At 34.7% G+C, this 72089-nt stretch overlaps 4 protein-coding genes and 3 pseudogenes across 5 annotated transcripts; 4 read left to right on the forward strand and 3 right to left on the reverse strand.

Moving 5' to 3' along the window:
- Positions 1-6653: 6653 nt before the first annotated feature.
- On the reverse strand, positions 6654-22827 carry LOC120185389. The gene is made up of 3 exons (XM_039189623.1): positions 22578-22827; positions 21014-22377; positions 6654-6881 (listed from the first exon to the last, which is right to left on the reverse strand). The coding sequence occupies exons 1-3, from the start codon at positions 22825-22827 to the stop codon at positions 6654-6656; spliced, it is 1842 nt and encodes a 613-aa protein (XP_039045554.1).
- Positions 22828-35686: 12859 nt separating this feature from the next.
- Positions 35687-39472, forward strand: LOC120185409. 2 transcript variants are annotated; one of them, XM_039189635.1, is made up of 2 exons: positions 35687-36063; positions 37069-39472. In XM_039189635.1, the coding sequence occupies exon 2, from the start codon at positions 37152-37154 to the stop codon at positions 39369-39371; it is 2220 nt and encodes a 739-aa protein (XP_039045566.1). In that variant the 5' UTR covers positions 35687-36063; positions 37069-37151; the 3' UTR covers positions 39372-39472. The 2 variants fall into 2 exon arrangements, with proteins under 2 accessions (XP_039045566.1, XP_039045567.1); XM_039189636.1 differs by having other exon boundaries at positions 37083-39472.
- Positions 39473-40390: 918 nt separating this feature from the next.
- Positions 40391-41690, forward strand: LOC120185505 (annotated as a pseudogene).
- A 287-nt stretch (positions 41691-41977) lies between these two features.
- On the forward strand, positions 41978-42725 carry LOC120185504 (ADP-ribosylation factor 2-B-like). Its single transcript, XM_039189701.1, has one exon. It carries the CDS (start codon positions 42146-42148, stop codon positions 42683-42685), a length of 540 nt encoding a protein of 179 aa, XP_039045632.1. The 5' UTR covers positions 41978-42145; the 3' UTR covers positions 42686-42725.
- Positions 42726-43075: 350 nt separating this feature from the next.
- On the reverse strand, positions 43076-44598 carry LOC120185390 (patatin-like protein 3). Its single transcript, XM_039189624.1, has 5 exons — positions 44555-44598; positions 43938-44014; positions 43645-43832; positions 43395-43529; positions 43076-43297 (listed from the first exon to the last, which is right to left on the reverse strand). The coding sequence occupies exons 1-5, from the start codon at positions 44596-44598 to the stop codon at positions 43076-43078; spliced, it is 666 nt and encodes a 221-aa protein (XP_039045555.1).
- A 1080-nt stretch (positions 44599-45678) lies between these two features.
- On the forward strand, positions 45679-46781 carry LOC120185421 (annotated as a pseudogene).
- A 49-nt stretch (positions 46782-46830) lies between these two features.
- LOC120185420 lies at positions 46831-48436 on the reverse strand (annotated as a pseudogene).
- Positions 48437-72089: the final 23653 nt, after the last annotated feature.

Below are 72089 nucleotides of genomic sequence, written 5' to 3' on the forward strand. Positions count from 1 at the left end.
TATAGGGTGTTGCTTTGTTTAGTTCTTTGACTATTAAAATTTATAAAATGGTCTCCTGATTATAGGTCATTGCATTGTTGAGTCCCCTGACTATTAAAAGTTACAAAATATTTACATGATTGTTCATATGTTCCAAACTCGTCATTTTTATTAACAAAATTGATGACAGTCTGAGCTTGACGTTAACTTGTTGATTGAGATATGTTATTCGTTTGAGATTTTGAGGTCAGTAAGTTAACGTCCATCTTAGAGTAACGTCAATTTTTTAACAAAAAATATGAATTTTGAACATATGAATAGTTTGTTGATCATTTTGTAAATTTTAATAGTCGGATGACTTAACAAAGTAATGTCATATAGTCAATGGACCATTTCATAGCCTTTAATGTTCAAGGGACTCAATAAAGCAGTGCTCTATAATCAAGGGATCATTTGTATACTTTACTCATTATTTTTAATGATAAATAAATGAATACACTGTCTAAATGAACACATTCTATACAATAGTCCCACATAACAAGCACAGAATCGTGTCAAAGTGTTGGTAAAATGATTACTTGAGTCATTTACGGATCTATGTCCTGGTTAAGGTGAATATCCATTCAGATCTTCACATTCGAATTTACTTTTATTTTATTGATTGTATTAATCTTGAAATTTTATTTATGTCTATTTTTATAGAATTTTATATTATTAATCTACATGTATCCATCCTAAAACATATTTCGAATCTCCACTGTAATGCGTAATCACATATCCCACGACCTTAGGTCTCTTAGGCACTTCGTCGTTTTGATCAACCAGTAATACCAACTCACTCAGAATATTATTTCGATGATAAAATTCGTACAACTATAAAGGTTCCTCCCAGAAATTTTCATACAGAAAAAGGAATAACAAGCATACTTGGATATCCAACATCCCACGATCGAGAGCTGAGCATCGACACTCGATATTCAACGAACATGAACACCGTCAAAATAAAAATCACTACCGAAAACATGTTTAAAATTAAACTTGACAGATCGGTGGGAGAGATGAAAGAAATCGATTGGTCGAAGCATATTGCAAGGAATGCGAGTAGTACCTGAAGTGCATTCCTGAAACCGCGAGGAAAAGGTTTGAGGAGAGCTAATGTTAGGAAAAATGCTACGATGAAGACCACATAGGTTGGAATGTAGAGAAGAAGAAAGGTGATTTCGGACATGACTGATTTCCCCACAACGGTCGCATCATATGATCCTGTGGTGTTTTCGCCTTGCCAAACACCGCTGGGCGGGCTGAGAGTGGCTTGGTAAGTTGCTATTAGAAGCAGTCCTAAGATCACCAGTATGGCGTTACGATCGTCGCCGGAGATATCGTCCATATTGTGAAAAATCATCGACGTTGCCTTTGCCATTTGCTTTTCGATTTGCTTCCGCAGCTTGTAATTGAAGTTGGAAAGTTGTGGTTTAAAGCAATTGTTGACACCGTTTTTCGTCCGGGCGAGAAAAGACCGATACCGACTCGGGAGTTTTCTCCTTGAATTTTTTTTTCGAAATGTGAGAAATCGCCACCAATCATTTAAGGTGTGATTGGAACACTGTAAAAATCGTGTATTTTAATAAAACATTTTATTTTTATCAAAATACCGAGTTTTAGGTCTGCGAAAATCTGAAATCGGGTTCGGGAGTCAGTTACGCGTGGGGAAAGATTAGCACCACCACAAGCGCCCAAAAATTGGTACCTAGTTGATTTTCCTATATTTAAAATCGGAAATTTTGAGTTCGATCTTTATTTAATTTGAAAATCATTAAGGATACAAAATTGAAAAGGGTATTCATTTATCGAGACCGATAGCATTCGTTTCCAAGCGTAAATACGAGAGATCAACTATTGTGCCTAATATCCGAATTTTGCCTCGTTTTTAGAAAATCATGATGCAGTCTTTGAAAATGATGTCGACTTATTTCGGGAATCACCAGTAGTCACTCCCTGAGTATACTTGCGGAGATATACCATTAATTCTCTAATAAATGAACATTGCCTTAGGTTAAAAAAACAATGTAATCAAACAAATTTTTATTTAATCCTAATTAAGTTAAGGTAATTTAAAGGCTTTTTCTAGCATAAGGTGTCAAATTATGAAAATTAAGGAACCTAGGGGACTAAACCTAAATATATGCTCTAATATTTACCCTATTTGATTTTTAAATTAGCTATTGAATCGAATAACCGAGATGGTCGCTCGAACATTTAGGCGAGGGCCAACTCAAATTATTCCCTAAATTTAAATAACTACATTGAAATCTAACCTAAAGTAAAGACTCTATTTAACCTATTTAATTATGTCAAAATTAAGACACTAATCGAAGTTCGGGGATTAAAGGTTAAAGATCTAAAAATATTGAGTTCCAAAAGACTTAAAAGAATAAGGACCTAAATCGATAATTTCTAAAGTTGGGGGACTAATTAACAACCTAATTTTTCTAAACTATTAAACTTAAAGTTTTTAGAAAAATATTAATTATTAATAAATTTTAAAAGTCGGGCGATCTATTCGAGCAATCGGGCATCTATTGCGAAAATTCGACTCGAATTGCTGCCTAATTAAAACTAATGTGAAATCCTAATTTCTAAGCTTGATTCGAACGTTAATCTAATTTAAAATTAAATTTGATAAATTAAACTATGAAAGAAACATTTAATAAGCTTAAATAAAAAAATAAAAAATAAAAAACAGTAAAAGCATAGGATAAAAATAAAATAAACATAAAATAAGGATCTAATTGCATAAATTTTAAATTATTAAACTAAAAGGCAATAAATTAAACATAAAAGGGGCTAAATTAAAGCAAATTAAAATTTAAAGTCTAATTCGAAACAAAACAAAAACAAATAGATTAGTGACTAAAACACAAAACATGCATAAACTAAAGGGACCTAAAGAAAATTATGCCATTTATTTAAGCCTAAAAATAAATTGTTAAATAAAAAAGGAAAAATTACATAATCGATCAACGCATTTAAAAAAAATTAAATAGTCACTACACATGATTAAAATGTAAAAACATGCCTAACTTATAGGGACCTAAAAGAAATTGATCCTAAAAATAAAAAAAAATCATGCATAAAAGGGGCAAATCACAAAACAGTCCCTACATGACTAAAATGCAAAAACAGACTAAAATATGAGGGATTAAACGGTGAATAAACGAAAAAATAAAACATGCATGGCAAAAAGGTAAAATATCAGTTTTGGTCCCTGAAGGATCAAACTGTAAAAACACAACAAAGGTTTAAGGGCCTTAATGCAATTAAACCCTTAATTTTTTTATAAATACCAAAAACAAATTTCTTCATTTGAGCCAAAAACACAAAAAAAAAGGAGAGTTCTCTTAACTCTGTCGGTCGCCGTGCCCCACCTCTGACCGTCTTTCGGCCACCGTAAAAAACCAAAACGATCCGAAACTTCCTCCGAGCCTAGATCTAGCCTCCTAGTATTTATTTTAGGGCTTAAAATACTCGAAAAAACCCTATAACTACCTGAAAATGGACTAAAACCCTTCGTCTACCCGGACTCGACGACGCTTCGACGATCCATAAAAGATTCGATTCACTCTCTGTTTTTTTTAACTTCTATATTTTGCAATAAAACATGCATTGGTTGATTGTTTCAGTTAGGCTAGATTCGAAACAAAAGCTATAATTTTATTTATTCAAGAATGCAAAAGTTTTTTTTTTTTTTTTAAGAAAATCATTTTATTTTTTGACAACGAAACAGTAAATAATCGGGTGTTATTCGAAAACTGAAAAGGAAAATAATTTTTTTATTTGTTGTGTTCGTACGAACAGTGAAAAACATAAAACGTAGTATTCGAATATGATAAAAGAAAATAGAGGATGAATAACCTTTTGAAGTCTGTGTTATCGGTGGAAAACAAAATTACAATATTTTTTGAGGATTTTTCCAAATCCTTGTTACATATTTTTTGTTGGGTTAAATACCCATTTGTTTACAGAAATGAAATGATTCCAACTTGTTTGTTTCTTGATTATTTCTGCTACTGGCGATGGAGTGTGCTGTCGGCGTGCGTGGCTATTAGGGGAGACATGGGGTGGCCTTCGGTTGGGGCAGAAAAAGGCATACGGTGATTGGGGGTTGGTTAGACTTCCGGGTCGGGTTTGGTCCAGTTCAGGGCTGGTTTGGGTATTAGGTTATGTTTTCTGGTTGGTCCATATTTTGGGGTTTGGGCTTGTAATTGGAGTCTGATTTGAGCCTCCAGGTTTGGGGTTTAATTTGGAGTTTGGTTTTAAAAATGGTGCTCACAGCAACCAGGCAGAATACTAATGCTTCCACTGTTATTACGTTGATGTGCTATATCCAATGGCGTCAAACCAGCCCTATTCGTCACATGCTTATCAGCCTTGCATTCTAATAGTAGCTTGAGAATCTGGTTGATCGATAGTTCGAGATACGAAAGAGGTACTATTAGTCGCTCATGAAAACAAAAGATTTAATTTGTATTAACAATAACTATATAAATAAGATATCACTGAACTTTATCATGTGTAGTTTATATTATTAATTTTTTTAATTATAATATTAAACTTTGATTTTAACTTTAATTATGTCATTAGATCGTTAAATTTTAACGACATGATGACTTGGACATATCTTTCTATCATTATGAAGATATTGATAAAATGATATTATTTTGGCGCGATTGTCAAAAGGACATCGTTTTAGGCATTTAACTTTAGGAGTGATCAATTTTGTCACTAAACTTTTAAATAAATTCATTTTTGGCACCACACTTTTTAGCCTTTGTCGACATCCAATCATCAATCGTTTTTTGTGATAATATCAATACCAAAACATCCGCATTTCACTCATTTTTCTTCTCCTATGTTTGATTTTTCACAAATGCTACTCAAAATCGACGAAAATCCCTTTAAAAGTTTGGCGTGTTAATATGTTGATCTCTTCTGATGACCGACACGTAAGACTAGTTTTGTAGTATGCTCTTCTTCTCAAATTAATACTTCTTATCGTTTGAAATTTGAAAAATTCTCAAATCCCTCAAATATAAAAAAGTCTTCAAACCCCTAAAAGTTGTATATTTTTTTGTTAAATTTCGTCGATTTTAAGCGAATTTTGTGAAAAACCAATCATATAACAAGAAAAATGAGTGAAGTACAAACATTTTGATAACAATCTTATTGTGTAAGACGATTAGTGACGGATGATTATTAGATGCCAAAGGCGACTAAAAAAGTAGAGTGTAAAAAATAAATTATTTAAAAGTTTAATGACAAAATTGATAATATTTAAAGTTTAACATCTAAAGTGATGTCATTTTAGATAAATCTTTAAAATAAGGTTTTATCCACGTTGTCACACTATTTAAATTTTAATAAATCGATAATATAATTAAAGTTAAAATTAAAATTTAATAAAATAAAACTTCAATTATATAAATGATACACCACCTAAATTTTAATGAGTAGTTTACCCCTATATTAATTGTTAGAGACGATGGGTCGAACCTGGGTTTGGTTAGAGCTCGCAGCTACGTGCAGTACAGTGTTACCGTTTTCGTCTTTCCAGCCAATCACTTGCCGGCAATAGTCTTTCTTCCTGAGCGATCGAAGTAAGACTCGGAGGACGTCCAGTCCGTCGTTTTCCACAGCGATATGAAGCGCGGTCCGATTCCCGGTCGTAACATCTCTGATACATTCCGGACAAGCCTCCAAAAACCTATCCAACACACCATCGGCGTTTCCAACTTTACTTATACAGTGCAAAGGAGTTTTACCTTTCTTCCCTCTAACACGAACAAGATGTTTATCGATTTCCAGAAACCGAAGCGCCATCTCCGTGTGCCGTTTTCTTATGGCGAGGTGAATCGGGCTCAACCCTTGTTGGTTCAGCGATGTGTAACGGAGTGTAGGCAAACTCGACCGCATCGATGCGGCTCAAAACATTTCCATCTGTCTGAATTATTGTATATAGATCGCTAACCTGTCCTGTACGAGCCGCTTTTATCAAGCTCTGATCCATGTTGGAAGGAAAATGAACTGTCGGTTTGCTGAAATTAATTGAAACGTGGAAACTTTAGTGTTATTTGGGCTGTAGTCAAAAAGGAGACTGGAAGAGGACAGAGAAGGCAGACAAATTATAATCTTCTTGGACTTCTTTTTCCTAGTTTACAGTAAAAAATGTATTTATAATCATAATTATACGTTACAAATTAAATAAGGTTTTGTCGGTCAGATATCAAACTGTGACTACACATCCAAATACTTCAAATTGGTCGTTTATCAACAAATCAAAAATTAAAAATCTTTCCCATGAACGGATTGAGTTGAAACCTAAATTCACACACAAGTGGGTTATGTTGCCAATATTTTTTTTTTGGGTATATAAAAGGGAAAAACTAAAATAAATTACAGCCTCAGAACATTTATCCGCTATGTTCGCACACAATTGGATTGTGTGGTCAATATATTCTTAAGCAGATAAACAGATTAATAGGTGTAATATATAAGATTAATACATCATATTGATCTTGCGCTAAGTTCACTAGATGATTCGCACATTTATTTTCTTTATGGAAAATATGATGAACTTTTTTGACCTTTTTTTTTTGAATTGAGAGTGACATAGAGTACTAATTAACAGCAGCGGGAGGATGAGGAGGACTGCGTGCGTCGGCCAGAACCAGATTACTGATGCCACGAGGAGCAGCGTCAAAGAAGGTGATATTAGCTAACCTTGGAGGAGCCAGTTTGGTAAGCGCATCGGCAACACAGTTGTCAGACCGGGGAATCCATCGAACACGGGTCTCCCAAGCTTGGTTTCTCCAGAATGCAATGGCACGAACTAGGGAGAGAGAGGACTAACCGATGCATCAGCAGCTTCAATGAGGCCCACAGCTTGCAGGTTGATTGTGGAGCCTCTCGCAGGTTGATCAATTGTGGAGAAAGCCTCTCGCATGTTGATTGTGTTTGAACTCACATGGAGCAGTGTCTTCGTGCACTGGTAGAGGCTCAATTGAAGGTGTTATATGCGATTCGGATGGAGGTTGGATAGGTGGTTTCAATAAAAATATTGGCGTAAACTCGATTCTCTAAACTAAGTATAATACTTAATTTTTGTCTCGACTCCAGAATTTGAATAGGCCATTTTCTTAAATAACCCATTCATACTGGCATTGGAAAAGGGGGAAATGTCATCGTATCAGAGAATATCCTAAGGAATCTTGTCATATATAGAGTGATCTTCGTTCAAGGGAAAGAACTATACTAATTGATGTGATTTGATAGAATTGAATACTTTTTTTTAAATAAAATAGGATTAGATGTTTTTTTAAGGAAAAAATAGAATTGGATGTTATTTCCTTAGATATGGGATATTTTATGATTTGAGTATATGTTAATCGTCGATGTAAATGATACAGACCATTGAATGTAAGGAGACTCAAGTATAAATAGAGGCCTTGTTCAACGTATTAGACATAGGGGAAAATGACTCCTCAAATCACAAGATTGATCGACTTTAGATTGATCAACTTTAGATGGTTTTTACTGTATTGATACCATCACTATGGGGTGCTCTGTTTTGACACGAAATCCTATCTTTCTATCCATAAGTGCCTCATTGAGGTTCTCAATTGATGTTTAAGTGTTTTATTTGATATTAGGGGTCATAAAGAGTCTGTAAACATGTTGAAAACACCCATACAATGTAAATTACCATGAACATGTTTTAAGCTATGCAACCTACCAAAACTCACCCTAATGAGTTATATGTGATATAGTTGAGTTAGAAGCGAGTTACTTGATAGTTCTAAGCTGTTAAGAGTATCCAAAGATCAACCCAAGGTGAGATTTTCCTTTCCTTTAGCTTTAGAGAACTCTCCAACTTCTCTCACTAAGCAAGAATCAAAGAATGGATTACTAACTGCATTTAGAGGTTATGAAGGGTTTAAAAACACTTCCTAAGGCTAGAAATATCTGAAAATTGGATTAGAACCAACTATTTCTTCCAACCCCTCACAATCTATATTTTTTCCCAACCATGGCCAAAACTTAATCTTGGGGTCTCAAATGAAAGCTCTAGAAGTGTTGAGTTTGATTCTTGCCTTTAGAATGTTGATTGGGGTCTGAAAAATGATAAGGTTTCTACCTTTGATCTTACAAGAGGAAAATAATGGGTTGAAGAATAAAAGAAGAAGACAAGATTTGTGAAGAAAAAAAGGGAATGGGTTTCGGACGTGATATCGTCTTCAATTAAAGGATTTCAGCTTTAATTTTGAACAATGGTCTAATTACTTCCTTGGTCCTTCTGATTTTAGCTAGAAACTAAAAAAGCCCTTTTTATCCATTATTGGGCTCAAACCAAGCCTAATTTCACTTATTATTGGGTCAAGGCTTCCTACAAGCCATGAGTTTTATTCAAATCCCAATTCAAAATAACTCGAATCTTTTAACCCTAAATGATCAAAGTTACAACTAAATATACATAATGGTCCATAAATAGTACATGTTCTCTAAAGATGACTCAAGACGTACTCTGATAGTCTCTGCTGGTCTGAATTGTTGCACTGGAATGTCTAGTGACAATAACTGTAACACCCCCAACCCGTATCCGACCCGGATACGAGTCCGAAGTGTCACATTGACTTTTCAAACATTTATTCGTATAAAATAGTGAGTAATTTAAAAACTTTGATAACATTTAAACTTATTCAAAACGTTTACAAAAATATATCAGAGTTCATAGAATTTATATCTTTAGACTACATGCCAACTACACTCTATATACAGTACATATATTTTCTGATCTGACATTTGGTAAGGAGAACTGACCTGTCTTGCTCCGCATTACTCTTACTCTTCTCGAAACCTACGTGTGAAACAATCACACGCTAAGTCGAAGACTTAGTGAGGCATAAAAACTTGTAATGCACTTTATAATATATCAATACATGCATGTTCTGTTCTATCATGTTATACCAAATTACATGATTTCCTCATATCATGTAAAATCATATCAGATTAATTAACAATAAATACATACATACACATAAATCATCATTAGCAGTTTATCATGTAATCACATACTTTTATGCTTAACCTTTTCAATCAAACACTATACATACACAACATCATATCATTTGTAATACATTTATCATATCACTAACATATATTTGTTTATATCTCTTGATTAGCCATGTACATATGTGAGAACTATAGATATGTGAGTTTATGGAGGTTGTGCACTAATGCTGTCACCACAACTCATATAAATGCACCGAAGTGCCATATAGAATTGCACCGTAGTGCCGCGTAGAGTTGCACCGTAGTGCCATATAGAATTGCACCGTAGTGTCGCGTAGAGTTGCACCGTAGTGCCATATAATAATGTCCATAAGGACCACATATCATTCCTTAAGAATCATATACATATACTAGGGATCAAGTATGTGTCTCACCAGACTTCACACATGTTCCAAAGAATACATATATGTCCCGAAGGACCACATATCATTCCTTAAGAATCATATACATATACTAGGGATCAAGTATGTGTCTCACCAGACTTCACACATGTTCCAAAGAATACATATATGTCCCGAAGGACCACATAGACCCTCGACTCTTTGCATGCCAACTATACCCCTAGCTCTCAAGACACATAACATGGGCATTTTCTTTTATACTTATCATTTCACATAACACATAATTCAATTACTCATAGAACATTTTCATATGAGTCACATTTACATGTCACATAGCTTATATACTTTCTCGCGTAGTTACATAGATCCATGTCATATAACATATCATATAGCTTAGATCATTTCTCAGATATTCATATAAACATACATATCATATCTTGTTCACATATGATCATATATGCTTCATATAACACATAGAAACACCTAGAACACTTTCTCATAGCTTATATCAATTTTCAGAGTCCTTTCATATTACCTGATGACATATATCATATAGATATATAATAACTGATATTATATTATCTACCTTATGCTCCATTTCTTTGTATTCCCTTTTTCATATCAGCATACATTTAAATATTCTTATATGTCCTATCAATATCCTATAAACTTACTCATATTCTCATATATCATATTTTAATATAATTTGTATAGTAATACTCTATAATTGTATCATATAATGATTTTACCCAAGTACTCCTTTATAAATTTTATATTACATGTTCAATTAGTCTCATGCTATCTTATAAATAATTTCCATTTATTTTATATCATTTTCCTTTTCCACTCACATAAACCATCTATTTATTTAGTTCAATTTCTCATGACTTCCACAATACTCTTTAATAAAACTTTGTAGCTCTTCACTATAATACCTAAACCATAGTTTCCTTTAATTTATCAATCTTCCCTATATAACTTATGTATCCTTATTTATGCCCTCGAATTCATACTATTTTCTTAGAGTCTCCTAACATTTCTCGTATAATCACTTATACCATATCATATAACTTATACTTGATTATCTTATTCTCTCATGTTCATTTCATTTCTTATTACTCTATCATATAACTTATTTCATGTTCTTCCATTATTACATATTAAAGTCTTACATACATCATATAGCATATACAAAGCATATCATTATCTTTAGTCATGCATACATACAATCAATGTAATACAGATAATCACATATAATTATAACCACACATAATCATGTTCATGACTTCATGCATATTACTCTAGGAAATAGACTCATCGCAAGTCTTATTTCCATTAAACACTACATATCACTAGTATGCACTCACCTGGCCTCACTAGTCCATTCCAATCTCTTATCTTCCCTTTTTATCGATCTTACTTGTCAATGATTCCGGAACTCGTTTAGGCTTTGAATCTACATAATTATACATTTTAAGACAATTATTAGATACCTACACCTTGTAATTTGATACTAGCAACTTAAACGAACTTATTAAACCAATATTTACAATTTTCCTTTAGGGGAAATCGGTTCCCTCCTGTGGGGGTATCGATTCCCCCATGACATTCTGGAATTTTATTCGCTTGAAGGGGTATCGGTTCCCCTTGAATGGGTACCGATTCCCCTAGCCCAAAATTACATTTTCAGCACGAAAAATACTTCATTTCAACTTAAACACTTCCTATTTCAACCTCTTTTATATACTAAACTCAAACACACATACTTAAACCCATTTTTGCTTATTTATCCCATTTTAATTCTCAAAAACCTTTCCTCTTATGAAATTCAATAATCATACTCAAATTTTCTATATGTTCTAAATCCAATTGTATCACCCCAAATCTCTTAATTTAACTATTGACAAGTCAAATTTAACTTCAAATTCTACTTATCAATTCTTTTCCAAAATTTCATATAAAAAATCCAAATCTTTAATCTCCCTTAACCCCTCCATTCTTTGATTTTACCGTAACCCAAGCTTTCCTTAAGTTTATCCATCAACTAAAGATCAAAACCAAACTTAAAATTCAAATAATAATCAACTAATAAAACTCTCACCTTTGCCTTGCTCTCCCACGTATGAAGAAGAAGAAAGGAGAAGAGAACTCTGGATGTTTCTCATTTCCCACGTTTATATCACCTTTAAAAGAAAGATAAAAAATTTTTCTGGTCAAATGACCATTTAACCCTTAACTTCTTTTAATAATTACTAAATAACCTTCATCATATATTTCCAATAATCATTAAATTATTTCATTCTTATACGTTAATCACCAAATTCTGAAACTTTTCAATTTAGTCACTAACCCGGTATTGCGGATGTTACAACTCTCCCCTCTTTATAAGAAAATTCGTCCTCGAATTTTCACTGCACATCTTAATAAGAACATATCTTCTAATGTTCTTATGTTGCTTCCCTGACTTATTCTTTCTTGTCATCATCAGAAACTTACTTTTCAATCCTTTAGTTTTCCAACTATCTTTTCCGTTTATACATTCATCTTCTGTTGCTTATCATATAAACAATAACCAGTAATACCAATCCATTGTTGTCTTTTCTCTCATTCGATTATGCATTTTTTCCTTTGACCTTTCTAAAATTCCATATAATGTAACTCATCACGTTGACAGTAACATCCATCTCATCACTCTATATCATAAATCCATCTATTTCTTCATAACTCTCTGATTACCTTATAACCATACCAAACTTGTATTTCGTCATCATTTGACCAAAACACAACTTTAAATCTTCTTCAATTGTGATTAAACATATACTTTAAGGAGTCAAACAATATTTTCACATCACCTTGCACACTTTTCGTGTTTCTATATCGAACTTATCATTTACACTTCCATACAAATCCTCACTTCATTCACTATATCACATTTACGTAATCAAAATATACAACTATATCCAATACAATTTCATCACAAAATCTTGTTAGTCAACGCTAACTCTTTCATTCTAAAGTACAAATCCTTATCATCTCCACACTCTTTCTTATACACAATACTATCCCTTTGTTTCAAATTCATAACTCTGATTTCATTCATATAATGTTACTTATCCTGTAGACAGTAACATCAATTCTTATCACTCAAAATCAAAGATCAATCAATTGATTTCTTTCTTCATTTTCTAATTAATTCTCCACAATCCAAACTTTTACTCATTCTTTCATCATTATCTGTATTACGATACACATAATCTCTTCATATAACCTTACATACTTTTATTACTTCTAATCAAACTTATAATCTGCACTTCCTTATAACCCTTTATCATATTTAATCATTTAAACACCATCTTTTTATTTCTTTATCCATTTATCCTTTTATTATCAAAATCTTCTTATATACAAATCATATCTTTCCTTCCATGTTCACATACTATTGTCTTATCACTTATTTTTATCTCTGTGTAACCATCTTCATTGCATCCTCATAACTTTGATATCCCTATTTCTTCTACTGATCTTTATTCTTTATCATCTTTTGTATTTGTATTTTCTTCTTTAAAGCCACTTTTTAAAACATACCAATGCTTATCTCTTTGCCTACATCATATCGGTATGATCAAGATACATAACCACATCCAGATTCATATCATATTTGAGTAACTCCACTTTATCTTTCCTCCAATCTTATAACTCTAGAACCTTTACTCTGACAGCTAGATAATAACTTTTGTTCAATCTAGGGCACAAGTCCTATTATACCAATCATATACATCATTTCCAATCTAAATTATCTCAAAATTCGCTTACTCAACTTATCAATTTCACCTCTATTCTCATACATTCTGAAATTTCTTTTGTTCAAACTCAACATTCTGACTTCCTGTGTCCTATAATCTGATCATCGATATACACATTCTCAAACTCTTCTTATCAATCCTCAGCTTTACTCAAATATACAAATTCTTAGTTCCTTTTCATTTACTATACCATATTACTATGATCCAAATATGCAACTGTATCCAGATCCATTTCAGATTTGGTTATCATATCCTGACAATATCTTATAATCTTATAATTCCAGTACATTTTTATCACATACTCTAGTTAGCCAATGCTAACTCTTTCCATCTTAACTGCAAACCCTTATCATAAACATACTCTTGTTTATGCGCAATACTATCACTTTGTTTCAAACTCATAAGCTCTGACTTTATACATCTTATACACTTGTCACTGATGCACTTATCCTTGAGTTCTTCTATACGTACTCACCATGTTATTAGATCTTTTTAACATTCTTATGGTGACACCTGTTCACCATATTCTATCTTATCCACATAATAACAAAACTACTTTATATCGTGTTTCCGATTCAAAACAATGAAAACTTCCTATCATTATTCAGATATGATTTCAGCTTTCTGAAATCAACTTTTGATCTTACTAGGCATTTCCTGAGGTGTCCGTTCTTCATCATGCCTGGCCAGGGCAGGTGAATAGCTATCACAATCAGAAATATCACCTTTCACTTACTTCGAAATTATCACGATCAGATTTCTACTGTATTAAACTATTCTTATTCTATTAGCAAGACAACATACTCCTTACACTATCATATCAGAAATTTTTTCATTCTATGTTGGCATGTACACCTTTTATGACACTTTTGACTTCGGTTTATGCCGAGAATTGCTAAACCTTAGCTCTGATACCATTAAATGTAACACCCCCAACCCGTATCCGACCCGGATACGAGTCCGAAGTGTCACATTGACTTTTCAAACATTTATTCGTATAAAATAGTGAGTAATTTAAAAACTTTGATAACATTTAAACTTATTCAAAACGTTTACAAAAATATATCAGAGTTCATACAATTTATATCTTTAGACTACATGCCAACTACACTCTATATACAGTACATATATTTTCTGATCTGACATTTGGTAAGGAGAACTGACCTGTCTTGCTCGCATTACTCTTACTCTTCTCGAAACCTACGTGTGAAACAATCACACGCTAAGTCGAAGACTTAGTGAGGCATAAAAACTTATAATGCACTTTATAACATATATCAATACATGCATGTTCTGTTCTATCATGTTATACCAAATTACATGATTTCCTCATATCATGTAAAATCATATCATATTAATTAACAATAAATACATACATACACATAAATCATCATTAGCAGTTTATCATGTAATCACATACTTTTATGCTTAACCTTTTCAATCAAACACTATACACACACAACATCATATCATTTGTAATACATTTATCATATCACTAACATATATTTGTTTATATCTCTTGATTAGCCCATGTACATATGTGAGAACTATAGATATGTGAGTTTATGAAGGTTGTGCACTAATGCTGCCACCACAGCTCATATAAATGCACCGAAGTGCCATATAGAATTGCACCGTAGTGCCGCGTAGAGTTGCACCGTAGTGCCATATAGAATTGCACCGTAGTGCCGCGTAGAGTTGCACCGTAGTGCCATATAATAATGTCCATAAGGACCACATATCATTCCTTAAGAATCATATACATATACTAGGGATCAAGTATGTGTCTCACCAGACTTCACACATGTTCCAAAGAATACATATATGTCCCGAAGGACCACATATCATTCCTTAAGAATCATATACATATACTAGGGATCAAGTATGTGTCTCACCAGACTTCACACATGTTCCAAAGAATACATATATGTCCCGAAGGACCACATAGACCCTCGACTCTTAGCATGCCAACTATACCCCTAGCTCTCAAGACACATAACATGGGCATTTTCTTTTATACTTATCATTTCACATAACACATAATTCAATTACTTATAGAACATTTTCATATGAGTCACATTTACATGTCACATAGCTTATATACTTTCTCGCGTAGTTACATAGATCCATGTCATATAACATATCATATAGCTTAGATCATTTCTCAAATATTCATATAAACATACATATCATATCTTGTTCACATATGATCATATATGCTTCATATAACACATAGAAACACCTAGAACACTTTCTCATAGCTTATATCAATTTTCAGAGTCCTTTCATATTACCTGATGACATATATCATATAATATATAATAACTGATATTATATTATCTACCTTATGCTCCATTTCTTTGTATTCCCTTTTTCATATCAGCATACATTTAAATATTCTTATATGTCCTATCAATATCCTATAAACTTACTCATATTCTCATATATCATATTTTAATATAATTTGTATAGTAATACTCTATAATTGTATCATATAATGATTTTACCCAAGTACTCCTTTATAAAGTTTATATTACATGTTCAATTAGTCTCATGCTATCTTATAAATAATTTCCATTTATTTTATATCATTTTCCTTTTCCACTCACATAAACCATCTATTTATTTAGTTCAATTTCTCATGACTTCCACAATACTCTTTAATAAAACTTTGTAGCTCTTCACTATAATACCTAAACCATAGTTTCCTTTAATTTATCAATCTTCCCTATATAACTTATGTATCCTTATTTATGCCCTCGAATTCATACTATTCTCTTAGAGTCTCCTAACATTTCTCGTATAATCACTTATACCATATCATATAACTTATACTTGATTATCTTATTCTCTCATGTTCATTTCATTTCTTATGACTCTATCATATAACTTATTTCATGTTGTTCTATTATTACATATTAAAGTCTTACATACATCATATAGCATATATACAAAGAATATCATTATCTTTAGTCATGCATACATACAATCAATGTAATACAGATAATCACATATAATTATAACCACACATAATCATGTTCATGACTTCATGCATATTACTCTAGGAAATAGACTCATCGCAAGTCTTATTTCCATTAAACACTACATATCACTAGTATGCACTCACCTGGCCTCACTAGTCCATTCCAATCTTTAATCTTCCCTTTTTATCGATCTTACTTGTCAATGATTCTGGAACTCGTTTAGGCTTTGAAATCTACATAATTATACATTTTAAGACAATTATTAGATACCTACACCTTGTAATTTGATACTAGCAACTTAAACGAACTTATTAAACCAATATTTACAATTTTCCTTTAGGGGGAATCGGTTCCCTCCTGTGGGGGTATCGGTTCCCCCATGACATTCTGGAATTTTATTCGCTTGAAGGGGTATCGGTTCCCCTTGAATGGGTACCGATTCCCCTAGCCCAGAATTACATTTTCAGCACGAAAAATACTTCATTTCAACTTAAACACTTCCTATTTCAACCTCTTTTATATACTAAACTCAAACACACATACTTAAACCCATTTGTGCTCATTTATCCCATTTTAATTCTCAAAAACCTTTCCTCTTATGAAATTCAATAATCATACTCAAATTTTCTATATGTTCTAAATCCAATTGTATCACCCCAAATCTCTTAATTTAACTATTGACAAGTCAAATTTAACTTCAAATTCTACTTATCAATTATTTTCCAAAATTTCATATAAAAACTCCAAATCTTTAATCTCCCTTAACCCCTCCATTCTTTGATTTTACCGTAACCCAAGCTTTCCTTAAGTTTATCCATCAACTAAAGATCAAAACCAAACTTAAAATTCAAATAATAATCAACTAATAAAACTCTCACCTTTGCCTTGCTCTCCCACGTATGAAGAAGAAGAAAGGAGAAGAGAACTCTGGATGTTTCTCATTTCCCACGTTTATATCACCTTTAAAAGAAAGATAAAAAATCTTTCTGGTCAAATGACCATTTAACCCTTAACTTCTTTTAATAATTACTAAATAACCTTCATCATATATTTCCAATAATCATTAAATTATTTCATTCTTATACGTTAATCACCAAATTCTAAAACTTTTCAATTTAGTCACTAACCCGGTATTGCGGATGTTACAATAACTCCCCACGAACTGCCCCTAAGAACCTGTGCACGGAAACACATTCTGAACGTTGAGCTTACGAGCTCAGTGCCTCACTAATAATTGTATTATAATACATACATTCACTAAATGAGTTAGCTAGTGGCATATGTCTGAACATGTAAAGATACTTTAACTATTGAGTAGGCACCATGGTGTGGTTGAGGGTTCTGCATCTTGGAGCTCACACACCCCTCTAGCCTTTCTGAGATGCCCTCAAGTATCTAGGGTGAGATCCGAAGCTACATCAGAAACATACACATGCCAACTTACTATATCGAGTCTTGTGGCATATGTGCCCAGTCGGCTACTGAGTGCCTTGGCATTGACTTGGATATCCCCTGACTATCATACTCTGCTAAAGAGGAACTCGGGTGTCCTGGTTGTTTCTCAACCGTTGTACAAGGCTAGTTTTATGCAATCCTAGTTGTTATTATTTCTACTGTTATGATATTAATTACTCTAGTGTCAGGGTATCGATACCAAATTTCGGTTCGATGTTTTAAAAAATAACCTAGTATCGATACCCCTATGGGGAGTATCGATACTCCTGCCCTAGTATCGATATTCTATGAATTAGTATTGGTACTACCCCTTTAAAATTCTCTAATTTTTGCCTGAATGAAGAACAATATCAATATTGTTCTTACAGTATCGATACCATCACTACAGGGTGTTATGTTTTGGCACGAAAATCCTATCTTTCGATCCCCAAACGTCTCATTGAGGTCCTTAACTGATGTTTAAGTGTTTTATTTGATATTGGGTCATAAAGAGTTTGTAAACATGCTGAAAACACCCAAACAATGCAAATTACCATGAACATGCTTCAGGCTATGCAACCAACCAAAACTCACCCTAATGATCTACATGTAGTATAGTTGAGTTAGAAGAGAGTTACATGATAGTTCTAAGTTGTTAAGAGTGTCCGATGATCAACTCGAGGTGAGCTTATCATTTCCTTTAGCTTTAGAGCACTCTCCAACTTCTCTCACTAAGCAAGAATCAAAGAATGCATTACTAAAAGCATTTAGAGGTTAGGAAGGGTTTAAAAACCTCAACCCGACTTGACTTGATATGAATATATTAATATTTTAAAATAATTAAAATATTATATTTTATAATAATATATTTATAATTATTTATTATATTTTAAATGAAAACAATTTTATAATATTGTTTTATATTTTTAATAATTAAAAATATAATTTAATAATATATATGAGTATAAATTAACCGGGTGGTCAGTGATTTTTCATCTTAAACCCGAATTCGTCCTGTCCTGAAGTTTTATACTATATAATCCACCATGTCCCAAACCTCGAAATTAAAAAAAATCCTTATAAGATCGAGTCGTGTTGAGATCTATCGAGTTCAGATATTTTGACCATCCCTAATGGCCTTGGTAAAATTAATAAAAGTTAAGGTTACAACTTATAGGTCCTTAAGCATTCAAATTCAAACCACATTACAAAAATCATACTTTATAATAATCAATTATAATTATTATTATTAATATCGTCGAAAGTATATGAATCATACAATTTAATACTTGATATAATTGATCTTGATTATCAATATTATTTTAATTAAAAGTTATGTGCATACCAACTTATTTAAGTGGTTAAAGAAATAGTTGTTGTTCCTAGAGGTTACAGACTCGAACGTTAACGACTACAGTAAGGTGATAAAATATTCATTGACAAATGGTAGAGAATATTTAGAACATATACTAATTTATATTCACCTTAGCTTAATAAAAAATTAAAAGTTATAATTCAAATATGTATATACAATATTACTTTCAACTATTCCTTTTTGTTTATTTTGTTAGGTCCACTTCTTTTATCTTTTTCCCTTTTCTTTATTTTCTTGGCTCAACTTCTTTATTTCTTTCTTTTTTCTTATAGTAGCTCAACTTCTTTTTCCCTTTTTCTCTCTTTCCTTTTCTTCTTCGTTCCTTTCCACTCAGTTCATCCCACGATCTAAAATGCTAGGATGTTATAAATATGATTTGTATTTTATTTTTATATTATATAATTTTGTATTACATATTATTATAACCTAGCTTAAAATATGCTCAATTACACTAAAATACTACTTTGTAATCACTTTATCTTAATAAAAAATTAAAATAAAATAAAAATGTTGAAATATTCTCCATTAAGTGATCTACTTAACATTTTTCATTCAAAAAAATTATAATGGATAATTTTAATTTTAAATTATCAAATATGATTCAATTATTAAATCACTAAAATTATTAATTTGTAGTAATTTATTTTTTCCTTGGATTATTAAACAAAGCCTTAATTAAAGTAAAATATATTCAAACTCATCATGCAATGCCTCAAATTTCATACAAAGTTTTGTATGTTGACATTGTAACGACCTGAATTTTAGGTTAATATTCCCATGTTAACTTGAGCAATTGTTGAGCTAGTTTAGAAAGCAATTAATTTGACTAGTTGAATTTGAGGTGGAACCTAATTAGGTGGAATTGGCCCAAAAGTATGATAAAAAAAAGAGACTTTTGAATTGCATTGCATAGTTCAAGGGCCTGTGGAATAATTTAACCAACTACGAGAGACAAATCTGGGTTGAGATTATCTTTACGTGGGAAAAATGTTCAAAGGCCGATCTATTTAATTCGAATAGGCCCTTTTGCATGCGCTTTGTCTCTCTCCTTTGTGTTCATCTCCCTCCATTTTCAAAGCTCAAATCTTTCTTTCAAGGCTTCAACTTTCTTTAGCAAGCATTCCATTCATGATAGATTGTGGTAAGAATCATCTTCATCACACTCAAAATCCCAAAACAAACTCACTATCTCCATGGATGATGTGAAGTTGTTGGAGGGGTTTAAGAGAGGCATTGGTATAAAAACTAACATCTTGCATCATTATCTCGTTTTAGATTTGCTTTCTAATTCCCATGCTAATTTTATAAAGTTGAAGGAGAAAAGATAGACCTCCCGAGGCGAGATTGACCACAAGAAATTGGAGGAGAAACTTGGTTTTCTGAGTTTGAAAGATAATCCACATCTACCTTGAAACACTTCGTGAATATGTGTAATATGTTGCATATTTGATTAGTCTGGTGCATGTTAATTAAGGTTTAAGAATTACTTTTTTTTGGATAATTCATCAATTTTATTACCCAAAGAAGCATAAAATGCTACAAAAAATATTGATCTCAACACCTAATGTACAAACTACATACAAAAAACATCAGATCGGTTCTAATATAAACCCCATGAAGTACAAAGGTTAGAGTTAACTCTATCAGTCCTATTAATGTTTTCCCCCCTAAGCTTGATTCCTACAAATTCTTTGATGCAAATCAGAAGATCATCATTGGCTCGGTGGTATCCTTTAAATATTCGTCTGTTACGCTCCTCCCACAAAAGGTATAAAGCAGCACACCATGCAAGCTTAAGGATTATAGATAAGAGAGACTTTCCTTTCCAAGATCTAGAAGCCCAAACTAGCAATTCCTCCCATGTTGAGCATTGTTTATTGATGCTGCTGAGAAGTAGAATATTTTTCCATAAGAATGAAGCAGTATCGCAGTCAAAGAACAGGTGGTTTCTAGATTCCATTTTATCATTACCAGCACGCAATTCCCTTCGATGATAATTCCCATTCGCATCAGTCGGTCTCGGGTTGGCAGTCTGTCGAGGATTGCCATCCAAGCAATGAGACTGTGCTTAGGAATATGTTGTGGGAACCAAATCAGTGAATGCCATGGAACTTTGATTTCCTTCACCCTAATATCCTGCCAAATGTCTTTAATAGAGGATGCCCTAATCGAAATAGGTGTGGTTGCTGCACTGCGTAGTTTGAGGATACGATTGAAACTCCAGTTGAAACTGGCTCTGTTTTCCATTTGACACAGATTTCTACCCTTTATTACATAAGCATGGTTCCAAGCAATCCATAGAGAACCCTCTCCAGCCAGTAGATTCTTTAAGAGTTTGATCAAGCAAGCTTTATTCCAATCTTTTAGGTTTTTCAGCCCAAGACCACCCTCAGATTTTAATTGACAGATTTTAGTCCAGCTGATTCTTGCACCCGTAGCAGATTTATCTGAGCCTTTCCAGAAGAACCTAGAGCAAAGTTGTTCAATTTTGCTTATTATGGCTTGAGGAAGGGGAAGCTGTCGGCACCAGTAATTAGCAATATTGAACAAGACTGCTCGAACGAGTTCAAGTCTTCCCGCGTAACTCAGATTTTTACCAGACCATAGAGTGAGCCTAGCTTTAATACTTGCAATGAGGGATTCACAGTCATTTTCAGAGAGTTTGCGAGTTATCAATGGTACTCCAAGGTATCGAACGGGTAAATGACCATAAGTGAACCCTGTAGCTTGCTTGATATGCTCGATGTGACTAAGAGAAATTCCAGCAGTGAAGAACATATATTTTGCAGCATTTAAATTCAGACCAGACATCTCATAGAAACTTTCAAGAACAGTAATGACACCAATTACTGATTCAACATTACCCTTACAGAATATCAGTAGGTCATCAACAAATGATAAGTGAGTGATTCCTACTTTCTTGCATTTAGGATGATAATTAAAAAGTCCTCTAGCAGCAGCCATATTAAGCATGGAGGAAAGAATATTCATAGAAAGAACAAAGAGGATAGGTGATAGAGGTTCACCTTGTCTAATGCCTCTTGCTCCATTGAAATAGCCAATAAGACTTCCATTGAAAGAGATTGAGAATCGAGCTTGTTTAAAGCAAGCTTCAATCCAATCGATAAATCTTTGAGGAATATCCAAGGCTTTAAGAACAACAGATAAAAAACCCCAATGAAGAGTGTCAAATGCCTTTTGAAGGTCAATTTTTAAAGAACATCTTGGGGAGATGGCTTTCCTTCCATACCCTTTAACAAGATCTTGTGCCAGTAAGGTGTTGTCAACAATGCTTCTTCCTTTAATGAATGTAGTTTGATTTAAAGAAACCATTCCTGGAATAAGGGGAGTCAGTCTTTTGACTAGAATCTTAGTAATAAACTTGTAAATGACTGAGCAGCAAGAGATTGGTTGAAATCTTTGATTTTACTTGGATTTGGGACTTTAGGGATAAGAGCAATTGTGATAGCATTAAAAGAATGAAGCAGTGAGGAATGCTAGAAAAAATACTTAATTACTCTCACTACATCTTCACCTACAATGGACCATGTCTTTTTGAAGAACAGTGGAGTGTATCCATCAAGCCCCGGGGCTTTGTCATTGCCTTGTTCAAAGATAGCTTCCTTGATTTCTTTTGTGGTGACATCTTTGATGAGATTTGAAGAATGCTCTGGAGGTAGTGAATAACTTAGGATATTTTTCAAGAAATTATAGTCACAGCCTTCGACGTTAGTATCTACGCTCCCAATTAGATTCTTGTAGAAAGCTATCACCTCGGAGGCCATATCATCGAAGGATTATAATCTTAATCCTTGATCATTAATGAGCATTCCAATAGTTTCCTTCTTGTTCTTGACAGCAACAGTAGAATGGAAGAATTTGGAGCATTTATCCCCTTCTTTTATCCATTGAATCTTGGCTTTTTTGTTTCAAGAACATTAGCTCTGCTTCTTCAAGCATGAAAAGATCTTTTTGAATCTAGAGCTCTTTGTCAATAGGATTCGTTCCTTTTAAAGAGAGCATTTGCTGTTGTTCTAACTCCATTCTCTTAGACTTGACCCTATTGGATATCTCACTAAAGCAAGAGTTATTAAAGCTCTTTAGACTTGTCTTGAGGCGCTTGAGCTTGAGGAACAAGATTAACATCGGAATTCCAAAAATAGTAGGGTGCCAAGACTGTTTTACTACACTCAATAAAGTAGGATGTAGTGTCCAAAGTTGAAGAACTTAAACAGTTTGGGGAGGTTAGTAGGAGCATCTTTAGAGAACCATGCAATTGCCATACAGTGGTCGGATACGCCCGGTGCTAAGAATTCAACAGCAGATTTTTGAAAAATAGTAGCCCAATTGGAATTAATAACTCTGTCCAGCTTCCTTGTAAGGTAAGACCCGGATTGCTTATTGCTCCAAGTGAAAATAGGTCCTATGTAAGGATGATCATGTAGGTCTAGCTCATAAGAAACATCTTGAAAATCTTTCATTTCTGAAGTGGGGCTAGGACATAAGAATTCATAGTCGGAAGATTCATCAGGATGTAAGGTGATGTTAAAATCATCGCCTAGCATCCAGGGGAGATGACCAATGTTTCTCTCCAGGATATAAAGCTGCTGCCATAGCTATCTTCGAATAATGTTGTCATTACTACCATAAACAGCAGATAAAACAAAAGGGGCTCCTAAAAAAGAGCCTTTGACAGTAATGATCTGATCAGACGCTTGAAGGATAGATAATTCAATATTTTTCTTCCATGGTATCCATATTCTCCCATTGACAGTAAAATCATAATTCGAACTAACATGCCAATTTAACAATTTAGAATCAAAAATAGGTATGGATTTCTCCTCTTTAACTCTAGTTTCCAGCAAACATAAAATATCTACTTTATTTTGAGAAGCTCGAAGAAGTACCTTATCTTTTTAGAGGATTATTGAATCCTCTAATGTTCCAGAAGCTTACAATCATTGTGAGGGAGAAGTTAGAGATGGCCCTGTACCCCCCTGCTGTTGAACTTGTAACTTTTCTTAGCTTGTTCTTCTTTTTCACTTTGAGCTCTTTGACTAATTCAGCTACTCCCTTAGATGCAGCTCTGCTTGTTCTAAGAGGCACATCAATGTTTGTAGCGTTTTCTTTAACAGAGTTTAGGAGTTCATATCTATTACTTGAGCCAGTAAAAGAGGCATTTTCCTTGGCTGGACGTCCTCTAGCTCTTTTAGGGAGAGAGTTCTGGGGATTACAAGAATCCTCTTTAGAAGGAGGAATATGTTCGGTTACAATTTCATTGCCAAGACTGCCATTAGAAGGTTCTGTAGTTTCTGCATTAGCATCTGCGCAAGCAGGTTCAGTAGCAGTTTCAATCTTTTGAGGAGCTTCATCAGGAATTTCAGAAGCAACATGAGCGTGGTTCTTATCGGATCCTTCTGTGGAGTACGTAGTGTTATAATCATCTTTTTTCTTCCAGACTTGTGTTAGGCTAGGATTGGATGAAATTTTTACTAGGCAGTTCTTTTCGTTATGGACAAACTTTCTACAATTCCTACATTTAGGAGGCAACCAAGGTATTTCAATGTAAATCGAAGTGGTAACATTTCCATTGAGGACAACATCAATAGATTTAGGGATGTCATCATCAACACTAACTTCCACATAGATTTTTACAAATTCCAGTCTGGTCTTGGAGGCTGTTACTGAATCCATTTAGATGGGGACACCAATACCACTTGCAATATAGCTTAGACCCACTTGGGAATAAAGTTCTAATGGTACATTGTAGAGGTGAACCCAGATTGGTATTTTAGACAAATCAAAATGTAGACGTTTAAGACTAGGTTCCCATTTACGAAGAATTAGGGGTTTGTTGTGTATATGCCAGGGGCCATTTTCAATAATCCAATCCCTAGCTGATTCATTCAGATGAAAAAGAGAAGATATAAAGATTACTCCCGGCTAGACTCACCTGAACTCGGGAACCTTGCAGAGCTTTTCTCCACAATGAATCAACAATCCGCTGCATTGTCGTAAAATTTGGTGCTGGCCCAAGGAACTGCCCCACTAATGATAGTTTCCATTCGGAAATTCCGGCTTCAAGGATCTCTGGGGGAGGATTAATTGTTGGAATCTCGTCTTTGATTATGGGAGGATGGTAATCTAGGGATTGGCTTGAAGAGCTCCCGAAAAGTTTCCTCCAGTCCATCCAAATGAAGGAAGGGATTAAGGAAGATAACAGACATTAAAATAAGATACAAGAACGAAAGGGTCACCGGAGACACGACGGAATCCCTCCAAAAAAGTCCTCTTCTTCTTCTTCAAGAATTACTTTTTCATCCTTATTTTACATCATCTCAAACTGAAATTTCACATGAAACTTTATTATGATATAGAACAATTAAAATGCAAACCAGTGAATATGAGCAATTATAATCAATGTGTTAGCAATTACACATCAGCATGATCGACAAGAATTTAAAAATTAAATCTTCATTTTTCAATTTATTTTAAGTGTGATTATATATATATAACCACCGGTGTCTGATCTATTAATTACTAATTCGGATCGGATACTACAGAGGCAAACAACCCTCCCAGCCCAGTTTACTCCATTCGCATCATCACGATTTGAACCTCTGACCTACTCAAGGGGTCTACTCCTCACCTACTAGATAAATTGATTGTTGGTAAAATATGATTGATCGACAAGAATTTAAAAATTAAATCTTCATTTTTCAATTTATTTTAAGTGTGATTATATATATATAACCACCGGTGTCTGATCTATTAATTGACTAATTCGGATCGGATACTACAGAGGCAAGAACAACCCTCCCAGCCCAGTTTACTCCATTCGCAATCATCACGATTTGAACCTCTGACCTTACTCAAGGGGTCTACTCCTCATCCTACTAGATAAATTGATTGTTGGTAAAATATGATTATATATTAATAATTACACAAACAACTATAATTTCATAAATATATTTATTAACAAAATATAACTGTATCTTAAATCCTTAAACATAGAATTAAAATTACCTTTCACGCTAAATTCAATGATTAAAATTTATGCTAATACAAAAATAATCATAGATCGTTTTGGTTTGCACATATGAAACAGTGAGTAATGCATGTGTTAGTATATTTACATTTAAATATATATAACTATCATATGATAGGCGTTTTTCCCAAAAAATCACCGGTGACCGGTATATTTACCGATCTAACACCGGTCATATTATATTTTCTGATCTAACACCCGTAGCAGTAAAGCGCTCTCCCTGCCCCACGCTATATGATGATTTGGCGCCATGTGGGGTATAGCTCGCCCCCTGTACCGCGCTATATGCTGACATGGCTTACACGTGGGTATAGCGCGCCCCCTGATCAACGATATACGCCACGTAGGGGTATAGCGCCGCCCCTGCTCAGCGCTATACCTTTTATATGAATAATTACATATAGCGTGGTCGTCCAAAATCCAATCGAATTCATTATGATATGGATATTCGAGAAAGATCTAGACAAGACAGAAGATGTGGGCATTCGCTGATGAAGATTAAAAAAACGAACACAATCATTAAATTTTATCAAAGTAATAACAATTTGGTATTTGAATATAATTTTAAATACAACAAACTTACAATAAGAATTAAATGGTAAATGATAACCAAATTACAATAACTGATATTAAATGATAATAAACAAAATTAACTGAAATACATTAAAAAAAAAGTCCAACAAATTTAACAAAATAAAGTAAGTATTAAATGAGAAATAATAAAAAATTACAATTTAACAAAATAAAGTAAATACAAATATAATAAAAAAAATCTATCGATGCCTACGACGCGAATGTGTTCCGCAGGGCGGTGACTGTCGGTCTCGAGGAGGATTTCTTCGTATCACTGGTTCTGACTCCTCGCTATCATCATCATCACCATCGTCGTCGTCGTCGTCGTTTTCATCCTGAGCAGGTACATTAGGTTGATGAGGAGCTGATAACGATGAATCACCTCCATAGAATAAGGACCCTAGAGGTGTATGACTGACTATCCCACCGGCCTGCGAAAACTGGGAAAACTCATAAAACCCAGACATCGTTGAGTGTGAAAACTGTACAGGAGGTGTCTGTGATGCGGCCATGGGTGATGAGCCTGAACCCGCCAGATATCTAGCATATGAACCCCAAGTTGGATCTACAAACATAAACCCATAATAACCTCCAGGAGGGGTCATCTGTGACGGTAGCGGCGGTGGGGTCATAAAATCAGGTGAAGGCGGCGGCGGCGGCATCTGGTAATGGAAAGGCAGCGGCATCATATATGGTTGCGGCATCATAAATGGATGCGATGGATGCTTTGAAGGTCCTGCTGGTGCAGCTGAGGATAAATCGAAAGCATATGCTCTCCGTCCACGAGTTGGGGGATGATGGTGTTGTGTCGGTGAACGTCTCTGTCGACGTCGTAGAAAGGTCTGCCCTCGTGCATCATCGGGAAGCAGAAACGGTTTGCCATTACTGTTGAACCACTCATAATAACCGTCAGCAACCATCAAGAGGTCAAGTAAAATGGGCTCTCTACGGGGAAGGCACCGATGTCGATCATCCCACAACACGACCCACTCATGATGCCTCACCAGCCAATCTGTATCTGTCTTACCGCGTCTATCTAAGCTATGCAAGAGATGCTTCCGAAATTGGTTAAAAACAACCAAACTGCCGGAGCACGCGATCAGTAAAGTGCCACTCGACGGTCGCATAACAGATCAGAGGGACCATCGCCATCCAAACATCTGATGGGCCCCTCAACTCAGGTGGGATCACCACCCTCACATCATCAGTATAATATGGCACCCATTCAAACTAAAACAAATATTATATAATTTTTTATCAAAATAATAATCTAATTATATAACTATAATCTAAAATAGATTTTTAAACATTAAAATTCATACCTGTGTGCCAGCCTTCTGATCGATTAGCACCCTAATTTTTTTCTAAATCATCAGGTAGCTCCTGATGATTTTTCCTATCAGTAGACCACCTATTCAAGGAAAAAATTATTATACGTTGTATAAAATTATTAATATACAAATCAGTTTTATAATTACCTCAGAAGTAGTGGAAATACGAATGGGTTCTTCACAACGAGACAAAAAAGGGCAATCGATACCATGCCCAAGATTACAGCAGTAGGAGACATCCGCTGATAGCATTACGCCTGTAGTCAGAGGCTTCACACATCTCCCTGTACAGTAAAGCCAAAACTACCAAACCCCAACTGAATAATCCGACCAGACAAAAGTCGTTAAGATGTCGCAACTACATGCAGTGAACTAGGTTGCGCGATTTGTCCGACATCAACAACCCTCCTATCAGCTGCAGTATGCATACCCGTGCATACATCTTAACTTCATCCTCAGAGGCGTCTACGCTCAACTCCCAAAAATTGGCATCTAACCAATTTAACGGTATCCTACCTCCGATAAAACTTTCCGGAACACGTCCTAGATTATCCTGGTACAAAGTAGTCCAGGGACCCTACGAGATCCCTGATATCACATCTCCATCCACCGGAAGCCCTAGGTGCATAGCAATATCCTCAAGTGTAATCGTGCACTCTCCGCACGGAAGATGAAATGTGTGGGTCTCTGGCCTCCACCGCTCTACTAAGGCAGAAATAAGGTCTGGTTGTATCTTACAGTGACCCTGATATCTACCTATGTAACCAAATCCAGCCTCTACTAAATACGGCAAGACACGGCTAGGTATCACTAACTTAAGATTCCTAATAAAAAGATCTAATACACGGTCATTCTCCTAAAATTAAATAATTACACAAATTAATTCTTAATCTAATAATCATGTATTAAATAGATCAAAAAATTATTACAAATAATTTAAATTAAATTAAAACGTTAAAATGTTACAGTATCAGCAAAGTGTCGAGATATATGATTTCCATCCAAGCGAAGTAGACCGCCTTCCATTATATATCTGCAAAAAAATTATATTAGTAAAATATTAAATAAAGTAAAATGCTTAAATAAATTAAATACATAATATTAAAAATATTATAAAATATACCTTAAACAGAGAGAGTATTTGAGAGAATTTGAGAGAATATGGTGTGATGAAAGTAATAGAGGATGGGAGTATTTATAGGGAGAATTGGGGGGTAATTAAAGGTATAGCGCGCGCCCTGTACCGCGCTAAACCTCACGTTTTAGATAAACAACTATAGCGCGGATCAGGGGGCGCACTCTGCCCACGTGTAAGCCATGTCAACGTATAGCCGGTACAGGGGGCGCGCTATACCCCACGTGGCGCCAAATCAACATATAGCGCGGGGCAGGGAGCGCGCTTTACTGCTACGGGTGTTAGATTAGGAAATATAATCTGACCGGTGTTAGATCGGGAAATATAATCTGATCGGTGTTAGATCGGTAAATATATCGGTCACCGGTGATTTTTCGGGAAAAACGCCCATATGATAAGCATCAATCAAATTGATACAACAAAAGCGTTGTGGGCCCATAACCCACAAGTTTCGCTGGTATTTGATGAGGTGTATTTTATTTTATTTTTTCGTGTGATTTTTATTTCACAAATTTGGGTTTATTTTGAGTTATCAACAATTCTTTTCTTTATTATGTAACTCGATCAAGACTATTCTCTTATTTTTTTTCTATTTTTTCCTTCTTCAAGATTTTAAATAAAGAGAATATATATATATATTGTTGAAAAGTCAACTCAACATTCAAGTGGCCAAATTGATGGCAACCTTTCGGTGAGAGTTGAAGACAAAAAACTTTCGGTGCATGTGCATTAATTGGCACCAAATTATTGATTTTTAGCAATGGTAAAATTGTAACTTTAGTCCCCTAAACTTTAGATCATTTATAAGATTAGTCCTTAAGCTTCAACTATAAATACTCTAGGCCATTTAGCTTCAAAACATCCCAAATCATTTTAGCTTTCTCCCAATACTAGAGAATTTACAGAGTTTTCTTGAAAGTTGTTTTCTCCTTTTTATCAAGAGAGAATTGTCATTGTTTTCTCCTTGTTAGATCAAGAGAAGTTGTAATTCCTATTTTCTCATAGTGAATTTCTTCTACCGTTTCCTGTGGTTTTTATCCTATATTATTTAGGGGTTTTCCAAGTAAAATTTGTGTATTCTTTATCTTCATTTTTATTTTCTCAAATTATCTGTTACGATTTTGCTCTATCCGATAGCCGTATTCCACAATAATTGGTATCAGAGCCATATTAGAGTGTGTAATATCTACTTATTGTCTTTGTGGTTGCCACCAAAAGGTGGATCCTCCAACATAAGAAAGTAAGAAGGTATTACTCATTCTTTGAAGGTTCAAGAGAACTATTCACGATAGTGAAATAGTGGGAGCTATCCGTAATAGAAGCTATGGCAACGAAATTTGATATTGAAAAATTCAATGGGAGAAATTTCACATTGGAGAAATTTCTCATTGTGGAAATTGAAGATGAAGGCTATCCTGAGGAAAGACGGTTGTCTAGCAGCTATTAGTGAAATACCGGTAGATTTCACAGATGACAACAAATGGATCGAAATAGACGGGAATGTTATGTCAAACTTTCATCTAGCATTAGCAGATGAAGTATTGTCAAGCATCGAGGAGAAGAAGGCAGCTAAGGAGATATGGGATCGTCTCACCAAATTGTACGAGGCCACATCGTTGCACAATAAAATTTTTCTTAAGAGGAAATTGTACACTCTACGTATGCCAGAATCTACATCAATGACGGAGCACTAAAACACATTGAACACTTTATTTTCTCAGCTTACATCCTTAAGATATACAATAAGAGAACAAGAACGGGTTGAACTTCTACTTCAAAGTCTACATGATTCGTATGATCACCAGTCTAGTCTTCGATGAAGTTTCAGTTGTTATTCTACAAGAAGAAAATCGACGTAAGAACAAGGAAGACAGACAAGTAAATCTGCAACAAGCAGAAGAGTTGACAACGATGAGAGGTAAATCAACAGAACGTGGCCAAAGTAGCAGTCACAAACATGGTAGATCGAAGTCGAGAAGCAAAAAGAAGTTAAAGTGCTACAACTGTGAAAAGAAGGGTTACGTGAAGAAGGATTGATGGAGTCTAAATAAAAACTCCAATCCACATGGCAATATCGCAAACACTGCATATGATGGAGATGCTCTATGTTGTGAAGCGTCAACCATCGTGGAAGGCAGAAAAAGATTTTCAGATATATGACTCATTGATTCGGGAGCAACATATCACATGACCTCAAGAAGAGAATGGTTACATCATTATGAACCTGACTCAGGAGGATCTGTGTATAGTTGCAATGATCATGCCTTAGAGATCGTTGGCGTGGGAACCATCAAATTGAAGATTTATTATGGAACAATTAAAGTTGTTAGAGATGTGCAGCATGTGAAAGGCCTAAAGAAAAATTTATTATCCTACGGATTGCTGGATAATAATGCAAGCAAAATTGAAACACGGAAAGGAATCATGAAGGTGTTATGTGGAGCACTTGTGGTGATGAAAGGCAAAAAGATAGCAGCAAACTTGTACATGCCAAAGGGAGAGACTTTGCTAGAAGCAGAAACCTTTGTTGCCTCATATAGTTCAGATTCTACAATGTTATAGCATCAGAAACTTGGACACATGTCAGAACAATGAATGAAAGTTCTTGTGGAGCAAAAGCTACTTCCAGGCTTAACAAAGGTATCACTTACTTTGTGTGAGCATTGCATAACAAGTAAGCATCACCGGTTGAAATTCAACACGTTAAATTCTAGAGGCAAAAGTGTTCTAGAATTGATTCATTTTGACGTATGGAAAGCACCAGTTACATCCCTAGGCGGAGCAAAGTACTTTGTCTCATTTATTTATGACTACTCTTGGAGATGTTGGGTGTACCCTATTAAGAAAAAGTCAGATGTGTTTTCCACTTTCAAAAACTTCAAAGCGCGGGTGGAACTTGATTCTGGAAATAAGATCAAGTGTTTCAGAATAGATAATCGAGGAGAATACACAAGCGAATAATTTGAAGACTTTTACAGGAAAGAAGGCATCAAAAGATAGTTCACAGTGGCGAACACTCCTCAACAAAATGGAGTGGCAGAACGGATGATCAGAACCTTGTTAGAAAGAACAAGAGCAATATTGAGGGTTGCAGGCCTAGAAAAATCATTTTGGACTGAAGCAGTCAACACCGCCTGTTATTTGGTGAATCAAGCTCCATCAATTGTAATAGAGCTGAAGACACCAATGGAGATGTGGACTGGTAAACCAGCTGATTATTCAAACCTCCATGTATTTGGAAGTATTGTGTACATGATGTACAACTTCCAAGAAATTTCAAAGCTGGATCCAAAATCCAGGAAATGTAAATTCTTGGGGTATGCTGATGATGTAAAGGGGTATCGCTTGGGGGATCCCACTTCCCGCAAAGTGATCATTAGCAGGGATGTTATCTTTGTAGAAGATAAAATATAAAGAAAAGAAGACGATGATAGTGCTGAAAAGTCAGAGACTACACAGATACATGTGGAAAAGGAGTTTGAACAAGTAGATTCTTCTGAAGCAGAACCAACACATGATGAACAAGAACCAGAGAGTTCTGAAGCTCCAACAACTCGTCAATCAGATCACGTGAGAAGACGTCCAAATTGGCACTCATATTATGTTATAGAAGGAAATATTGCATACTGCCTTTTAACAGAGGATGGTGAGCCATCAACATATCAAGAGGCAATAAACAACTCAGATGTTTCACTATGGATGATGGCGATGCAAGAAGAAATTGAATCTCTTCATAAAATTAATACATGGGACCTTGTGCCACTACCACAAGGAAGGAAGCCAATTGGTAACAAATGGGTCTTCAAAATCAAGCAAAATGGTGACGATCAAGTTGGGAGGTATCGTGCAAGACTGGTGGTCAAAGGATATGCTCAAAAAGAATGTATTGATTTTAATGAAATATTTTCTCCTGTGGTTCGACTAATAACAATTCGAGTAGTCTTGGCAATGTATGCTACATTGAACTTACATCTAGAGCAACTAGATGTTAAAACAGTTTTTCTTCATGGAAATCTTGAAGAAGTGATTTACATGCTCCAGCCTGAAGGTTTTGAAGAAGACAAAAAGAAGAACTTGGTTTGCAGGTTGAACAAATCTCTGTACGGTCTAAAGCAGACGCCGAGGTGTTGGTATAAGAGATTTGATTCCTTCATTATGTGCCTTGGATACAACAGACTTAAGCAGACCATTGTGCTTATTTCAAGAGGTTTGGTAATAACGATTTTGTTATATTAGTGTTGTATGTGGATGACATATTGGTTGCAGTACCCAACAAAGATCATATTGAAGAATTAACGGCACAACTGGCTAGGGAATTTGAAATGAAGGACTTGGGATCAGCAAACAAGATTCTAGGGATGCAAATTCACTGAGACAGAAGTAATAGGAAGATTTGACTTTCACAAAAGAATTACTTGAAGAAGATTATAAGCCAATTTCTACCCCTCTTCCTATTAACTTCAAATTATCCTCTAGTATGAGTCCTAGCAATGAAGAAGAGAAGATGGATATGTCTCGAGTGTCGTATGCATCAGTAGTGGTTTAATGTTCGCTATGATATGCACAAGACCAGACATTGCACAAGCAGCGGGAGTGGTTAGTCGTTACATGGCGAATCCAGGAAAAGAGCATTGGAATACAATAAAGAGGATCCTGAGATACATCAAAGGGACCTCAAATATTGCATTATGTTACGGATGATCAAATTTACTAATCAATGGGTATGTAGATTCTGACTATGTAGGGGATTTGGATAAAAGCAAATCTACTACAAGATATGTGTTCAAAATTGTTAGTGGAGTTGTAAACTGGGTTTTAAAATTACAATCAGTTGTGGCTACATCCACAACAGAGGCAAAATATGTAACAGCTACACAAGCCAATAAAGAAGCAATTTGGTTGAAAATGCTATTGGAGGAGCTTGGGCACAATCAAGAGTATGTATCTCTGTTTTGTGACAGTCAAAGCACATTGCATCTAGTAAGGAATCCAGCATTTCATTCAAGAACAAAGCACATACGAGTTCATTACTATTTCATTCGTGAAACGGTGGAAGAAGAGATGGTAGATATGCAAAAGATTCATACCAAAGACAACATAGCAGATTTCATGACGAAGGCGATTAACGCTGATAAATTTACTTGGTGTCGATCCTCTTGTGGCCTGTCAGAGACGTAAGCAACATGATGGTACAAGGTAGAAAGAATCGTGTGAAGATATGATTGTTCCAATCAAATCTTCAAGTGGGAGATTGTTGAAAAGTCAACTCAACATTCAAGTGGCCAATTCAATGGCAACCTTTCGGTGGAAAGTTGAAGACAAAAAAACTTTCGGTGCATGTGCATTAATTGGCACCAAATTATTTATTTTTTGGTAATGGTAAAATTGCAACTTTAGTCCCCTAGACTTTAGGGTATTTATAAGATTAGTCCTTAAGCTTCAACTATAAATACCCTAGCTCATTTAGCTTCAAAATCATCCCAAATCATTCTAGCTTTCTCCCAATACTAGAGAATTTAGAGAGTTTTCTTGAGAGTTGTTTTCTCCTTTTTATCAAGAGAGAATTGTCATTGTTTTCTCCTTGTTAGATCGAGAGAAGTTGTAATTCCTATTTTCTCATAGTGAAATTTCTTCTACCGTTTCCCGTGGTTTTTACCCTATATTATTTAGGGGTTTTCCACATGTGTCTTCTTTATCTTCATTTTTATTTTCTCAAATTATCAGTTGCAATTTTGCTCTATCCGATAGTCGTATTCTGCAACACACACACACACACATATATATATATATATACACACAAATAATAATATAAAAATATAAAATAATTTAAAAATTATTGATAAAATATAAAAGAATGTAAAGTTTAGTTATTTTCTACTGTTCTTTTATAGTCGTGTTTTATTTTCATTTCCTTAAACTATTTGATAAAAGGAAAAAAATAAATTTTGAAATTTTCAATGTTGGATTCAATAAGTATAGAATCTAAATTATACTTTTTTATTTAAAGAAAATTAAGTATTAAGAATAAAATATATTATTTTATAAATATTAGTTCTAAAAAAATTCTGGAAAATAATGAAAATAATTTTAATAATATTTAAACACTAATATGAGTTATTGTGATTTGGTTGTTTTTATTTAATGGAAGCTATGATGTTAAGTTAAAAGTAAATAAATTGATGCTAGATTGTATTTTTTTTATCAATGATGTATTTAATAAGAATTTATTAATAATTATTATCAAATATATTTAAAATAATTATTAAAATATTTTATTTCTATTATTTAATAAAAGTGAATTTTTTGCCTCATAACAAAATTTAGTGAAATATTTTTCACATAAAATCATCAAACTCAATTCACACAAAAAATTATATATATCATTTATTGACATTTGATTTTTTTTTATAAAAAAATAATAAAAAAAACCTCAAACGAAAGGAAAAGGGAACAAACCAAAGACGAAGACATTTGGACGAAAATACCCTCAAACATCGTTTAAACAAAACTAAAAGTCCAAAAACTCGATCCCAGGCATCAACAATCACTCTTGTGCCCCTGTAATTTCCACTCTCCCCTTTGCCCTTCACTTCACTTCCCTTCCCTCACTCTTTTTCTTCTTAATTCCCGATTTTCTCCCGGAAAATTAAAATCCCCTTTCTTGCCCTTTTAACAATTATTACCCGCCAAAACAAACCAATCCCAACGTTTAAAACTTCCATCTTCTTCATTTCCTTGCTCAACTTCATTCCCGATTGTGTTCCCCACCTAAAAACCTCTGCTTCTTCCTCCATCCTAGGGCGGTTGCTCGCTTCGACGTTTTGTTTCTTGTGTCTTTTGCAATACCCACCTCGTTCCTTAGGCTTATTGAAGATTATTGCTCGTGTATTTTTCTGGGTTCATTTGAGTTTTCAGCTAGGGTTTCAAGTTTCAGGTATTTTGACCTTCGTTTTTGTGGTTCTTTTTTTTAATTGATGGATGTTCTTTATTTTTGCTAATTTAGTGGGTTCCCCTCCCCCAAATTTTAGTTTGGATGAAGTGATTTAAAGTTGTTAACTTTAATGACTTTCAAGCAAGCTGCTTAAATCTATCCCCCTCCCCTTTTACCCTCTCTTTGGGAATTCCTTTTTTTTCGGTTTTTATGTTGTTCGATTGATTGGCATTTTCTATTTCTTTTTTTGTTAAATTTATTAGTTTATTCGGTTAATTTAGTCTCGGGGTGATGAATTTATATCTTTGTTGAGTTTCCTAGTAATAGCTGATTAAGAGTTCTATTTGCTGGTTTTCAGCTCCCTAATTTATGAAGAATGTATGAAATGGAAACTTATTTTTGAAAAGTGAAATGTTAGCTATTTGTGTGGATATGTAAGATGTTGAACTCTTTGGTCAAGAAATACATGGCACAAAGCTTAGTTGCTTTGGTTTGGAAAATTGAAGAAGTCTAATTGGTGTTTAAGTTTTTGTGTTTATTATGTCCTTTTCCTTGGCATTTGGATTTTCTTGTGATTCATTATGTATATTGTTTCCTATGTTGGTTAATGTTGTTGTTGTTGTTTAAACTCGAAACAAAATTTTTACTCGGGTAACATGGATGTCACCGGTCTGGTTTCACTTCTTACCTTTCAAGTGAAAGGTTTCACTTCTTACCTTTCAAGTGAAAGGTTTAGCTTCATAGAGTGGATCATCCCAGTATGTTATGTGCATATTTTCTTTTCATGATTAGTATACTTCTTTGATTATTAAGATGATAGTGTTGATAAAACAAAACTGACCTTTGACCTACATTTGAAATATTGCAAAATAAGTTTGATGCATTTCTTCATATATTTCTCACTGTATGTTAATCACTTGTCAGTGTTTAGCCTATTTGTCATGATTTCCCGTTCATATAGTAATTCTTTTTTAATTATCATTGTGTTTTCGGTATTTCATTTGGCAGGTATGTGTTATCAGTTCGTAAATTTGGGTTGTGTTTTGGGTCTGAGTTAGTTGGTGGTTCCTAGACTGTGGTTGTTTTATTCAATGGCAAACAATGATCTGATACTCGGACAAAGTCACAGTTTAGCATTGGGGCAGAATCAGACGTTGGTATTAGGCCATAATCATAATTTGGGTCTCACCCAGAACCATGATTTGGATTTAGGAACTGGCCATGATCATCATTTAGGCTTGGGACAGGCTCATGATCATGACCTAGGTTTAGGGCACACTCATGACCATGAACTGGATTTAGGGCACAACCATGATCAAGAAGGGGATGTTGGTCACGGTTACAGGCATGATAACAACTTAACTACTGATCAAAAACCTGACCATGATGACCATGGGTTGGCTTTATCGGAGAACAATGAATTGGTTGTTTCTGAAAGCCAAGAGCTTGATGATAATCTGGAACTGGCTGTGGTTGATAACCAAGAGATGGGAATTGATCCTGCCCGAGATTTGCAGCAATCCCGGGTTTTAGTCAGTCTCCCTCCTGTCCTTCAGGTTCGGAATTCAAATCCGAGTTATGAATTGGCAGTTGGGCAAGAGTTCCCTGATGTCAAAAGCTGCCGCAGGGCATTGAGGGATACAGCCATTGCTCTTCGCTTTGAAATGCAGACCATTAAATCTGACAAGACTCGTTTCACAGCCAAATGTGCAAGTGAGGGATGTCCGTGGCGTGTACATGCAGCGAAGCTCCCTGGTGTTCCAACATTCACAATCAGAACCATCCATGAGACCCATACATGTGGAGGCCTCTATCATCTTGGCCATCAACAAGCCTCTGTGCAGTGGGTGGCACACTCCGTGGAGCAGCGATTAAGGGAGAATCCTAACTACAAGCCAAAAGAGATATTGGAAGAGATTCATAGGGTTCATGGAATAACTTTATCTTACAAGCAAGCCTGGCGAGGCAAGGAGCGTATCATGGCTGCTATGCGTGGAACTTTTGAGGAAGGGTATCGATTACTCCCTCGGTATTGTGAACAGATTAAGCGGACAAATCCGGGGAGTATTGCATCTGTTTATGGAAACCCAACAGATAGCTGTTTCCAGCGTCTCTTCATATCGTTTCAGGCTTCTATTTATGGCTTTTTGAATGCTTGTCGGCCACTTCTTGGGCTAGATAGAACATTTTTGAAAAGTAAATATAATGGAACTTTGCTTCTTGCTACCGGTTTTGATGGTGATGGTGCTTTGTTTCCTCTGGCATTTGGTGTCATTGATGAGGAAAGTGATGACAACTGGATGTGGTTTCTCTCAGAACTCCATACTCTGCTTGAAATTAATACGGAAAACATGCCAAGGCTTACGATCTTGTCCGATAGACAGAAGGGCATTGTGGATGGTGTTGAAGCAAATTTCCCTACTGCTTTTCATGGATTTTGCATGCGTCATTTGAGTGAAAGTTTCCAAAAGGAGTTTAATAATACTATGCTTGTCAACCTTCTATGGGAAGCTGCTCATGCCCTGACTGTAATTGAATTTGAAGCAAAGATTCTTGAGATTGAAGAGATATCGCAAGATGCTGCATACTGGATCCGACGAATCCCACCTCGGTTGTGGGCAACAGCTTATTTCGAAGGCACACGGTTTGGGCATCTAACAGCGAACATAGTTGAATCACTGAATTCTTGGCTTTTAGAAGCTTCAGGTCTTCCAATAATTCAGATGATGGAATGCATTAGGAGACAGCTTATGACTTGGTTCAATGAGCGGCGAGAAACAAGCATGCAGTGGACATCAATACTCGTGCCTTCTGCTGAAAGATGCGTTGCAGAGGCCATTGAATGTGCACGTACATATCAAGTGCTTCGTGCTAATGAAGCTGAATTCGAAGTTATATCTCAGGAAGGAACAAATATAGTGGACATTCGCAACCGCTGCTGCCTTTGCCGTGGCTGGCAATTGTATGGCTTACCATGTGCACACGCAGTGGCTGCACTTCTTTCTTGCAGGCAGAATGTTAATCGATTCACCGAGAGCTGTTTCACCGTTGCAACATACCGGAAGGCATATTCTCAAACCATTCATCCTATTCCGGATAAAAGTCTATGGAAAGAGTTGCCTGAAGGTGATCCAAATGCCAACAAATCCCTTGAAGCTATCATCAACCCCCCCAAATCACTTAAGCCACCCGGTCGACCACGAAAGAAGCGAGTCCGTGCCGAAGATCGTGGCCGTACGAAAAGGGTTGTGCATTGCAGCCGTTGTAATCAGACAGGTCATTTTAGAACAACATGTGCGGCGCCCATTTAAGTCCCGATCTTCCGAAAGTTGAATTTGCTGTTTCAGAACTTCTAGATTTGGCTTTCGTCTTGTTAGTTTATTGTTAATTAGTTATTAGATTTGCCGGTAAATGGTTTGTTCTGTTTGTCATTTATGTGAATTATGCCTGGTATCTCCTATCCACTTGTCCTATATGAATATTACCTCCGATAATTATCTCATGGTTCTAGTCATTATTGTTATCCAGACTCAAATATTTATTTAATGTTAGTATGTTCAATCAATAAAATAGATAATTAATGGAAAAATATACAATTTGAGAGTAGACACTTTCCCACTAAATTATATTTAGATCCACAATTGTTCATATCCCCATATTCGGGTACGTGAAATTGTATCCGACACAAGTATAAGATATGGATACTTGAAGAAAAATGAAGAATATATATATATATATATATATATCACACAATGGGAGTTAAACATCTATCGGTTCCTTAATTTTCATGCTAATAATTTATAATATTAAAAAATTATGAAGATTGTATTTGAGAACCAAATAAAGAAGATAAATGAGAACCCAATTTATTAAACACAACTAGGCCGTTAAGGGTAAGTTTGATCCAATACCGTAGGCGGACTAATTATTTACCTCAATACTATATAAATTTTTTTATTTTGGGAACTACAATATTTATTACAATGACATAGAATTTGTCATGTATATATGACAAGTTTCAATAAAATATATTTTTATTAAAACTTGTCAGTTTGATGTGACAAAATTTAATAGAAATATATTTTATTGAAACTCGTCACTTCTACGTGAAGAATTTTAATAAAAAATATTATTTAGACAAACTCGTCATGTAGGCGTGATAAATTTACTCTGTACTATAACATTTATAGTAGATCTCAAATTAATTTTGTTAATGACCTATTGGGCTAATTTTACCGGCTGTTAAGGGAGAGTAGAGCCCAATCTGTAAACCCTAAAACCCCAATTTCTCAAACCCCTAAAAATTTTCCCGTCCATTTCCTTTATAAAGTTCACATGAAACCCCGAAAGATCAATTTCCATTATCCAGCATCTCCGAGCTCCTACTCTCGTCATCTCTCCCAAAGGTATACCACTTCTTCATTATTTCCTTAGCTTTTTTGCCTTAATTGTTATGTTTATATTAGCACACATCGAAGGCTTGCAGGTGATTTTTAATTGAAAACCTGTGAGCTCAATAGTTGTGCAATATCATGATTATCATCCTCTTCAAAAAGTTACCCTTTTGATAAATACCCATTATTTATCTTGAGGTTTAAATGGTTGATGATTACATTTATTAATACCCATTTACTACTATTTGGTTATTAGATTGACCAATGAGTTTTGAGTTCCCCTTTGTCAATATGCTATTGCAGATGTAGAGATTCAAGTTTCTTTCCCCCACCCCCCTTTTTAGTAGTGAAATAATATTTGTTCGATTGAGGATTGTATGGTGAAAACTTGTGTCTTTTATTGTGTGATCCATTCTAATTATTTTGTTTGTATAAAACGTTTGAATTTGAAGAGAGTACACAATATTTTGATTCTTGTCCACAGGTGTGTTAACTAGGTTAACAGAATGTCGAAGTCAAATCCCAAAGTTTTCTTTGATATTTTGATTGGAAAAGCAAAAGGTGGCCGGATTGTAATGGAGCTATTTGCTGATGTCGTGCCAAAAACTGCTGAAAATTTCCGTGCCCTCTGTACTGGGGAGAAAGGTGTTGGAATGTCTGGGAAGCCGTTGCACTATAAAGGCTGGCGTTTCACCGAATCATCCCGTCCTTCATGTGTCAAGGTGGAGATTTCACGAAGGGGAATGGAACGGGCGGAGAGTCGATCTATGGTCTGAAATTTGCAGATGAGAACTTCAAGCTCAAACACACTGGACCTGGTTGTTTGTCAATGGCAAATGCTGGTGCAAACACCAATGGTTCACAATTCTTTATATGCACTGACCATACCCCGTGGCTTGATGGAAAACATGTTGTCTTTGGTAAAGTAGTGGACGGTTATAGTGTTGTGAAGGAAATGGAAAAAATAGGCTCTGGTAGTGGGAGAACTTCTCAACCTGTTGTGATAGAGGACTGTGGTCAGCTAAAAGAGAATTGATGCAGAAGCAGAGAATGCTCAAGTACTTTGTTTTTCTTCACATAAGTACTGCTCTAGAATGATTATTATATAAATAGTTAATGGATGAACATAATTTGTACTTTCTTGAAGTTGAATTTTTGTTACTGTTCTTTTGAATCCGACATTTTATAAGACTGCTTGGCAGAGAGGCTATAATAATCTCTCTTTTCTGTGAACATCTGAACTGTTATTGATATTGTTGTTTTTTAATAATAACAGAAGTGGGATATATTACATAAGTTTAGCATTTAAGAGTTGATATTTGGCAGATTCAGGATTCGGTGACGCCTCACTTTCGTCGGACAATCGTTTAGCAAACCTGATCCCAATACAAAAGTTAGAACATTTAGATCAAAAACAGGACATAATTTGATTGTATGAAATCAATACAGAAAGACTTGCATTGTAGTATTAGTCTTACTTGATGAGTGCTTCTTCATATGCATCTATAATTTCCGCTGGAAAATTCACTGAAAGACAGCTCCTGCGATTTCGAGAGAGGTGTAGATCATCGCTCCTCTCTTTTGATCGGCTACACTACTAATTGTTCTCATTTATCTCTGTCGTGAAAAATAGGGATGTCTTTGGGAAGCTATTCAGCCGGCTTTTTGCAAAGGAGGAGATTCGCATACTGATGGTTGGACTTGATGCCGCTGGTAAAACCACAATTCTTTACAAGCTGAAGTCGGGAGAGATTGTCACTACCATTCCCACCATAGGTTTCAATGTTGAGACTATGGAATACAAGAACATCAGTTTCACTGTTTGGGATGTTGGTGGCCAGGACAAGATCCGGCCATTGTGGAGGCATTACATCCAAAACACGCAAGGACTTATTTTTGTGGTTGATACCAATGATCATGATCGTGTGGTTGAAGCTAGGGATGAGTTGCATAGGATGTTGAATGAGGATGAGTTGAGGGATGCTGTGCTGCTAGTTTTTGCAAACAAGCAAGATCTTCCAAATGCCATGAATGCTGCTGAGATCACTGACAAGCTTGGTCTGCATTCTCTCCGCATGCGCCACTGGTATATCCAGAGCACATGTGCTACATCCGGTGAAGGACTGTACAAGGGACTGGACTGGCCTCCAACAACATTGCAAACAAGGCATAGATGGCATAATTGGGTTGTCAGTCTCTCGCTAATGCAGGCCTGTTTTCGCGTTATATGAATGTCTACCCGGTTTTTAAGTGTTTTGGTTTTATATTCTCGCAAACATTGCTATTTGGGACTTTGTAGTTCAAGAATTTTCCACTGGTTAATATAAACTAGTCTCCAAGTTCACAGCAGAAACAGTCATTTTCAGAAGCTGATTTGCAATCTTCTCAAGCTGTTCAAGGTTCTCTGTTCTGTCGCTGCTTGTGTATATTTCAAGCTATCAATCTGGTTCAATGTAAAAACATTTTGAATTCGATTATATAAATGAACAAATGGGGGAATCAAACACAAAATCTCAATGTTCAGAATGAAAAAAATAACTGAATTCGTAGATAACTGTCTCTGAAATTCGAGCCTTGAAAGAAAATAGATAAATACATATCAACCATATCATCCATGGCAGTCAAGACAACATCGAACAAAGGGTTGGTTCCATTAGGCTCCATGAACCATCTGAAAAGTCCCCATCTTTTTCCATCTCCAACTCAAGCTTTTCATCCCTTTCCGACGATCCAGTCCAGAGCGAAAGAATGAGAAACTTATCGAAATCCATGGTGTTCAAGCTTGAAACTTCATTACTTTTTAAACACCCCTCTTTGGTCACCTCGGATATTGCTAACAAAATCTGTAAAGAAGGTGTTAGAAACAATCTTATTAATGAAGATGTGTTCATTTTGATGGAAAATGTATGTGTTTTACGTGATTGTTGACTGCAACAACGCCATCGACGAGGTTGAATTTCTTGGTGTCTTTGGATGAGTTGATTTCGAAATAGTAAGGGGGAAGGAAATATGGTGCTGCAGAAGTGCTGATGCAGACATCTGATAATGAAGCATCTCTGAATCATCACGTCTGGCCTGCAATATTTTGACTACAGAAAATTAAAACAACTTAATTGATCCATCTTGAATCAATCTTGGGATGGCAACGAATCGGGATCGGAACCGAAAAGTTCGGATTTGTATAAATAACCTTTGAGGAGGAGAAAACTATGGGCTGGAAAAGCTTGATATCGAAAGAGGGAATTATCACATTGGTTAGAGTCTCAGTAAGCCTCTTGTCCCCAAGCGTATTGTGCAGTTGAAGTCCATCATACTTGGGAACCAATGTCACACTTTTGGTCCATCGTATAAAGCCCTCGACAGACTCGTAAACCGGCTCTGAATATCAACTTAATCCATTTCGTTATGATGGTGTACCAGTTCAAGCTGTGCCTGAAAAAAGGGTCGAGACATATAAGATGAAATGGTCGTACGCCATAGCACCCGCGACGGCCACATCACGGTAAACACGAAATAACCGAAAAGCAACCGCGACCACGATTTGAAACCCTGCCTTAAAGCTTTATATCTCCAATGTATGAAAGCTGTAGAAAAGCCATGTCAATCTCATTTATACATATACTCGCTCTAAAATCTGAGTTTTCTTTTAATATTTATGTAAGCGGTGCTCACCCTAAAATTTATTTGTGTCATCCTATTAAAATATTTTTTATTTTTAACTTATGATTGTCCACCCTAAAAATTATTTATGAATTAGTAACTATTGACACTTATGTTCACAAAATCATAAATATTTGACTAAAATTGATATTTTAAATAAAATCTACAAACGTAAAATTCTATTACTAACTACCTTCAACGTCTACGATGCAAATGCGAACTATATCTTTAATGTGTTGGTATAATAAATTTCTTGAATAATTTTTAAAATAGTTTTCCATTTTATTATTATTTTATGGGTAAAGTATATAAATAGTCTCCAAATTTTTAGGGCGTTTGCATTTTGGCCACTTAACTTTTAAAACTTGTAATATAATTATCAAACTTTTAATTTATTTTTATTTTGGTCCCTACCGTTACCTCAGTTAGTTTTTACTGACGTGGTATTTAATCCTATTAACAACGGCTGAAACAACGGCGCCATCGTGGTATTTATACATATACTCGCTCTAAAATCAAGAGCGCCAAACTGCAGATCAATCCTTCCGTTTGGTCCCTCGAAGAGCTGGAAACAACGGCACCATCGTGGACTCAGGAATCACTTTAACATTTGTACCCGGAGCAGCCTATGTTAAGATATTAGTAGCGATTAAACGAAGAGTGAAGCTACCAAGTTTGGAAGAGGCAACGCCGGGTTTCGACTTGTGTTTTAATGTAAAAAGTGGCCAAGGCTGAAGCTGCCGAGGTTGAGTTTGGAACTGAGTGGAGGGTCCGTGTTAAAGCTACGTTGAGGAATTATTTCATCGACATAGAGGAAGGGATCAAGTGCTTCACGGTGCAGCCGGTTGGAAAAGAAATAGGGTTTTCAATGGGGTTTTTGTTTGAGTTCAACAGGGACAAGTCGTGCCTAACTAAGAAGAAAAAGAAGATAGGAAGGAGGGAAAGAGGGGTGGAAGAAGAAGAGGAAAAGAAGAAGGAAATAAAGAAGAAAAAGTTATTATTACCACGTCAGAAAAATAAACGGGATTAAATGTCACGTCAACCCTAATTAACGGAAGCTAACAACATGAATCTTATTGAAAATAAATTAAAAGTTAACTGTATTATAAATTTTAAAAGTTAGGTGATCAAAATGTAAGCCCCTAAAATTTAGAAACTTTTATATACTTTACCCTTATTTTATTTATAAAGGACAAAAACTATTCACAAATTGCAATCAATATTTAAATATATACTAATCGATTTCACACGTTACATCCAATTATAAAGCAACCGAAATGAATAATAGCAATACAAAACAAAAAACAAAACAATTTTTCTTTGTTGTTCGAATAAAATAAAACAATGTTGCATCGTGCTTAATTGAATAATCATGTGGATGACAGATTAACAAATTCTTTTATAACTATTATAAGTTGTTCAACTGTATTTAAATCTTATGCTCTTGCAAATTAATACCAAGCAACATTAAGATGAGAAAAAAATGGAAACGAGCACAGATTATGATAGATCTAAAGAGCTTAAGACCTTCGACGATACAAAAGCGGCGTCAAAGGGCTCGTCCATGCCATCGGAAGATGTACCATCTGCAAAGTTGGACGAAGATTATGGAGATAGTTTCCAGGTTCCCGTCATAGATCTAAAAGATGTTTTAGATCCTGCTGAACACGAAGATATAATCGAAAAGATGAGATTAGCGTCTGAGAAATGGGGATTCTTCCAAGTGATTAACCATGGAATCCCACAAGATGTGATGAACAAGGTCAGCGGTTGTGTACAGAGCTTCCATGAACAACCCGGGGAGGTGAAGATGAAATTTTATTCACGTGAGAGAGAAGAAAGTTAAATTCAACAACAACTATGATCTCTTCCAGTCAAAAGGTGTAAATTGGAGGGAAACTTTGTTTTGTGTTATGGCTCCAAATCCTCCACCCCAACATGAATTTCCAGCTACTGGCAAGTAAACATGACATGTGAACTTGAAATACAGAGAAGCACTGATAGAGTACTCGGAGAATGTTCAAAGCTTAGGCCGAATTCTTTTCGGGTTGCTGTCCGAAGCACTTGGTCTCAACCCTTCTCACTTCACAGATATGGGATGCATGGAAGGGCATAGCTTTGTTTGTCACTATTACCCAGCTTGTCCTGAACCAGACCGAACAATCGAACATGCCAAACACTGTGACCCCGACTTCATCACGATCCTTTTACAATATCAAACAGGACTCCAAGTTCTTCATCAAGATCACTGGATCGATATCAATCCATTGGAGGGAGCTCTCAAAGTTAATATCGGTGACCTCTTACAGGTAGGAACACCAGTTTAGAAACTCGAGGGCACAACTCTTGTATTTCCCAATTGTTTTCTGGAAAATCAGACGGGTTTGCTATCGTTTCAATACAGCTAATCTTGAATGACAAGTTGAGAAGCAGTGAGCACAGGGTTTTAGATAAATGTGAAGGGCCAAGAATATCAGTGGCATGTTTCTTCACAGCCCATTTTCAAGCATCAAACAGGCTTTATGGTCTCATTAAGGAGTTGTTATCAGCTGACAATCCACCTTTGTACAAGCTGACCTTGATTAAAGATTATCTCAACTCCTTCTCCATTAAGGATTACAATGATTCTGCGCTTGCTTTTCTAAGGTTGAAGTGAACACAATATACTTGAATGCATTTTGAATTGTAAGCACTTTTATGATACAGTGAACGGAAAATTAGAACGCATATCAAAAACAGTTTAACAGAAAGGATGATATGATATTCATAGTCGAATCAATTTATGCATTACATAATATGTAACAAACAGTGAACTACCTCCTGCAAACATTGCAGCAGAGTATTATACTTGAGTTCATTACCTAAAATGGAAGCCATCATTTGGCAATGAATAGAATATTGCAAAAATCTACCTACTACAGGGGCATTGATGGCCTCCAGTAATCTCTATTTGCTATCAGGATCAAAACAAAATCACTCGGTTTCGATTCTTTTCATTCCCAATCTTCATCGCTCAATTGATCATTAGTATCATCTTTAGGCGGCTTAACCACCAGTACGACAGTTCCTAGACACTCCTTCACACCCATTGCCTTCAATTCTGATCATGTATCCACCTTCAACCCACCATCAACCATCGCCAAGTAAAATGTGTCATCTAATTCGACCTCCTTTCGATTCCGATCGGTAACCACTAAAATAGCCTCTTCCATATACCACATATTCGCCTTCCATGGTATAACTCTGGTATCACTGAATGCCACAACAACTCCACTGTTTAGCCCTACGAGCGACTCCCAACCGGGCAACACAACCCACCTCTTCCACCCTTTCTCGATCTCCACGACACCAAAATCCCCTCCGCTTCTATTTTCCAAAGGCGCTTCCGAAATCAGCTCGACATCCTCCTCCGCTTTACAAACAGGTAAAACCACCACACTAGTAGCCTCGGTAACTTCACCGAACTGTATCCTAACGATAGGAACCCGAACCCTCTTTCCCAATTCAACTTTCTCTTCTACCCCATCTTTTCTACCTTCCAACTCTTGCAAAACCTCGTTTTTAGCACTCTCAGACACAACCAATTGCAATGCTTGCTTCAAGTTCGTACTTCTTTCTTCAGAAGGATTTCTATGTTCCCTACTTTGCCTATAATACATAAACGACAAACAATCCCCAGGAAGCTTATAATCAAAGCTTCCCCAACCTTTATCCAATTACCTTCTCGGGAAATCCTTCATAGCTTTAGCCAAATCCTTTGCACCTTTATCATCCAACTTATTTTCAATATTATATCGAACAGCTTCGGTTCTTTGGGAAGAACTCAAAATCCTAGTCTTGTAAAGCAATTCAGCACCACCAATATGGAAAAAGGATATCAGAATTTCATCAGTATTGGCTTCAAAAAGAGAGGCTCTTACCTGGGAAGCAACTATCAATGTGTTCTGCTCAACCCCAGAAATCCCAGTTATTTCTTCAATGGAAGGAGGTGAAAAGCCTTCTAGGTAGAGAGAAGGGATAAGTGGGGCATACTCAAACCAAAGGCCAAGCTGGTTAGTTAACACGTCTAACCGACCCAGAGCGTCGAGTGACCGGAATTTAGCCGGGAGAGGAGATGGATGCGGCCTGAAAGGTTGATAAAGCTGTTGCTGTTGAGGTTGGGGAGTGGAGGGGATAAGTGTGGCCGAGATGGGTTTTAGGAGGGATTTTGAAGGTGAGAAAGGGAGATGTGAAGATAAAGGAGATGAGGTTTGGATATAAAATGGAGAAAAAAAGGGATTTTTGGGATTGATGATGGGTCAGAGATAGGTTGAAGATAGCATTGTTGGAGAAAGATAAAGGTTCAATTTTTGCAGAGAGGAGTGGTAAAAATGGAGGTCAGCTCGCAAGGTTCGCCTTATCTGATCTATTAACTTGAAAATATATAGAGTAAACTATATCATAGATCACTGAACTATAGTCTCTTTTTATTTTGATTATCATTTTTAAATTCTTATCAATCAGGTCATTTAACTATATAAATGCATTCAATCAAGCCACCTGCCATTAACATTTACAGAAGTGTTGATGTTGCAGTTAATAAAAGTGGTATATTACACATTGATCCTCAATATTTATATATTCTATTAATTTAGTCGTAATTTTAATTTAATTTAATTTAATAAAATTAATGCCCAAATAGATGACGACACGTGTCACCATTTGATTGACACGAAATAAATAAATTAAACAATAAAATTAATAAATTATCTTCCAATATAGTTGTGACACATGTCGTCATCTAATTGGGCATTAATTTTATTAAATTAAATTAAAATTATGACCAAATTAATAGAATATATAAATATTGAGGATTGAATGCGTAATTATATCACTTTTATTAACTGCCACATCAATACTTCCGTTAATGTTAACGAGGTGACCTGATTGAATGCATTTAAATATTTAGGGTCTGATTGATAATAATTAAAAATGATGTTCAAAATAAAACTATAGTTAAGTGGTGTCTAGTATAGTTTACTCAAATATATGGGAAGAGTTGGATTATGGGTTTAGGCCCGTTAAAGTTTCATATAGGCCCTTTGATTTGTGGTCTAAGGACAAACCCCAAATGGGCCTCTAAACTTCAATCATAGATTTACATGGTAGTTATGAATGTGTTTTTGGTGTATTTGTTGTGATTGAACATAATTGTTATGATCAATGTGCAACAGTTTGGTGAGGGTCGGCAGTGAAATAATTTGTTTATTAATTATTTATTTTATTGACGATGTCTATTTAAAATTTTTGTGCTCGCCTTAAATTTAAATTTTCTTCGATTAGTTACTTATTTTACGAGCGGTGCCCATCCTGAAATTTTATTTGTACTCATCCCATTTAAAAAATTTATGTTAGTAATATACGTGTATCTATCCTAAAAAATATTTTTAGATCCGTCACTGTCAATGTGAGTATCGAAATAGTATGTAATAATTTAAAATTGTATTGTTACCGCTATATATTATCTACTATTCCGATAATAGATGTTATTTAAACCCCTAGCTTAAATACTATAATTAACAGACACACAGATTTGGCATCCATTATATCGGAGCATCAATAAAGGAATTGGCATCCTTCCTTAAATCGACACCTTAGTTGTGATAAATGTGTAATGCTCATACAAAGGCTTATTACAACAAACAATGTCAATATTTCAAATACACATTAAAATCAAAGCAAAGCAAAGCAAATCGAGTTTCGAACATTGCTGTAGAAGGAACAATAATCAAGGGCTGCACAGGTAATCTGTCGAGGTTGCCCTTTCGCAGTCGTTGAGTAGGAGGGTCAACGAAATCGGAACGTCGAGTTTGATAATGTCCAACACATTAGCTCTAATAGCCGAGCACAGACAAACGGAAGCTTCGAGATCAACCTACCCTCGGATCAGACTACAGCATTGCTGGGTCGGCACGTTACCAACTTCAATTTCAACAAGCCTCCCAGTACATTCAGACACACGCCCAGATTAAGAGGGTTACAAGTACCGGACCGGCCATCGGCATTAACGTACCTATCTCCGGGACGGATAACAACGCAACCACGGGAAGATGTCGAGGTTGAAGAATCATCTGAAGTGTCATCAGAGTTTCCTCTGACTCAATCAAATTGATGGATAGTGTATTAAAATTTTAATAAAAATATAAAATTTTAATGAAGTTAAACAGACTTAATTTAATGACTATATATATATATAATTATAAAGTTAAATGTAGAATATAAAAAATAAATTTAGTTTTAAAAAAATTTAAATCTTAATATTATTTTTCTTATTTAGTTTTAAAAGCTAAAAATAAATTTTGAAATGTAATCAATTTGGTCCCTTGACCAGTTTAATTGTTTTAATGTTTTCTTTCGATTTTGGCCTCTTAATTTGTTTATGTTTCATTTTGATCCCTACCTGTTTTTAGATGTTGTTTGAATTAATTTGGTTTATTTGCGTGCTGGACCTTGTCACTTTTGCTTGGTTGTGTGGTAGTCTATAGTTCAAATGGTTAATTTATGCATTTAGTCCCTTTTTGAATGGTTTTGTGATTTTGTCTTGCAAATGGTCCCTGTTCTTTCTGTTTTATGTATTTACCCCCCCCCCAAATATTGTTGTTGCTTTGTTTTAATTCATGCATATTTCAAATTTTTACAGAGCATTTTCAATGTACAACTTTAAATATTTAGTATCAATGCACAATATTATATGTTTTCTATTTTAACTAGTTTCCCTATATTAATATGACATAACTTATATAACATAACTTAGTTATTTGTATTATTTCCTACATTCTAAAATCATTTTCCAAGTAAGCATGTACCTACATGTATTATTTAGGATGATTCATTTTTGCCATATCTTTGTGTGTAGGAAATTCATGGAAAGTCTCCCAAATATAAGAGAAGTGTGTTTTCGATGATTGTTCATACAAAAGGGTCCTTTATTCTGAATGTTTTTTTACACACAATATTACACTTTTTTAATATTAAATAAAGACTGAGGTAACATAGTCTTCTATATGGGGAATCTATGGAAAAGTCTCACAAATACAAGAGAAGTGTGTTTCCAAGGATTATTCATATAGAAGGATCTCAGTTTAAATACTAATTTAAATTTACAATTCTCAAACATAAAGACAACATATAATCAATTTGGTACCAATTCTATGCGTTGTAAGGGTGCTAACCCTTCCCCATGTGTAATCGACTCCCGAACCCTGTTTTAAAATAAACTTTTGGTTCAACGCATACTGGTTTTTTATCTTTTAATTTAATTTTTCTAAAATTATTTTAAAGGGTAATTTCTTTAGGTATTCAACCTACATGACCCAAAGGTCGATGGTAACTCCAAATTTATTTTCCTAAACCCCTACTTTTAAAATTAAGTTGGTTTGATCCCATTCTAGCCTAAAAAAACTTAAGGACCTTTCCGACAATTATCAGCTGTAATAAGCGTTTATTACTATAAAATTCTAGCAAGTTTGACAACCTCTTGGCCATTTTATGCTTGTAGACTAATAACAACCCTTTCTCATCATTTTTAATCATCCGAAAATCATTTTCTCTCTATTGTTTTCTTCCTATTTCTCTAATTCTGTTCAAAGTTTTTTTTTATTGAGAAAAGCATTAGCCCCTTGTCCACTTTCAAGCTTCATGTGTACTAGATTTGGAAACACTGTGTTAACGTCGGGGGCGTTCATTGTAACGATTAGACCAATAGAGACGAATCTTCTTTTAAGGCATTGATTTAACATGACATAGTTTACTGGTTAGATTTGTTCTATTATATACACTTGATCCTCTAGGAGTCCAATTGCGAACCCATTATTTTGGATAAGGTATTAAATATAATTCAATATATGAAGTGAAGGGAAAAAAAAGAAAATTTATATACTTATTTTGTTAAAAATTAGTATTTTAATTTTTGAATCCGCTTCATTAGATATTGTAGGTCATCATCCTGGTTTCTCTTCTTCACATCTATCCTTTAACAATCTCAAGTCCTCCGAATCACTCATCTCTCTAATATTTTTTTGCTAAAAATATCTTTTTATGATACAATAAATTTGTATATGATATATAACATTTCGTCAATCGGTTCAAGTCTAACTTTGAAAGTAATGCAGCTTACTTGGCCTCACAAGGGATCGATATATTTAAAGAATAAGAAAAAAAATAAAAAAAAATATTAATGGTTTATATCATTATTTTTTAATTTTTAGATCCGTCATCATCTATGTGTACAAGTTTTATTTTGTATGTGTCATAACCGCCCGGGCACGAAATTATTTACTTTTACTACTTGGCGGAGAAAATTTAAAATGAATAAATAAATGATTTTGATTTTAAAAAAAAAATTTGGGAGTCGCCATTGACCTTTTTGGGTTAGGTAGGTCAAATACCTAAAATAATCTTTTAAAATAGTTTTTAAGAAAACATAATTTAAAAGATAAGTTGATCTGCGTTTTAACCAAAAATTTGTTCTTTTTAATAATAAAAAAAGGATTCGTGGTCGATTACGTTTGGGAAGGATTAACACCCCATAACGCCCAAAATTGATACTTATTAATTATAAATTGTCTCTTTTATCAGAAATTTAAAAATCCAAAGATATATTTATTTTATAATATTGTTATTTCAAATTTATAATTTTATGAAAATATATTAATTTAAATATAAATAAGATATTTATTTATTTAGAAATATCAGAAAAGGGCTTCCAGGTGCTTTAAGACAGCTATTTTCTTCTATATTAAAAAATAAATAAATATTAATTAAATGTTTTTTTAAAAATTAATATATATTTTATAGGATAAAAAGTATCAGAAAACGGACTTCTAGGTAATTTAAGACAATCATTTTCTTTAATATTACTCAAATAGGATTATTATTATTTTTTCTATAAAAAATAATTTATAAAATATATATATATATATATATATATATATATATATATATATATATATATATATATTATTAATAATATATTGCAAATAAATATATAAAATTAAATCAACTACTAAAATAAATGAAATTAAAATAATAAAAAAACTAATAATTTTAAAGCTAATGACTAAATTAGAATATATTAAAAATAAATATCTAATTTGTAATTAAAATTTCAGTGTCTAATTATGCTATTTTACACATTTATTAATTTAGTGACTAAATTAAAATTATGTTGAATTTATATACTAAATTAAAACAATTTAAAACATGCTTTCGAGATTAAAATATTAATTAATAAAATTATGAGGACTAAATCTATCATTTACCTAAAATATATATTATTTAATATAAAGGACTAAAATAAATAAAATTAAAATTAAAGAAACGAATTATAAAGATCTAAAATTAGATTAAGTGACTAAAATTTAAAATTATAAACTTATAATGGTTGCGGAAAGGGTTTGACCCTTATCAAATTACACACAGGCCCTCCCTTAAACGACGCCGTTTAAGAGAGGGTATAAATACCCTATTATGGATGGCCCGAAGGGCCATCTTCTCATTTCTCTCTTTCACTTTCTCTCTCTAACTGAGAGAGTTTAAAACTCTCTCGCTTCTCTCTAGCTTCCCTCACCAGAGGGAAGCCGATCATCGGCCGGCAGCCTTGCGCCGCCGCCAACCTCACCGTCGGCCACCGCATCCGGTGGCCAGAAAATTTTATTTTACACCAAAATGTAGATCGGACCGTCTTAATGACAGTTCCGGTGTCTTTTTCCCTTAAATGGCCCCCGATCGGAGCAAATTTAGGAAAATACCTTCGGTTTTTGAAGGTTTTTTCTGACACGTGGAGGCTCGTATGAACTCCGATAATGGCATGGCTTCCTCGGTAAGTATCTCTCCGCCTTTTCCTGGTTATTTTGGTGTTTTAGTGGTTGTTGGGTTACTTGTTTTCCTTTGTTGTTCTTTGTGGCTTGCTTCTTCTCTCTTGCTCTCTGTTTTTTTTTTGTTTGCAGGTGAGCCGAGGCTTTATATCCACTCCGGTATTGGCCTCGGACCGATTAATATGGTGGCAGTTTGGTGAGTCACCAGACTTCCAGTGGTGACTCACTATTGAGCGACGTGTGCGGCTGGAAGGGATCTTCTGGAAGTCTTTGGTGAACGTCGTGGTAGCAGCGTCGGTAACGTGGAGCGGCGGCAACATGGAGTGGCAGCCGAGTGTCCCTAGGGTTATGATACCCTAGGGTTTCATCTGGCAGGATGTGGGCCATTGGATCAAGGTTAGATCCAACGGCTGAGAAGATGAGCGATGGTTGGAGATACAAACCCTAATCAATTTAAGGTTTCCCTTAAGCTCTGAGTTTTGGGTCCGGAACTGGGTCGGTCCAGTTTTGATTGGGCCTGTAATAATATTTTTAAATAATTATTTATTTAATAATAATAATAATAATAATATAATTAAATGAAAAAAACAAGTATCTTTAGCTGCCCCTCTTTGCTCCTTCTTGTGTTAACGAGAATATAGCAAAGACGAAAAGATAATAAGTTTTTTTTCATTTGACTTTATTTGATTATGATGGCCATGTTAAATTAATTCTTCTATGGGATTAGTTCTTCTCATTATGAACTTTTCCACTGGGGATGACAATTTATCTCCTTCTGCGATATAATCATGTAAAAGTTGAATAAGTTCTACTCCTTCTTCTTCAGATGAGTTCTTCTCATTATGAACATTTCTGAAAATGTTGATGCTGGTATATGCCCTTCTGTGATAGAGTCATACAAAAGGTTGAACAAGCTCTTCTCATTATGAACTTCTTCTTCCTCTTCAGATAAGTTCTTCTCATTATGAAATTTCTCTGGAAAAGTTGATGTTGATCTATCTCCTTCTGCGATAGAGTCGAGCAAATGTTGAACAAGTTCTTCTCATTATGAACTTTCTCTGGAAAGGTTGATTTTGATCTACCTCTTTCTGTGATAGAGTCATGCAAAAGGTTGAACAAGCTCTTCTCATTATGAACTTCTTCTTCCTCTTCAGATAAGTTCTTCTCATTATGAACTTTCTCTAGAAAAGTTGATGTTGATCTATCTCCTTCTGCGATAGAGTCGAGCAAAGGTTGAACAAGTTCTTCTCATTATGAAATTCTTCTTCCTTCTTCAGATGAGTTCTTCTCATTATGAACTTTCTCTGGAAAGGTTGATGTTGGTCTATCTCCTTCTGTGATAGAGTCATGCAAAAGGTTGAACAAGCTCTTCTCATTATGAACTTCTTCTTCCTCTTTAGATAAGTTCTTCTCATTATGAACTTTCTCTGGAAAAGTTGATCCATTGAGTGATGGGTTCAAATCTTGCTAAAATCTTTGAAATTCCTGTCAAATATTTAACATGGATAAAATGAAAGAAAATGCACCTATTTTGCAAATGTATAAATATGATGTATGAATGTTAATTTCATCTTTGTTTAATTTCAAAGAGGTGAACTTAGTCTTTCTTCAATTGAGTAGAAATCCAATAAATATTTCCTCTTCGAATGGAGAATCTATCATCTTTGGAGAGTGTAGATGTAGATATGCCTAAATTTTTGCATGATGTCACGAAACCACTTGAGAATAAAACTTAATAGTATAGGCTCTTGAAAAGCCCGCACTCATACAACATGTTGATTCTGATAACTACTCATCTAACTATGAAGCGATTTTTCAGGGTAATTTCACAGATATTGATAGTTCTTCTAATACCGAGGAAATCCTGAATTTTGATTCTGATGAGGAGAGTAAACTATTATACTTGACGAAAATGGGATACTCAAATGCTAAATCTTCAATAGTCATAGAGATGTAGTCCGGATTCATCAATTGTAGAGTTGACAGATTTTATATGTGCTGCTCAAATGGCTAAGGCTGCTGACACACTTCTTCCGGTAAAAGATTGGAAGCCATTATGCAATGATCCCAATTACAAGAAAAGGCGAAACTTGGGTTATGATTTAGAAAAAGAAGAAGCATAAGTAGCTTGAAAAGAAACTTCTTAATGAAGACGATCATGCAGTTCATCATCCTAATCCAATGATTGGTTTTGGAGTTCCTACTGAATCAGATCAGATAACTCAAAGAACACTTCCAGAAGATGCTATTGGGCCTCCTTATTTCTACTATGATAACGTAGTATTTGCTTAAGTTGTATTTGGACTGAAATGTCACGGTACTTATACGATGTAGAGCCAGAATTTGTAAATTCGAAGCATTTTTTTACTGCTGTATGAAAAAATGGCTATATTCATAATCTGCCAATTGAGAACAGATTTCCTCTGTTTCGCTTCCAAATGACTCTATGATGGACATAACTTGTTTGCTTTTCAACAGTGATTGCAAATGTCGATAAGCTTTTTAACATGACATAGTTTACTGGTTAGATTTGTTCTATTATATACACTTGATCCTCTAGGAGTCCAATTGTGAACCCATTATTTTGGATAAGGTATTAAATATAATTCAATATATGAAGTGAAGGGAAAAAAAAGAAAATTTATATACTCATTTTGTTAAAAATTAGTATTTTAATTTTTGAATCCGCTTCATTAGATATTGTAGGTCATCATCCTGGTTTCTCTTCTTCACATCTATCCTTTAACAATCTCAAGTCCTCCGAATCACTCATCTCTCTAATATTTTTTTGCTAAAAATATCTTTTTATGATACAATAAATTTGTATATGATATATAACATTTCGTCAATCGGTTCAAGTCTAACTTTGAAAGTAATGCAGCTTACTTGGCCTTACAAGGGATCGATATATTTAAAGAATAAGAAAAAAATAAAAAAATATTAATGTTTTATATCATTATTTTTTAATTTTTAGATCCGTCATCATCTATGTGTACAAGTTTTATTTTGTATGGTTGATTTATTCAGCGACACATTAATTTATTGTCAAAGAAAATGACAGGGGAGACTTCTCAAGTAAACGCCGAGGAAAAGCTTGGATTCTATGGAGGATATACACTCCACAGGTTATAAGGAGAATAAGCTGCTAAGAAATTGCGCGCGAGATAGACAGACATGTTGACCGAAGATTTCCGGTGGTTATACTTATTAGAAATTTTAATCTCAAATTGTATTATATATAAATGTTATATAAAAATTTTATAAAGTCGTCCAATACATTCAGTACAATTTTATTTTATGTCTGAAACATAATCATCATTTTTTTTAAAGTTTCACACCTGCAAACAAAAGCTCGTATGGAGGAGGAAAAAGGTGATGATACGAAAGTTCCATCAACAGTTCATATTTAAGATACGAAACAAGCATCTTACGAATCAAACTCGCAAAGGTGGTTGCCACGGGCATGGAGATGGCGGCGGCGGCGGAGGTCGAGGTGGAGGCATAGGCTTAGGCTTAGGCTTAGGTTGACGACGAACATTAGTCCTGGGTGACGGTGGAGTTATTCGCCGAGTCCTTCTAGACAAAACTTTCAACTCAGTGGAGATACCGTGAAAATGAATTGAATCCGACGGTGATAAGCGAACAGATTCAACCGCCTTAACTGCGAGATTAAGCTGCGAAAGCGTTATCAATAGGAAAACAAGCAGGAAGGATTTGGCATCCATTTGCAAAGGCCACGTGTTTTCCTTTTTACTGAAAGCCAAGGCAGCCTCTTCTTTTATAAAGTCCCGATTGGAAGACTTTTATGGATCAACATGTGGAATCCAGCTTGAAGTAGATTTTTCATGATAAAAAGGGTGAATTATTAATATCGCAGCGGTCTTTTGGGTAGTTCTAGAATTTGACTTTGATTTAAATAAAACATGTTAAAATTATCATCGATCATTTTAAAAATAATATTTAGGTTGATCGGACATCATCTTACATGATATGTATTTTATTAAAAATATGTCTAATTCGAGAGTCGGTTACAGTCAAAGAAAGATTAACACCCTTAAATTATCCTTTAAGTATCATTTATATTATTTTATAATTATTTATCATTTTAAAAATTATTAGAAAATAAAATCGAATAAGTAGAAACATTAATAGGCAACCTACCACCAACAAATATAGAACAAGGGCACTGGTCGAAGTAAATGATGAATTTATTGTGAAGCTGACAATTAAACCAATCAATGTAAATATCATATCTCTGTCTCGGATCCAGGAATTTAGAGTTTCTTTTTGGTGAATTTAGGATTTATATATTCTATAAATAGATAAATATGATAATTGTTTAGAGATTTGACTGAATTCTATATTAATTGTTAAATTCGTGTTTAGTTGAATACTATATTTTTAAAATATAAAAATATATAACAATTTATGTAAATTGTTAGATTTGACATGAATTTAGGAATCGAGATTTTTATCGACACAAACTTGATCTAGTAATATATATATATTTAAATTAATCACTGGTATCTGACTTATTGATAGATTAATTTATATAAGATATTACAGAGACAATGACGATTCTCTTAATCCAATTTACTCTATTCACAAACACCAGAATTTAAACTCTGACCTTATTTAAATTAATATTATATTTTTTTAATGTCATTCGATACGGCACACATATAATAGTCGGTTTGTTCCTACTTCCGTATAGCTGCCGGGAAATCCAGGCTGCCGGCGAAGCCACCGTTTCGAGTTCTTCGTCGGAAGTGATTCGTTCGAAACCTTTTAACAATGTTGTGAAAAGGATAAAGCGATTCAACTCAAGCCCCCCACCTCCTCAGAGGAGTCTTCCTCCTCACTTCAGGTTCGTCGAGCCTCCTGCTTAGAAGGCCCCACCACTGCCAGAAGAGGCGATGGTTCAAGCTCCACCGCCACCAGTAGTAGCTATAACAGCTCCACCGCCACCGGTGGTAGCTATACCAGCTCCACCGCCGTCACCATCATCAGCTGAGACACTATTTGCGCCACCACCACTGCCGCAGCCACCTTTGTTAACTTAGTTTGTATCTTTATCAATTTTTACTGTTTAATTCAACCGCCTTAACTGCGAGATTAAGCTGCGAAAGCGTTATCAATAGGAAAACGAGCAGGAAGGATTTGGCATCCATTTGCAAAGGCCACGTGTTTTCCATTTTACGGAAAGCCTACGGCCCAAGGCGGCTCTTCTTTTATAAAGTCCCGATTGAAAGACTTTTATGGATCAACATGTGGTATCCAGCTTGAAGTAGATTTTTCACGATAAAAAGGTAAATTACATAAGAAAATATATATTAAAACTATATTATAATCTTTTTGTAATTATTGTTAATTTTTAACAATTATAAAATTATTATTATTTTTTTCAACAATTAAAAAAATGTCATCATGACATAATCTGTCTTTAAGAGGGACGTGATATATTAATCACTGATATTAATTTAACAGTTAATATTTCTTTTGAAATTTAAGTATAACTAAAATTTTGTTTTTATAATTATGCTTAAGTTTTTTCTTTTTTCACCTTAAATGTCGTTGGTTCCTCTTTTTATCTTTGATTTATAAGTAATGATATTAATTTAAATGTTGGTTGTACTGTCAGTGTATTTTTTTATATATTATATATTTGATTTTTTTCTTTTTTTATTTTTTAATAATTTTATCTTTATGACACGTTTTTCTCTACCTTTATGATATACTTTCTCTCTACCTTTATGATATGTTTTCTCTCTCTTTTGGTATATTTTTTTGTTGTTTGGTTGTTGTTTTTATTTATTTTCTCAAGTTAGATTTAACATTCGTCACGACTGATAAAGATGAAATTTATTTGTTATCATGTTGATTTTTCCTATTTTAGACCATCGGATCGAATTTTGATACCGATTTGCGTTCCTAGATTGTTTTCTCACGTCGCTCGACTCTGATTTGTAGTTTGTCAGTAGTCTTTTAATAGGTTCATACCCTTTTTTGGTTTGTTTACCGATACGATCAGATCTATTCGTATATATCATTTGTTTGAGTTTTTAATTAGGTTTTTAATATTTTCCTTGTATGGTTCTTGTGTGATCTTAAGGGACTAGTTTCTAAGTAATTATAGAAAAATATCTTAATTATGTATTTAGTTTACGATAATGGTTATAAATCTTCATTATAATTTTGTATATTTCCTCTTTTTAATAAAACTAGTTGTTTCTATAAAAAAATATTATTTTTAATTTTTATATTTTTAAATAATAATTTAAAAAATAAAAAATATGAAATTTATATTTTAAAAAATTATTAAATTATTTGTAAAATTATAATTTTATGACTTTTAAAAAAAATTGAGAACAAGGACTAACAGATTGAACCTTCCTACCACTAAACAATTTTAATCTACATGCTCATAACTCCTGCACTAAAAAAGCATCAAAGGTAGCATATTTCCTTGCTTCACTCTCTTATTGGATCAATGGTTTACTACGACCACGATCACGACTATAGCAAGCAACAATATTATCACAAACATTTATCAGCAACTCAGCAAGTTAGGTAAGAATTTATATAGTAATAATTTTTGTGATCAATTTTATTTTTTTTCGTAAATATAAAATAGGTATTAATCTTTAAATATAAAACAAAATTAATTTTGGAAGTATATAATAGGAAAAAAATTTAACAGGATATAATCAAAAAATAATTATTCAAACTATATCATATGTTTATTTTTAGTCTCTAAAATATTTTGCGCTCAATATTGATGTCTAACATTTACAACATTACTATTTTAAATGTTTAATCTATCACAACCATTAAAAAATTGTCGACCACTCAAAATATAACATATATTGTGTCTATATTTTTTGAACATTTTATTAAAAAATTAAAATTAAAATTTTAGGTGCCTACCGTTAAAAAAAATCATTCAGTGACATGTGTCACTAAGGGCGAATGTACTAAGCCCCTATAGAGTTTAAGTGCATCCCCGTTATTTTAGTAAAATAGTTAAATTTAGCTTAATGTGTTGAGGAAAAAAAGTAAAAATTGAAAGTTCAGGTACTAAAACGTATTAAATGTGAAACTTTAGGTACTAAATTCGTAATTTACCCTTAAAATATTAGTTAATGTTAGTTTCTATTGTCATTTGGCTTAATACAAAAATAAGTGATTAAATAATGCATAAAAAAAATTTTTGTTCCTGAAGATTTTTCATTAAAATATGTACCTAAAGTTTTTTCGTTACATTTTTAAGTGTCTACCGTTAAAAATAAACAGTTAAGTGACATGTGTCACTAGGGGGCGAATGCACTAAGTCCCTATAAGGGCCAAGTGTATCGGATTATTTTGGTAAAATAGTTAAATTTAACTTAATGTGTTGAGGAAAAAAGAAAAAAAAAAGAAAAAATTTGCATACCTATTATTTTTAAGAAAAGTAAATTAAAATTTTGGACCATCATTCTTAAATTTCTGGATCCTCCAATGCATGTCACGTCCATTTTTTTTAAAAAAAATAAAATATTATTTAAAAATATTTTTAAGAAAATTTAAACGTGACACGTGTCGTTTAATTGTTTTTTTAACAGTAGACACCAAAAAGTGTAACAAGAAAAAAAATTAACACATATTTTTAATAAAAAATTCTTTAGACAACAAAAATTAACTTTAAGTATAGTTTACCGACTTATTTTTAATATTAATCCTCGTCATTTTTATCTACACCCAAAACTTCAAGAAAAAATGATTCTAGTTACTATTTGTTTCAACGGATAATCATTCATTTGGAATTCAAGAAATGAATGAGAATGAATAAATATTTACTTATAATTTTATTTTGCTTTAGTATCCCTACTGGGAAAATGATCACGTGCGGAAGTCTTAATATACGGTTAAAAAAGATGTTATCGGTTTTGTTATTATTTAAATAATAAAATCAGTAAACAATTACCGGAAACATTATTATTTCTACCATTTTGTTATTGTTGGGCGCTTTAATTATTTTTTCTACTGCTTTTGTTATTATTGGTCACTTTACCGGAAATATTAAAAAACATTAATTTTAGGTAAAAATAACAATGTTTTAAGTAATTTTTACCGATTTTATTATTTAAATAATAACAAAATTAATAATATCTTTTTTATCATTATATTAAGGGTATCGCATTTTAAAACTTCTCTAAATACTGCAGATAAAAAGTATTGCAGAATGTTAGTTTTGAATAAATGTTTTAATAAAATTTTAAAATTAAATTCAATGCAAAAAAGGATGATTTTTAAATAGTTAAAACTGACAATTTTAAATCTATCATTAAAACCCCTTTTAACAAAAGAGAAAATAACCTCAGTGACCAAAAATCCCATATAATATACGATTTTAAATAACTTTTTCCGGATTTGCCAAACTGACCAACAAAATCGCAATGCGATCGCTAATTCGCAACGCGATCTCCATTATCGTAAATCAGTTTCCAGATTCGCAACGCAATTATAACTATCGCAATGCGATTTTCCAATTTCGCGTTGCGATTTTCCCAATTCGCAATGCGAATAAGTAAATCGCAATGCGAATTTGAAAAATCGCAATGCGATACTGACTATCGCAATGCAATTTTCCTAATTCGCATTGCGATTTACGTATTCGCGTTGCGATTTTCATAATTCGCAATGCGAATTAGGAAAATCGCAATGCGAATCTTACTATCGCAATGCGAATCTTACTATCGCAATGCGATTTACATAGCGCCATTCGTATTAACGCGTATTTTTTTTTCAAATTCCAAACACAAATTTTTTCTTAATAAATCGGAAACTGAACCGTCCACAGTAATCGCAACTCATAACCTCAAACCTAAAATCACAACACTCAGTCCCATCTCCATCTCTCACTCTCTACGGCGAAATCTGTCCCCATCTCCGAAGATTTCCGTCCCCATCGCCGGTGAAATCCCTCACAACCATTCACAATCAAAAATCCCTCACAATCATTCAGAAATGGAAAATCAACCTCCGATGGCTAGTTTTTTTTATTATTTTTATTTTGAAATTTTTGCATTATTTTAGGTTTTTCATATTGAGATTGATGATAAGTTTACTGGTAATTTCAATAATAGATTAATCATTTCACTTAGATTTCTTATTAAATTCATTCGATTACTGCCAATACTGCTAAACTGTTTAGCCTGTGAAGTTAGTATTTGTCTTTGTTTTGTCTTTTGGATGAAGTAATGCAGAAGAAGAATAGTTTCGAGAATGAAAATCGCAACGCGGAAATAACTATAGCAACGCGAAATAAAAATCGCAACGCGAAACCAAAATCGCATTGCGATTTTCATTTCGCGTTGCGATTCTCTCGTTGCGATTTTCATTTCGCGTTGCGATTTTTATTTCAACCAAAAGACAAAACAGTGTTGCAAATTTTAGTTTCAAGAATAAACTACTATTTATGTTTATTGTTTTTGGTATATCTTGACAGTGTAGTTTTTGGTATATCTAACTTGGTATGTTTATTGTTTTTGTAGAAATTTTTTTCGACTTCATTGACATTAAGGAATAAAGTTAGCCTAGCCACTACAATTGCTTCGAAGCTTTCACCTGCACAAAGAAAATTGTTTGAGGAAACATGCTTCGGGCCATGGCTGAGAGTACAGCATCCGGGTGGAGATGCTAATTTGACCCATTTGTGGCTTCAGACCATGACTAGCGATCTACCCGACAGTATACAATGTGGTGAGGAAGAGATATGGTTTCATTTTCCACTGGCGTATACTTGTTTTGGGCGGAAGGAGTTCTGCTTAATCACTGGTCTACGATTCAGACACGATGATGTAGGCCGGTACACTCGTCATATCACCCGCCCATCATGGTTATCCAGGGTTTTTCCTGATGAGTCAATAGAGAAGTCGAACTTACACGTCGACGACATGAAGAAATTGTTTAATAAGAAAGATGGTTTTACTCGGATGAATGACGTCGATGTTGTCCGAGTATGCCTTCTACTACTTTTGTATGCCGGCTTTTTAGGCAGAGAGGCCAGACAACCTATTCCTCAGGAGCTAATATTATTGGTAGAGGACCTAAATGCATGGAATATGTTTCCGTGGGGTTCGTATATATGGAAAGCTACCTGGACTAAGTTGTCGTCTGCCTTTGATGACCGCAAAAGTTTGCGGGGCGATGGGTCGAAATACACTTTGTCAGGCTTTGTTTGGGCCTTTAAGGTAAGAATTTCTATATAATGTTTTCAAAATTATAATTAATTATTTAACAATTACTAATGTTTGTTATTATATTGTTTGTATATTTGGATATTCGAGGCCTTTCCCGCCATGAAGACATATGCAATAAAAACTTCAAATGATATTCCTAGGGCTATTTCCTGGAAGAGGAAACGTCTGTTGGATTGGGAAGACTTAATACCATATGCGACAATAAATAATGTAAGTTAACACAAATACTATCATATATAAACAAGTTATTAATAATAGACGTTTAACTTTGTTTGAGTTTTTATATTTTTAGGAGGCCAACATTCCATTAATGAGACTAACACCCACGGAGGCTGAGCTTGCCACTGATTGGTGGCAAGCTAGTCAGCGTTTTCTTGATGGCACGAATGATGAGCAGCCTCCACTTCCTCCACTTCGAGAGCCATCACCTCACCCAGAGCCATCACCTGATCGACCCGACTATACACCTCTACAACGAGAGCCATCACCTACCCCGTCACATCATCGAGCCTCTTCTCCACAATCACCTCATGATAGGCGACCGGCAAAGATGCCACGACTTCTATCTCCCTGTTCTCCACCTCCACGGGATGAGTCAAGGGAGTTACGTGATGAGGTCAATGCCTTGCGTGAGGAGATCGGTACTCTACACGATAACGATGGTGCATGGCGTGTGGAGGTGTCTACTTTACGTGGTGAGGTTGCCGCTCTACGTGAGATGGTAGTATCGTTGCAGAATGAGGTTCATACTCTACGCAACGAGGTAAGTTTAAGATTTTCCATATTTAACTTGATGATAAATTTACTCGTAATTTCACTTAAATTAACCATTTCACTTAGATTGCTTAGTAAATTTATTCGGTTGCTGCCAATACTGCTAAACTGTTTATTAACACTGTGAAGTTAGTATTTGTCTTTTTGTTTTGTCTTTTGGTTGAAGTAAATTTATTCGGTTGCTGCCAATTCTGCTAAACTGTGTATTCTTTAACACTGTGAAGTTAGTATTTTTCTTTGTTTTGTCTTTTGGTTGAAAGTTTGAAATATATTTGTCTTTGTTTTCACTGTTTAAATATCATGTATGTTTATTTACTGATATTTGTATTTAATTATTTAGCGGACCGATAAGGTGGATGCTTTACGTCAGGTTTTTCTTACACGACAGAGTTCACGCATCAGACGGCGTGCACGTGCTATTAAGTCTCCGTATACCCCAATAGTGCGAAGACACCGCAAGAAGAAGCCCGACTCGCCTTTCATCCCTCAAGAGTCCACTCCTATCGTTGAAGAGGCCCCTATCATTCCTCGAGAGTCCCCTCCCACCGTTCAAGAGGCCACTGTCATCGTTGAAGAGGTCCCTCCCACCATTCAAGAGCCGATTCACATGGCGTCATATGTAGGATTCTTGAGAAACCCTTGACGTGCCGGACATGATGGATTCAAGTTGGCTCTCGTATGAGTTACCGGCCAGTACCATACCGTATTTGAAGTGGAGAGGAAACAACTACCGGACACAATTCTGGATAACACCCTTTGGCTAAGACCGCAGTTGATTTTTATCTACATGAGCGGAGCCAGGGGTGTTTCACTGACATATGCAAGCTCAACGATGATATCTATTTGTTGCTTGATCGGTTTTGGTGGGGCGTATTATTAGGGGTCGAAGACAATGGCTATTTCGATGGAGGGGTAAGTCTTATATTTTTCTTATATTTTAATTTGATTATTTTTTTTTAATTTATGTAAGTTACTAATATATGCTTTTTTTGTAAAACAACATATCGATGCGTGGTGTCACGTCTTCTAATAATTAGGAAACTTAAGGAAAATAAAAGAAATACACGATATACAATTATGCCAACGTCTTTTAACGCCGTTCACTTGAAGAATCAACGAGATGAATCATTTGCGTTGGGCAATGGACAAGCTAAACTTTATCCTGTATGGTGGGAGGTCGATAAGGTTAGTGTTTATTTTAGATTGAGTTTAAATGTATTCATAAATAAGTGCGCAAATGAATGAATTATTACTTATGATTGCAGGTGTTTATCCCTGTTTTGGAACGTAACCATTGGCTTCTCGTCGAGCTTCAGATCCCATCCCTTAAGGCAATAGTATATGACAGCATGATAAATTACATATCATTGGCTGATTTAAGAGATATTATTAAGGGATGGAGCTCTTATTTGGCTAAATTCTTGGATGCGATAAATTATTGGACTCGTTCTAGAAACAAGAAGCCAAAGAAGCTCAATATTACAGTTAGCAGAGACGAGACCGCACCACAACAAACGAAAGGACCCAGAGGGGATTGTGGTCCTCTCGTATGCTTGGCGTTGGACCGTTTGATCACAGGAAGTATAAAGTATCTACCTCCCACGATATAGATAGAGCTGCAGTAGGCTTGTGGTTTCGGCATTATATGGCTAGATCGATATATACGAGACGCTGCCTACCTGCATCCGCGTTATAAAAATGTCCATAAACAATTGGTATGTTTATAGACTTGTGGTTTGAAAATGTTTGGTTAAGTACCTAGAATTCAATAATTTGTTGTTTGTAGGTTTTAGATGTGTAAAAAGTGTTGTTTGAGCAAATGTTTGGTTTATGCAGGTTAATCTCAAAAGTGAATTGCGTGAAAATGATGTATGGCTGAAAAAGTTGATTCAATAGTAGAAGTGTTATTTTCTCTAAGAATTATTGCTTATTTTTTATTGTTTAATTGATTTGTAAAGGTGATTTGTAAAAGTTGATTTGTTTAATTGATGTTAACATAATTCTTATTTGTGCTTGTTTAATTGATTGAAATGTAATGGTTGATTTTGTTGATTTCAATCTGCATTATGTTGAAGGAAAAAAGTACTATCGCAATGCGAAATGAAAATCGCAACGAATCGCAAAAATGAAAATCGCAACGCGAAATTAAATTCGCGTTGCGATTTTCATTTTGCATTGCGATTCCCTCGTTGCTATTTTCATTTCGCATTGCGAAATTCGCGTTGCGATTTTCATTTTGCATTGCGATTCTCTCGTTGCGATTTTCATTTCGCATTGCGATAGTAATTTTCGCGTTGCGATAGACATTAAGATGATTGCCTATTAAGTGATAACAACTGAACATATCATAGTAATTTTCAAACTCAAGTTACTAATACATGCCTAACTGAAAATGTTAAAAGTTCACACATAAAATCTACATAATACAACGTTTGCATTTAAAAATCACCTAAGTTAACAGTCCCAAAAGGTGAAGCCAGTTGTGATTGGGATTTTAAAGATGATTGCGATTTTGATTGCCTTTTTCTTGACACCATATGAGTTTTGGATTTTGATGATGATCCATATTTTGGTAGAGGAAAAGATGATTGTGATGGCACTGGTGATCCACATGTCAACCTTGTATGACCACTTTCCTTGCACCGACTACATGTCGATCTCTTCTTCTCTTCACCCTTAGACGGTATACGATCGTGACTTTTTGGTCGGCCAGGTAGCCTTCTGTCCATGGCTGGTGGCAAAACTGTTTGTAAGTCATCTGGTATGTCCCACTCAGAAGGATGTGGAATAGGGTAGACAATCTCGGCATAAGTCTGTCGATATACTTCTGTAGTGTAGCAATCTATAGCGCATGTGCTTGAATCATCTTGGTTTAGATGAAGAGCAACTTTTATAACATGGTCACACGGATAACCAGATGTTTGCTATTTCATACAACTACACGTCCTTGCATTTAGATCGACAAGCCCATTTAAGTTATTATCCAGTACTTCAAACAAAGTGTTTGAACATGGTTCAACTCTCCATGACGTTGACTTCACAACACGTTTCGTTATCTTTTTTTCAGTCCATGGTGTAACACGATGTTCCAATGTTCCTGTAAATTTAAATAAATAATACTTAGTAAAATATATGATAAGTTACGAATTCAAAGAAATAATACCTGCATGGTTTCTTTTCTTGTAGTACCACTGTTGAATAGAGGCTCGAAAAAACTCCATTAACATAGTAATGGGTAATTTTCGGGAATGACGACTTAGAGCGTTGATTGATTCTGCACTATTAGACGTCATGAAACCATATCTTGCTCCAAGTTGATGTACTCTTGACCATCTTTCAAACCCGACATCTTCTAGTGTTTGAGCACACTGAGGCAAAACACGTCTTAAACAGTTTATATGCTTATTGAAATCCACTTCCCGATAAGCTTTTACAGCCTTCCAGTATGTCCATTTGTGCTTTTTTATACCAGCAGACCTTGATTTTAGATTTCTATACAAATGAACACCACAAAGTCCATGAAAAGCATCTGGGAAACACCTTCTAACAGCGTTGTCAATTGAGTTTGCCCTATCGGATATGATTGTCAGATTGCTAATAGACCTATGCAATCCCTAAGATGCCCCATAAACCATATCCATGAATCAGAGGTTTCAGATTTGCCAACCCCGTAAGCTATTGGCAATATCCCATTGTTAGCATCATGGCTAAATAAGTTTACAATATCGACCTTTCAAATAGCATGCAAGTATAAAAAAAATAATATACACAAGAAATATTGATTTACTAACCGCAACACCAATGGCGATAAACAGCAACTCAAAGCGTCCATCTCTATCTGTTTTGATATGAGTTACCGACCAGGATTTTTCAGCTTTAAATTGTGACAATAAGCCGGCAGTTGGGCAAACGATGCTTCTGGAGACCCCCTCAACAATTCCAAGGCATAACATTTAGCTCTCCAAGCTTGAGAATATGATATACTAATTTGAACCGAGCATTCATGTCAGTCATAATTTCATGTCCCGATATACCCTACCATTCAAAACATTAACTCAGCCAGAAAACCACCCAACACCTTTTTGTTTGCCTGTCTATGGTGAGGAAAAACTTGGGTTCTTGAACATGTATGTTTATCAATAAAAGTCCTAACTTGAAACATTTCGCAATCTTTTATCCTCTTTGCAATCATACGCCACGTACAGTTTTTGTCAATCATACACCTTGTTTCGAAACGATCTTTGCTGATTTGTTAACTTTTAGTTGATAGCCATCTTCCACACATTTCGTATACAAAGCTATCTTCAAGTCTTCTTTGTATCAAAACAATCATCTTTCTTGATACGATAACTTTTGTGTAACAATCAACTGCTTTCTTTACCAACTCTTCTTCGGTATCTGAAGTAATTCTGGCATATTCCAGTTATACTCCGTGGCATTTTCTTTTCTTCGGGGACTTTTTCTTCTTCTTTTTCTTCTTTAGGATTATATGAATTACAGAATGGATGTTCAACATGTTCATTCACAGCCTCCACTTCCTCCTTATTATCATCAACAACATCTTCCTCGGCAACGGTTGTTTCATCATCAAAATTCGGGTATTGACCAATATCAAAATCATTACACGCAGGTCTGTTTCTTCTTCTGAAACATCATCAAAATCCGAGTATTGACCAATATCAAAGTCCGGGTATTGACCAAGATCAAATTTCGAATACTGACTAGTACTCATAATTTTTTGTTGGCTCATCATCGTCTAATTGGTCAATACAAAAACCGGAATTTGGTGCTGAAAGTTGATTGGATTTGGATTAGAGAAAGGTTGTGGGTTTTGAGAAAAACTTAGTTGATTACTACCCGCTACTGACCCAACAATACTACTTCTAGGTTCAACAACATACAATGTAACATCATCACTTGAAACACTAATGTAAGCAATGAATCGTTCAACATCTTCATTGTCGGTTAACAAATAAACTTTACCATTTCTCTGATAAGATAGCCTAAATCCACTTAGGGGCTCTAAATTCAATTTCTTTGAAACACGTAACATTAGAGTTTCATAAGTTAACTTTTTTAATGACAGTTTTAGTTGAAGATTCATGGGTAAAGGCATATATTGTAAAACACCATGAACATTCTCCCATGACCCTCCAAAACACAAATCTATCCAAACATGATCAACATTAGATGATTTCATGGTTGTAAATTAATTTACTAAACAAACGAGCTGCGAAACTAAGACATGTTGCCGGATGGGGAAGGATGTAGGAACGGATGTCGCCAGAGAGAGTGATAGATGGAGATGGAATGAGTTGCGATTTAGGGATTTAGGTTATGAGTTGTTGCTTATGCGTAGATATATACACAAAAAATTTGTGTTGCGAAACTAAAACCTATTGCGAACTTTGAAAATCGCATTGCGATTCTGTATTATCTCGTTGCGAAAGTAAGTATCGCGTTGCGATTTTCCTAATTTGCAATGCGAATAAGTAAATCGCAATGCGAATTTGGAAAATCGCAATGCGATACTGACTATCGCAACGAGATAATACAAATCGCAACGAGATTCTGACTTTCGCAACAGATTCTGAAAATCGCAATCATCTTCAAAATCCCAATCACAACCGGCTTCACCTTTTGGGACTGTTAACTTAGGTGATTTTTAAATGAAAATGTTGTATTATGTGTATTTTATGTGTGCACTTTTAACATTTTCAGTTAGGCATGTATTAGTAACTTGAGTTTGAACATTGCTATGATCTGTTCAGTTGTTATCACTTATTAGACATTCATTTGACTATCGCAACGGGGAAATCGCAACGCGAAAATGGCTATCGCAATTCGCGCAACGCGAAAATGGCTATCGCAACTAGAAAATCGCAATGCGAAATGAAAATCGCATTGCGATTTTCTCGTTGCAATTTTCATTTCGCATTGCGATTTTCATTTCGCATTGCGATTTTCTCGTTGCGATAGTCAGTTTCGTGTTGCGATAGTCTGTTTTGCCTTCAACATAATGCAGATTGAAAATCAACAAATCAACTATTACATTTCAATCAATTAAACAAGCACAAATAAGAATTATGTACACACCAATTAAACAAATCAACATTTACAAATCATTTTTTACAAATCAATTAAACAATCAAAAAATAATAATAATTCTTATTTCCTCATCAATTATTGAATCAATGAATCAACTTTTGCACCCGTACATCCATTTCACGCAACTCACTTAAGGATTAACCTACAAAAACCAAACATTTGCTCAAACAAGACTTCCTACACATCTAAAACCTACAAACAGCAAATTATTGAATTATAGGTACTTAACCAAACATTTTCAAACCAAAAGGAGTATATATGTTAACAAAACTTGCATTTGACTTACCAATTAACAATGGATACTTTCATAACGCGGATGCAGGTAGGCAGCGTCTAGAATATATCGCTCTAGCCATATAATGCCGAAACCACAAGCCTACTGCAGCTCTATCTCTATCGGTGGGAGGTAGAAACTCTGTGCTTCCCGTCGTCAAACGCGCCAAGCACATGCATACGAGAGGACCACAATCCCCTCTGCCTCCCGGCGATTGTTGTGGCACGGTCTCGTCTTGACAACTGTGACATTGAACTTCTTTGGCTTCTTGTGTCCAGAATGAGTCCAATAATTAATCCATCCAAGAATTTAGCCAAATGAGAGCTCCATCCCTTGATAATATCTCTCAAATCAGACAGTGATATGTAATTTATCATGCTGTCATATACTATTATCTTCAGGGATGGGAGCTGAAGTTGGACGAGAAGCCAATGACGACGTTCCAAAATAGGGATAAACACCTGCAATCATAAGTAATAATTCATTTATTTGCGCACTTATTTATGAACACCTTTAAAAAATTTAAAAATAAACACTAACCTTATCGACCTCCCACCATGCAGGATAAAGTTTAGCTTGTCCGTTGCCCAACGAAAATGATTCATCTCGTTGATTCTTCAAGTGAACTGCGTGAAAAGTCGCCGGCATTATTGTATATCGCGAATTTTTTTTATTTTTCCTAAGCTTCCTTATTATTAGAAGACGTGACACCCACGCATCGATA

This window comes from Hibiscus syriacus, unplaced genomic scaffold, assembly GCF_006381635.1.
Source record: "Hibiscus syriacus cultivar Baekdansim isolate YM2019G1 unplaced genomic scaffold, ASM638163v2 tig00113123_pilon, whole genome shotgun sequence".
NCBI lineage: Eukaryota > Viridiplantae > Streptophyta > Magnoliopsida > Malvales > Malvaceae > Hibiscus > Hibiscus syriacus.

What these genes read in the sequence shown, in the direction of transcription:
- LOC120185409 (XM_039189635.1), top strand. Translation starts at nt 37,152, where the DNA reads ATGGCAAACAATGATCTGATACTCGGACAAAGTCACAGTTTAGCATTG.
- LOC120185389 (XM_039189623.1), bottom strand. Translation starts at nt 22,827, where the DNA reads ATGGCCTCCGAGGTGATAGCTTTCTACAAGAATCTAATTGGGAGCGTA. An exon ending in AAAGACATGGTCCATTGTAG is followed by an intron (nt 22,378 to 22,577) that starts GTGAAGATGTAG and finishes CCCTTATTCCAG; the next exon opens with GAATGGTTTCTTTAAATCAA. An exon ending in TCGAAGGGAATTGCGTGCTG is followed by an intron (nt 6,882 to 21,013) that starts GTAATGATAAAA and finishes TGCATCGGTTAG; the next exon opens with TCCTCTCTCTCCCTAGTTCG.
- LOC120185504 (XM_039189701.1), top strand. Translation starts at nt 42,146, where the DNA reads ATGGTTGGACTTGATGCCGCTGGTAAAACCACAATTCTTTACAAGCTG.
- LOC120185390 (XM_039189624.1), bottom strand. Translation starts at nt 44,598, where the DNA reads ATGGCGCCGTTGTTTCAGCCGTTGTTAATAGGATTAAATACCAC. An exon ending in CCGTGATGTGGCCGTCGCGG is followed by an intron (nt 43,833 to 43,937) that starts GTGCTATGGCGT and finishes GTTGATATTCAG; the next exon opens with AGCCGGTTTACGAGTCTGTC. An exon ending in TAGTTTTCTCCTCCTCAAAG is followed by an intron (nt 43,530 to 43,644) that starts GTTATTTATACA and finishes AAAATATTGCAG; the next exon opens with GCCAGACGTGATGATTCAGA.